The sequence below is a fragment of the Schistocerca piceifrons genome, chromosome 1 (genome assembly GCF_021461385.2).
Source record: "Schistocerca piceifrons isolate TAMUIC-IGC-003096 chromosome 1, iqSchPice1.1, whole genome shotgun sequence".
Taxonomy (NCBI): domain Eukaryota; kingdom Metazoa; phylum Arthropoda; class Insecta; order Orthoptera; family Acrididae; genus Schistocerca; species Schistocerca piceifrons.
In genome coordinates this window covers 538,178,870-538,245,953 of record NC_060138.1, presented here as the reverse complement: position 1 = coordinate 538,245,953, position 67,084 = coordinate 538,178,870, and the positions used below count along the sequence as shown (strand labels likewise).

The window sequence follows — 67,084 nt, the reverse complement described above, 5'->3', positions numbered from 1 at the left end:
AGAACCAGAAAGGGCTTAATGAGTCTCCTTGGTATATTCCACGCTTAATCTGTATTGGCTGTGATGTGATATTATTTGAATTTGTTTGGATATTAAGTGTGGTTTTCCAGTTTTTCATTACTACGTTTAGAAACTGTATCAATTTAGGATCTACTTTATATATTTCCAATATTTGTAGTAACCATGAGTGGGGTACACTATCAAAAGCTTTTTGGTAATCGATGTATGCGTAGTGTAGCGACCTTTATTTAGTTTTAGCTTGATATGTCACCTCTGCATCTATTATCAGTTGCTCTTTACATCCTCGTGCTCCTTTGCAACAGCCTTTTTGTTCTTCATTTATAATTTTGTTCTGTGTTGTATGTGTCACTAGTTTCTGTTTAATGACTGAAGTTAATATTTTGTATATTGTTGGTAGGCATGTTATGGGGCGATATTTAGCTGGGTTCGCTGTGTCTGTGTCTGCAGATAAGTTATTCCATGTGTAAGTGTATCAGGGAATGTGTATGGGTCTGCAATGTAACTGTTAAATAATTTAGTTAGATGTGAATGTGTTGAGGTGAACTTCTTTAACCAGAAATTTGCTATTTTATCATTTCCAGGGGCTTTCCAATTGTGAGTAGAATTAATTGCTTGGGTGACTTCATGTTGCAAAATTGTCACTTCAGGCATTTGTGGTATCATCTTGTATGTGTGTTTCTGCTTGTATCCACCGTGCATGCCTGTTATGTTGTACCGGGTTTGACCATATGTTGCTCCAGAAGCGTTCCATGTCTGTTATGTTTGGTAGATTGTTTATTTCAATGTGTGTGTTATCTATTGTCTGGTAAAATTTCTTTTGGTTTGTGTTGAATGTTTGGTTTTGTTTCCTTCTATTTTCACTTTTTTGTATTTCCTAAGTCGTTTGGCCAATGCTTGTAATTTCTGCTTCTTTTCATCTAATTGCTCTATCGCTTCTTGTTGTGAGATTTTACCTTACCTTTTTCGTTTTTTGTTTGATATTTCGTTTCTTATAAATTGTGTTAGCTGTCTGATGTCTTTTCTCAGTTTTTCTATTCTGATCTGTAGCCTGTGTTGCCATGCTGGTTTTGTGGGTTTCTTCTGTGTGTTGGTTGGTTCTGATCTCTGCCTAATGTTTATATTTAGTGAAGTGAGTGCTCCTATATAAACCAGTAGTTGTAACTATTCCATATTTTTGTTTTCATTTATTTTGTTGTGTATGATTGTGTTGATAGTTGTTATTGTTGTTTCGACTTGTGAGTAATTTGGTGGTCTATGCAAGAATGGTCTAATGCCTGTATTTGTGTCTTTGTATTCTATATATGTCAGCTGAAATTTTTCTTCTATATCTAACGTGTGTCACTTCGTGTTCTATTTGTGCCTGTTCTGGTGGCTGTCTTAAGATTTCGTTTTCCTCTGATTGTTTAATTGATGTGTGTTGTTCTTTGTTTGTTTGCTCTGGGATGTTTGAGTCCATTACTGTATTTTCTTCTTCTTCTGATTGCACATTATTTTGTTGTACTTGTTGTTTGATGTTATCTAATTCTGACTGGGGTATCCTATTATTTTTTATTATTCCACGGATCTGATCAGCTAGTCGTTGTTCTGTTAAAAATTTTAATTCTGGGTATCTGGTAATAAATGTTGTGTATACTTGTGATCTGTATCCAGTTGTGTTGGTTCCTAGGTTTGTTGCTTGCTAATAACAGAACATGAGGTGTCGATTAACTTCATCTGACCATCTCATCCTCTGTCTTTGTTTTCCTCCTAGGGTGGTTGCAGGAAGCATATCCTGCAAAACACCTCTATTTGGATTTAAATCATTTTCCAGTTGGCTAGCAGTGTCGTTACCATTGTGGGCGGGCATAGGGTTCAAGCGTCGTCCCCGACCATGACGGCGCTTGTCCGAGGCTTCATTAGTTCTGTCCTGAACCAACTAATCACACTAAAAGGGGGGTTAGCCCTATTAGTGGTTTGTTCTTTTCGTCGCCTTTTACGACTGGCAGAACATACCGGAGGCCTATTCTTTACTACTACTACTACTACTACTACTACTACTACTACTACTACTACTACTACTACTACTATTATTATTATTATTATTATTATTATGTGACGTGGACCTTGATCAAGCGTCACTTCCTTTTAACTGTATGGTATGTGTTATATTGCATTTAGGAACTTTCGGGTAGTTGAACATGTATCAATAATTATTACAGATTTATGTAGTTGTATATATAAGATTGGATGTAGCTGTATTGCATTGATGTACTGGTGGATATTGTGTGGTATGACTCCTGTAGTTGAAAGTATAATTGGTATAATGTCAACTTTATCCTGATGCCACATGTCCTTGACTTCCTCAGCCAGTTGGATGTATTTTTCAATTTTTTCTCCCATTTTCTTTTGTATATTTGTTGTATTGGGTATGGATATTTCGATTAGTTGTGTTAATTTCTTCTTTTTATTGGTGAGTATGATGTCAGGTTTGTTATGTGGTGGTGTTTTATCTGTTATAATGGTTCTGTTCCAATATAATTTGTATTCATCGTTCTCCAGTACATTTTGTGGTGCATACTTGTATGTGGGAACAGGTTTTATAAGTTTATGTTGTAAGGCAAGCTGTTGATGTATTATTTTTGCTACATTGTGATGTCTTCTGGGGTATTCTGTATTTGCTAGTATTGTACATCCACTTGTGATGTGATCTACTGTTTCTATTTCTTGTTTGCAAAGTCTGCATTTATCTGTTGTGGTATTGGGATCTTTAATAATATACTTGCTGTAATATCTGGTGTTTATTGTTTGATCCTGCATTGCAATCATGAATCCTTCCGTCTCACTGTATATATTGCCTTTTCTTAGCCATGCGTTGGATGCGTCTTGATCGATGTGTGGCTGTGTTAGATGATACAGGTGCTTGCCATGAAGTGTTTTCTTTTTCCAATTTACTTTCTTCGTATCTGTTGATGTTATGTGATCTAAAGGGTTGTAGAAGTGGTTATGAAATTGCAGTGGTGTAGCCGTTGTATTTATATGAGTGATTGCCTTGTGTATTTTGCTAGTTTCTGCTCGTTCTATAAAGAATTTCCTTAAATTGTCTACCTGTCCATAATGTAGGTTTTTTATGTCGATAAATCCCCTTCCTCCTTCCTTTCTGCTTAATGTGAATCTTTCTGTTGCTGAATGTATGTGATGTATTCTATATTTGTAGCATTGTGAACGTGTAAGCGTATTTAGTGCTTCTAGGTCTGTGTTACTCCATTTCACTACTCCAAATGAGTAGGTCAATATTGGTATGGCATAAGTATTTATAGCTTTTGTCTTGTTTCTTGCTGTCAATTCTGTTTTCAGTATTTTTGTTAGTCTTTGTCTATATTTTTCTTTTAGTTCTTCTTTAATATTTGTATTATCTATTCCTATTTTTTGTCTGTATCCTAGATATTTATAGGCATCCGTTTTTTCCATCGCTTCTATGCAGTCGCTGTGGTTATCCAATATGTAATCTTCTTGTTTAGTGTGTTTTCCCTTGACTATGCTATTTTTCTTACATTTGTCTGTTCCAAAAGCCATACTTATATCATTGCTGAATCCTTCTGTTATCTGTTATTATTATTATTATTATTATCATCTATCATCATTATTATTATTATTATTATTATTATTATTATTATTATTATTATCATCATCATCATCTATTATTATTATTATTATTATTATTATTATTATTATTATTATTATTATTATTATTATTATTATTATCATCTGTTATTATTATTATTATCATCATCTGTTATTATTATTATTATCATCATCTGTTATTATTATTATTATCATCATCTGTTATTATTATTATTATTATTATTATCATCTGTTATTATTATTATTATTATTATTATCATCTGTTATTATTATTATTATTATTATTATCATCTGTTATTATTATTATTATTATTATTATCATCTGTTATTATTATTATTATTATTATTATCATCTGTTATTATTATTATTATTATTATTATTATTATTATTATTATTAACGAGTTGTTTGGCTCTATGTACGTAAATTTATTGCATTATTTACGAGTGGTTCACATGTCTGTAGACTGTGCAGTTCATTATTTCTGATGGTTTACAATTAGCAAACGCGCACGTGTGTACGTGTGTACGTGTGTACGTGTGTGTGTGTGTGTGTGTGTGTAGTCTTATACAGAAGTTATGTAGGAGCAGTTTGCAGGTCTGTATGCTGTGGAGCATGTCAGAACATGTGTTCTGTGATAAATATACTCCATCCCTAAATAAATTGCCCCCAAATAAATAAAGTAGATTCCTTCCTCTCTCCGTCTAGCCTAGTGCAGGCGAGTCTTTCTTCCACCTGGTCCTAGGAAGAGGTCGCAGCCTGGTGACTTAGGTTAGTCGTGGTGGTGAGTTTCGTTTGCAACAATTTTCTAGCGATGGTACCAAAACCCCAAGTGAGCTTTCTTTACTGCCTAAATTCAAACTTGGCACCAGTTTGTAGGAGGAAGTGGTGGTTGGGTGACCTAGGCTGGAGGAGGTAGCCCAATTACCTTCTTCCCATGATTTTCTTAGTTTAGCATCGAATCCTCAAGTGACTTACCTTCCAACGATTTTCTTAGGAGTGACGCATTATCCTGTTGCAATTTAAACTTCCCGCCATTTTTTCTGGAGGGTTAGGTTATTGGAGGTAGCCCAATTGACCTATCTTCCCGCCAAAATCCGCCATCTTGAATGATGTCATGCACTGTTGCCAAGTCTACATGACGCCATCTTGGAAGACATCATCGCCGCCATCTTGGATACACCTGGCAACAATGGAATGTGGAGCGACACCCCTGTAGCTCTACTACTTACCTTGACATACTGGATTTAGTTTCATGTTCGATGAATCATTTGCACAATAAATTGTAATAAGACATTTTACATTCACATTACAAATTAACTTGTAAGCATTTATAAGGTTTTTTTAATTATCATTATTAAATATGCCTAAGGGAGTTAGTAAATTGTACCTCTTACACATTACAATAAATTTGGGGAGTGAACACATAAGTGGCATTTTCAGTACAGCAACTCTTGAAATTCAAATTGTTATTTTCTGAAGATACTATTGTTGCTCAGCTGATATACTACTATACGCGAACTATTACTTGACATCTCCCAGAGGTGGATGCGGGGAGCAACCATTATTGATGCTGAGGGGAGAGGCGGTGTGAAGTGAGGAACTAGCTTTGCGTGCAGTGCAGGCAACACAAACGTGTTTCTTAAACTTCCACAAATATCAGCTATGTGTAGGACAGCGTTAACTGTCAGTTAAATACTTCATGCTATCGAAATTGAGATCACTGTTTGTACTGACTTATTACATAAAGACATTAACGTCCTACGTTATCAGTTCAGTACTAAAATAAATGCAGAATTAGAAGTAGGTAAAGAACCATTTGCGACACTAGGAATGGAAGATAACTTACTGTTTATTTTTTCAAATTTACTGGAAGCCACACATTTCAGCAAAGCTATGATAACATTCAACACGAATGCATAATAAAAAAAGAATAAAATAGGCTAATTTTGCTGAAGCTTCTGATAATTCGGAGGCACTAATAGTTTCACTTTCGCACGTAATGGTTTTCTCTGACTCGTCACCGGTATCTGAAGTGCCGACGTCGACATTGAGGTTGTCAGTGGTTATTTCCATCACACCGCCATGCCTCCAATACTCCTGCTCAAGCTGTTGTACCTTTTTGCATTAATATTTCCAGTATTCCTCAGTAACAGCCCGAAAACAAGCGCTTCCAAAAGTCAACAGATTTTCAGATGACATGTCACCTGTAATATTGCGCTCCCAAAAGAGTCTCTTTATTTTTGCCAGCGCTAGCTCAATGGCATTCAAATCGCAATTGTATGGCGGCAAGTGAATTACTTTGTGGCCCTTTCTTGTTATCAGTATATCAACCGCATACGACGCCGCTGCCGCCCTATTCTTCCGAATCCGGGAGTACAGAGCCTCCTTTGTCATACTCTCATCACATTGGATTTTTCTATTCTGCAACCACTCTATAATAGATACTTTCCTATCGTATTTGATGGGCTGTTTGTTGAGTTGCCTGCTGTGACAAGGTGCATTATCCATGATTATTACAGAGTGTGGAGGAAGTTCTCCAAACCATTTTAGGAAATTAGCAGAATTCATCTGCCCATGGTAATCTGCCTGGGTTGATTTGGCCCAGAACGTTAGATCTTCCTGCCTAACGAATCCGTTTTTATAACCCAGATTTCCAACTACTAGTCTTCTGGAGATGCTTTCCCAAGCAGTAACACCCACAACACCTTTCTTTTGTCAGCATTTGCCACATGTTTGGTTACTGTCCATCCAGGATTCGTCCAAATAAAAGAATTCTGTGCCAGCCTCCCTGATATTTTTTAACTCGACGAGGAACTGGGACCGGCAATGCACAATGTCGCCATGTTTCAATAATGAAGTTCTCTTGTTTTCATCCTTTCTCCACGCGAAACCAGTGGACTTGTAAAACTCTTCTATTGTGTGCCTATGACTCGTTTGTTGAAGTCATCAACAACTGTTCCAATTTCCCCGCTTTTTCTCCTAAGTTGAAGAGAATAAAACGCTTTTTTATAGAACTAAAATTGCATTCGAATATTTACAGAAATGGGTTAAAGTGTGCAATTAGTCATTACAATAATCATCTGTCTTTCTACTGACTATCAGTAAAAGAGCACACATTTTAAATTAATTATAATCAAATGTGGAGCTATTTAGAAATATTCTCTAATAGGGTTATAACTGAAACTATTCTCCTTTTGCCAGGAGTTCCTGGGGATACTCCCGAGTGATTCCTGGCAAATACTCAAACTCTCGCAATACTACGCAGGCTCTTTCTAGTGTACGTCACAGTTCTGAGGGAAGACTGCCAAATTGGGTGCAAGAGTAATTTTTGGTTTCCTTCATCATTGCAGCACTTCACTACAGTCATCATCATTTTACGACAAGCGCTCATTCTTTTTAGGAACTGGAGTCAACGGTAACTCCCGCGATGGGCCAGCAACCGGATCATTACTCATTTTCGAAACAGTGCAAACACATCCACTACACACTGATAGCAACAGCACAGCTAAGCGACCGACGTAGCAGGCAACAAATCAGACGACAAATGCAGCCTACGCCGCACAGTTGGCAACAGGTACAATTTGCCACCCCCACGCCACGCCACGGAATCTCCTGACTGCTGCCTTTAGTTTCCCACCCGGAACTAGGCTCCCGCATGCCAAATTATAGTTCCCATACAGTATTGTAGAATACATCACATTTTCAAAAATTTTGGGAAATGGTGTCAGCAGTGAAACAAGTCAGTAGTTAATGACATCTCTCCTATCACCTTCCCTTTCTCTTTCATAAGATACTTTAATTCCTGTAGCGATTAATAGTTTTTTACATGGTTGTTTGACGTCCTTTCTGATTAGCTTATGCAGAAAGTTATTTTCGAATAATAATACGAGTTTATCTTGGAATAACTTAAATTTTATGTTAGTATTTTGTTCATTATAAATTTCATCCCAGGTCATTGCTTGCAAATTATTTTGAAACACATTTGTCCTGGAGTCCATTATTCTAACTAATTTCCACTGAGGAATGTCATATCTGTAATATAAGGCACTGTCTCATTTATCCTAACTAACTGCACATCATGACCAGAGACAACGTTTGTTACTAAGGAAACAGTTATTTTTTTGCTTTGAGCTTCAGCAAAGAAAATTTTGTCAAATAGGGTCCTACTGTCTTTATCCATCCGTGTTGGAAAATTAATCAGTGAGATCAAATTGTACGCTCCAAATAAGGGTTCCAGATCATTTTTCCTATCAGAATCCCTAATAAATATGCACTGAAATCACCACAGACTATGATCTGCTTGCTGCTGTCTGACAGGGAGCATAATACATGGGCAGTTCACACTATATTTTCCAATAGGCATGAGACATTTAAAACTAAACTTACTGTTTTTCCTGCTGCTAATAGTTGTCATGTACCTTTCAATTTACAAAAAATTATAACAAGTAAGTACAAAGAGTATAACTACTAATGACAAGTTAGAAGTTTATTTTTGTATATAAAATAAATTAGTTTATATATGTTAGGCATGTGAAAGGAAAGATATGGAAAAAATCATTTTGGTAATTTTAGAAGCGCTTCTGAAGTTTTGTAACTAATTTTATACATAAAATTTTGCTTATAGCCAGAACTTTTCATTATGATTACATGGTACTGAGACTATATTTCTAAGTTTCTCATACTTGTTATATATTATTATCACTGCTAGTGTGAATTGGGCATGTGATTGTTAGGCTGGTAATACTTCGTCCATAAGAAATTTAATTGTTATAGAGCTTAAAAATGATTGAAATCTACCACAAGAGCGCTATAAAACAAAAGTAAAGACTAATTTATTCTATGAATTAACATCCAACTCCATGATGGTACCAACACTTCACAAGAAGTCGTCAAATTGAGGTTCAAACTTACTCTATAAGGCTACATTAATAAACAGATATTAAATATCAAGTGAGATTACACTGTACTTAAGTCTACATTAAGACAAGATTATTGCACACAGTGTCTTTAGTGAATTTGTTATGTCTTCTAAGTGGTCCGTCACTAAAATACAGTCTTTGGTTCACCTTCCCAGCAACATCATCTGTCTGATTGTTCCAATTCAAGTTATTCATAATTGCAATGCCTAGATATTTAGTTGAATTTATAGTCTTTAAATCTGTAAGATCTATCATATAACCAAAATTTAACAGATTTCTTTCAGTACTCATATGGATGAGTTCACACCTTTCCTTATTTATGGTAAATTGCTACTTTTTGCAGCATACAGATATCTTTTCTAAATCATTTTACAATGTGTGTTGATCTTATAACAACTTTATGAGGTGGTAAATGACAGCATCAGCCGAAAACAGTGTAAAATGGCTGCTCTGATTGTCTGCTAAATCATTTATGCAGAGTAGGAAAAGCAAAGGGCCTACAACAGCTCCTTGGGGAATGCCAGGGACCACTTCTGTTTTACTCGATAGTTTTCCACCAGTTACTATGAAATGTGACCTTTCTGATAGAAAATCAAGGATCAAGTCACACAACTGAGACGATGCTCCATAGACATGCAATATCATTAGAAGCCTCTTGTAAGAACATTACCGAAAGCCTTCTGAAAATATATAAATATGGAATTAATCTGAGATCCCCTGTAGATAACATGCATAACTTCATGAGAGTAAAGAGCTAGTCGTCTAGTTGTATTACTAAGAGTAACATTTTCTGAATCGGTGTTGACTATGTATCAATAGACCATTCCAACAATTCAGGTTGTAAGACTTCTAGAGACACTGTACTCTACTTCATTCGCTCAGTTCATGCACTCATTTCATTTCATTCATCAGATTCGTTTCTCATTCGTTATTTGTCTACATGTATATTTACGCAGCAGTTGACCTCTATAAACTTGAATTCAGAGTTGCAGAGTCCAGCAAACGTTAAAACCTGCACGGTTTCCCCCACTCTTCCCCCTACTATTAGCCACTGTGGGAAGTGATGTCGAACCAGCATGTCACTCGATGCGGCATTCACCATATTGGTATCGTCACATTTTGCTTTTTTGTATTTTAACTTGCAGTATGCCGTTTCAGTGGAATGACACACTGAAGATTTATTACGAACACATTACCATTGGTGCAAATTCTTAGAATTAAATGTCAGTTAACACTAGGAGTACGACGCGGGCCACTTTTGACCCATGGAGGTTTGTCAGTGGCCCTACCCCTGTCCATAATGATCGCAGGACCAGATGCTCTAGCGCCTTTTAATCATTTATAGCTTTGTGCAACTCCTCAAAATTTCTTACCCTTAGCCCACCGAGAAGTATGAAAAATTTATCTGCTATACCTGAAGTATAATGTGGGTCATTTTTGACTCATACGCAATTTGATATCAGTAACACCCGTTTCAGACTCTAAATTGTTTCCGGGCGTGCCTCGATGTGGTTCACGATATGTTGGAGTACATTATGACAGTTTAGGACAAAATTAACCTGATATATGAAGAATTCTGGGTCGGATGACACTTTCTATCAGCGCAGCTTACGGTTTCCTTCGGAATGGTGAAATGCTGTCGTCTTAGATTTGATTCCATGTCATCAAGGAGACGAGGCAACTGATAAATTTTACCTAGCTTCAGAAATATGGAATCGACACTGAAGAGACAAAGAAACTGATGCACCCGCCTAATATCTTGAAAGGCCCCCACAAGTCCCATAACACGACGTGGCATGGACTCAACTAATGTCTGAAGTAGTGCTGGAGGGAAGTGACACCATGATCCTGCATGGCAGGCCATAGATCCGTAAGAGTACGAGGGGGTGGAGATTTTTTCTGAACAGCACGTTGCAAAGCATCCTAATAATTGCTCAATAATTGTCATATCTGGGGAATTTGGTGGCCATCGGAAGTGCTTAAACTCAGAAGAAAGTTCCTGGAGCCACTCTGTAGTAAATCTGGACATGTGGTGTATCGCATTGTCTTGATGAAATTGACCAAGTCCGTTGGGACGCACAATGGACACGAATGGATGCAGGTGACCAGACAGGATACTTACGTACATGTCACCTGTCAGAGTCGTATCTAGACGTATCAGGGTGGTGGTGGTGGTGGTGGTTAGTGTTTAACGTCCCGTCGACAACGAGGTCATTAGAGACAGAGCGCAAGCTCGGGTTAGGGAAGGATTGGGAAGGAAATCGGACGTGCCCTTTCAAAGGAACCATCCCGGCATTTGCCTGAAACGATTTAGGGAAATCACGGAAAACCTAAATCAGGATGGCTGGAGACGGGATTGAACCGTCGTCCTCCCGAATGCGAGTCCAACGTATCAGGGGTCCTATAGCACTCCAACTGCATATGGCCCATACCATTACAGAACCTCCACCAGCTTGAGAGGTCCCCTGCTGAACGCAGAGTCCATGGATTTATGAAGTTGACTCCATATCCGTACACATCCATCCGCTCCATACAAATTGAAACGAGACTCGTCTGACCAGGCAACGTGTTCCCAGTCATCAACTGTCTAACGTCGGTGTTGATAGGCCCAGGCCGGGGCGTGAAGTTTTTTGTATTGCAGTCATCAAGGTTACACGAGTAGGCCTTCCGCCCCAAAACCTTATATCGATGATGTTTTGTTAAATGGTTCACACTGACACTTGTTGATGGCCCAGCATTGAAATCTATAGCAATTTGCGGAAGGGTTGCACTTCTGTCACGTTGAACAATTCTCTTGGTCCTGTTCTTGCAGGATCTTTTTCTGGCCGCAGCGATGTCTGATTACTGATATTCACAGTACACTCATGAAATGGTCGTACGGGAAAATCCTCACTTATCGCTACCTCGGAGATGGTGTGTCCAATCGCTCGTGTGCCGACTACATGTTCAAACTCACTTAAATCTTGAAATTTGCCTTTGCAGCAGCAGTAACCGATGTAACAAATGCGCTAGTCACTTGTTGTCTTATATAGGCGTTGCGACCCCAGCGCCGTATTCTGCCTGTTTACATACCCCTGTATTTGAATACGCATACCTATTACCAGGTTCTTTGGCGCTTCAGTGTATTTACTAACAGTTACACAGTCTGCTCCAAGCCAGGCGAGAACATGACTGTCGACAAGTAACTGTATGCTAGCAAATGCAGTAAACTTGATACGTACAGGATAAAATACAGGCATTTGTGTGATGTTGACAAGCGCTACTTTCTGAGCGGATTCACCTTACTGAAGCAGACATGACACTCGTGATTGCAGCTAGGGTTTGGTCACCATGTTATTAAGAAGGTGACACAGCCATTTCTCAACTGTAGTCATGACATCACGACTGACAACTTCTGCTTTTCCGTGAAAATGGCGGATGAGCTGAAACAAAAAGGAACAAGTTTAGTTGGCACTCTTCGAGGATCAATCAGACAGGTCCTTCCTGTGGTGCGAGGCGGATATGACGTGTTGTATGCAACAAATTTGTACAAGTTGGGCGACAGTCTTCTCTCAGTATTCTAAGGGCAAAAGTTCTTATTCTGAAAAAAAAATGTTCAAATGTGTGTGCAATCTTATGAGACATGGTTAAAAAGAATAAGCACATAACAAAGCTAAATCGAAATGAATCAATCAAATCGTAAGTAAATACAACACATCAATGAATATCAAAGAACATATAAACAACTAAAGAGTCTATACTGTAGACTCTTCTAATATTCAACCTCACGTTATCTTTATCAATGAGTCTGGCTTATATTCTCTAATTTTAAACCAATGAATGAATTAAGCTCCACCAACATACACACACAATTAAGGCTGACATACAACGAAAAAAGAACCATATTTATATTCTAGAATTTTAAACCAATGAATGAATTAAAACGTTAGCTTTATTACTGTTGTTGAGAATAATGATGTTAAGATATAGGGGGCCCCGAAACAGGCCCCCTTCTTCAAACCAACATCCACATACTATATTTATCAATGAATCTGATGAAATGAAGCTGAGTAAATGTAACGACCATGAACAAGCAATAATATTACATGAAGACAATGAACAATTAAGACCTGGTAAAACGACAGTTCTAACATATAACGAAAAAAATATTTATCAAGATCGTTAATGAAATCTGAATACAAAAATAAAAAAATCATTATCAAGAAGTGCAAAACCTTCGGCGCCATCTGAAGGAAACCCTGGAGGGAATTATTCCAACTTCTCTTTATCTCATCTTTACCCTCTGGGGTTTTTTCGATGTCTTCTTGTAGTCCAAGTTCCATTGCCAGGTAGTCTCCCATCGACTTGATGGTAGCTGCCCTTCCACGTCTGTCACCTGTCATCTTTAATTGAGGAGGCAGATCTTCTTCAGCAGCAGTGACTTGATGATCGATGAATCCCATTGCTTGAGTGGCCAGTTGAACTCCCGGCCTGGGGCAACCGGGAGCACAAGTAGTCCCTTGCAGTTGGTATATATAGTTGGTATTCTAGTGATAAAGTACATTCTAAAAGCGCCACTTTCATCAGCTTATTCTGGACGTAAATATATAATTTCCTTCACATTATTGTATTTCATTTGAAGAGGCTAAATCTAAATCACTTGTAAATGTTAGTATGAATAACGAAAACAACATTTAAAAATACCTAATTTGAGTTTAAAGTGAAACACGATCCCCTAGTAACTAAACGGAACAAACATGAGTACCACCTGTTAATGGAAGCTCGCAGCTAGTACGTCTCAGCTTCCCGTTTCAGTGTATGAATCAGCGCCGCGCAGCTGTAAGAGATAGTGAGGCTAACAAGGTCACTTAGTTGGTTGCATCATACATATCGGCAGAAACACGCCAAGGCCTACAGAAATCGTTTCCTCCTACCGATTACACAGCGAAACATTGTAGCGCCTCTAATTATAACCAGCTTTTATGGATTCACCCATAAAAATATCGTAAACGAAACTTAACAAACAATTATTTATAAACCCCAAGCCATTTTCCTTTTTGTGTACATAATACTAGCGATACCAGCCGATGCTAACTATTCATCCCAATCAGAATCTTTACAAAAAAACATTAGCCAACGCTTTATCTTGTAGGACTTTATCTGCCTCATGTCTCTTACTTAAATCTTTATTCTCGTGATAAGCTATATCGTGTTCTTTACAAGCTTCATATAACCAATTAATTCCTTCATCTCCTCTGTTTAATCGTTCTTCCAGCTTTGTAATCGGACCACAGTAGTTATAACCAGGAATGTGAAGCTCAGGCATTTTAAGATTATTCAAAGCCCAATTAACTATTCCTTTGCCATATTTCTTATTTTCCCAGAATGATTGTGGTAACATGTTTAAGAATTTTATTACGTATGACGTACCTTTAGGGCTATTAATCACAAAATCGTTAAACTTCGACGTTAACATTTTCATTATTGCAACTTTCTCATTTCGAAAATTGTTTCCTGCTTTCTCTTCGCCATCAATAACAGCCAGATGATCAATTAAGTCTCTAACATCGTTCATCCAAATGTATTCAATTGGTAGCTCATTATATTCTTTTACAAAACCTTCGCCTCTTTTTGATCTTGGTGTACTAGCTTCAAAACATGATTCTGAGCTACTATCGTTTCTACAGTGCTTTCCTAGAATGTGTTTAATTATTGATTTGTATTTTGCTCCTCTACTCGATCTGGCCTTCCTATTACAACAAAAAAAATGCGTTTGATTCAAGTAAGATTTCTGCATAATTTTGTAAATCATCTTCATCAAATTTATCGTCAAGATCATCCAAAGTAATATACTTTTGGGTAAGAAGATTCATTAACCCATCAGTGGCTTGATATTCTTTTCTTTGTACAGTTAAATAATCGTGGTGTCTTCCTCCAATAGTTAACGTGTCAAATTTTACAGGTTCATCACCAACATATTTTTCGGCACCAATTGATTTTAAACCGAAAATTCCGTCATTGCAGTTGTTCAGGTACCGCAGTAAACGTGTTCCTATAAATGTCAGTTTTTGTTTTGGAGTTGCTAGTCCTCGTGATTCGTCGTCTTGATAATCATAAGCCATTTGACTTGCTATGTATTTCATTTGTCTTTTCTTAGTTTCTTCATCATAATCATGAAGCACATTATCTACTTCCGATTCTTTTAATGTTCTGTTGGCTCCCAAATCTTCACTTATATTAAATCTAAATGGAATAAGGTCTTTACTTTTATTTTAAAGAGCTTTATCTAGTTTGCTTTCAAGTCGTTCACCAAGGTTACCAGTTGCGTCAATCATAGGTTGTTCTTGTTTTTTGTATTTGTCATATTCATCAACTCTCTTGTTTGTAAATCCTCTAGACCTATCCCTTAAATACTGTCTCACTTTAATTGCTTCCCGTGCATAATTTAAATCATAAGGATTCTTCATTGTACTAACCATTTATTATACAAAACAATAAAACGTAAACGCAACGTGAAGAAACATAAACATAATGTAAACGTAACACAATCTTGAAACTTTTCTGATTATCGTTTCTTGTTCCATAATTAATTAGTGTGAACCAGGTTCTTGCAAGAATGATGGTTATGTAACCATAAAGCACTCATCTTTCAATTGGTCTAACATATAACAACAAAAGAAGCATTAGACTAAAGATTCAAGCTGAGAGACAACAGTTTTAAAATTGCTAACTACTTGTGCTACTGTTTCAGGTTGTTTTTTGCATTCTATTCCGAATGTTGAGAAATTGTATTTTTCAACTTTAACCAATGTGTTTGTAAACTTATTAAAAAGGAATACTTTGCCATCTTTAAAGAAATACAATACCCCATCAACATACCTAAATACAGAATCAATATTTGCAGGTATGCCTGGGAAGTCTCTAAGAAAACCATATCGTTTAACCGTATAGCTACATTCATTCAGTTCAAGGTAGTAAACATCATAGAAAACAAAAGTTCTTCCTGTGTTCGTATTTACAATCGCATTTATTTTTGTATTCCAGAATGAGATTTTCACTCTGCAGCGGAGTGTGCGCTGATATGGAACTTCCTGGCAGATTAAAACTGTGTGCCCGACAGAGACTCGAACTCGGGACCTTTGCCTTTCGCGGGCAAGTGCTCTACCAACTGAGCTACCGAAGCACGACTCACGCCCGGTACTCACAGCTTTCTGCAAGGTTCGCAGGAGAGCTTCTGTAAAGTTTGTAAGGTAGGAGATGAGGTACTGGCAGAAGTAAAGCTGTGAGTACCGGGCATGAGTCGTGCTTTGGTAGCTCAGTTGGTAGAGCACTTGCCACGAAAGGCAAAGGTCCCAAGTTCGAGTCTCGGTCGGGCACGCAGTTTTAATCTGCCAGGAAGTTTCATATTTTTGTATTTGTTTGAATTCCTATATCAGGCAAGGTTTTCAGATAACCACTAACAAGACTTAAGTCTGGAAACGTTATCATGTACACCATGTTGTTTATAAAAAGAACAACTTCGCCAGATGGACATTGATAAATAGCGGTAATCTTTTCAAAGTTACCAGGTAAAAATGTTAAGCATTTGCGAATATTTTGAGGATTATTGAAGTTTGTTTCGCTAATTTGTTTTATCCAAACCCACTCTTTATGAAATATATACATCATCTCTTTAAAAATTAAAAAAGTGTTAACATTCTTTAAATCACATAAGTTTGGTTGTTGGACAGGTGGTTTAGATAGCTGTGGATATTCAGGCAGTGGGCTTGGTACTGGGTTTGGTTGAGGTAATTTATTTTTAGTTCCATATAGATTTTGAATTGCTAATATATCATCAAGATCCAAACCGCTACTTCTATCATTATAAAAGGCATACATTGCATCTTGAGGGTTATTTGAATGTTGAATTCCAAGTGCATGACCAATTTCGTGAACTAATACCTTAAATAAACTAATTTGACCATTTGAACTGTTACCATCGTTTTTCAAGTCCCATAATTCATCAGCATCCATATGAATTTCAATAAGGCTGTTTTGAGAATTAGGAAAATAAGCACAGGCGAGTGAACCACCTCTTCCATTAAATATGCTGTTGCAGTATTCTCTCTTCTTCTGAAACATATGTTGACCTTGCTTGTTAGATATTAGAATGTCTGGATTGTTTTTATCATGGTAAAAGACAAGATTCATATATTGCGCTCACAAATCAAATGCTTCCTGAGTCAATTTTAATACTTCTCCAATTGCTAAATAATAATGCCATTTCAGCGTGTTCTTCAACCATTTTTCGTTATGTACATTAAACTCAAGCTGATCTTCAACACCACATCTTGGCGAATCAAGTAGTTTTAGTGTGTCAGAATCCATTTGTCCATTGATATTTAAATTATAGAATTCTTGAAAATCGATAAAGAATGGCGTAATGTAGCTGCATCAACCTCATCGAAGTTTGTGGCATTGTCTTTCAGATAGGCGTGGAGTTTATTGATAACACATAGTCTGGTTTGCATCACAGACTGTAACAAAGAAAATCTTGAACAAAAATCGTAACACATTTATTATAAAACATATGAAAAACTAACGGAGGAGCGATTTGCCCCTCTCTTCTAATATACAATCAAAAAGGAGGGATAAATCACCCCTCCCTTCTTATATGGTTTAAAGGTAAGGATGTTGCAACGATACTTGGATATGAGAACTTGAAACATGCAATCGAGACACATGTAGACGATGAAGATAAAATTAGATATGAAGATCTTGTAAGAGAAAAACAGGGCACATCTTCTAAATATGACAAACAAGATGCCCTGAAACAGGGGTCCCTTTCAAACATACAACGACATACTATATTTATCAATGAATCAGGTCTATATTTGGTTGCTTTCAAATCTAAACTACCATCAGTTAAACAGTTTAAATGATGGGTAACGAGTGAGGTTTTACCTTCAATAATCAAAAAAAGTATGCTTTATTACTACTGTTGAGAATAACGATGTTAAGATATGGTTTAAAGGTAAAGACATAGCGAAAATACTCGAATATAGAAACACAGATGAAACAATAAGATTACATATTGACGAAGAAGATAAAAAAACACAAGCACAATTGAGACCAAGAGAAATGGAGGTCTAACCTTTAATGAAAAACAAATGATATTTATTACTGGATCGGGTTTATACTCTTTAATCTTTTCATCAAAACAACAAAAAGCTAAAGAGTTTAAAAGATGGGTGACAGGCGAAGTATTACCATCAATAAGAAAGACAGGCAACTATGAACTAGAAAGCAAGATAACAAAACAATTAATGAAGCTGAGATGAAAAAACTAAAACATAAGGCAGAAGTAGAAACATTAGAACTTAAACAAAAAATTGGCCTACTACAACAAGTACTTAGCTTTCATGGTTAATACCATAAAAACATATACAAATTTAAAACTAAAAAAGCAGTTACTCGCTATCACTAACTTCTGGTACTGATTGTTTTTCGTTTGATTTTCCTGTAAATTCAATCTTGTGAAAATTTCTGCTGTCACTCAAATTGATTTTACCTTCATACACAAGATATAATCGTTCTTCACCAACGTTAATTATTTTTCTGGTTTTTTATCAAATGCTTCAATGTAGAGATCAGGTAGAATAACCTTGTAGTCGTCTATATAAACAAAAACCTTAGTACCTACTTTATTTTGGAGTAGTTCAGTCTTTTTATTAATAGTGTTTCGTTTAGTGGAAGTTCATTTAGGTTCTTGAATGGGATATTTGGTTTACCTATTTCATTGAGTTTAATGATAATGGATTCCATGATCCTATTTATTATATAAAAATTTTATTTTTTGATGTTCAAGGAGAAACTGGTTCTTCTTCATTAGTATTATATTCATCATCAGAAATAGTGGGATTATCAAAATCAAATTCATCATCAGTATCAAAAAGAATCCTGTTAACAATAATTTCATTCTCTTCAGGTTCTTGTGTGTAAAATCCGTATCTTAAAATGCGTCTACACAATGGATAAGTCTTGTTATTTTGTAACCAGGCTTCTAAACATGATTCACAGAAAAAATGATTGCAAACTGTTTCTGCTTTATTAGAACAGCGATTAATGAACAAACATACACTACAAGGTTTTCTATTTTTTCCAACGTTTTTATACATACTGTGAGTCGCTCGATTACAACACTCGATACCTTGTTCTTACTTATTAAAGCATACCAATAAACTTTATCTGCAAACTCTATAATGAATTCATCTGAAAGCTCTTGTTTATAGCTAACAGCTATCTAGTCAACTTTATCTTTAAAGTCTCTAATGAATTGTCCACTTAACTTTTGATTTTGACAAACCACACGCCACAATTCGTTATCATACTTGCTACTCAAGTCTCTTAAAAACTGTTCTGGAAAGTTTTTTCTGCACACTAGAATATTCGCCAACAGCTCAGTAACATATTTATATGCAAACTCTCTAATGAAATCTTCTGACACTTTTTGATAAACAATGAAATGTAACCAATTGAATTCTTTATCTTTAAATTCTCCGATGAAATCGCCTTAGTTTTTTGTGAACATCCAATACCGTGCCAATTGACTTTATGATTGAATTCTCTTATAAAGGGTTCAGTGAACTTTTGATTGTATGACATTTCTGACCAATCTAATTCGTTCTCAAATTCTCTTATAAAGTCTTCTGAAAGGTTAGGGTATGTTGACACTTTCTTCCATTTAATGTTCTTAGTTCTATGTGTTTTCGTTAAATCATGTCTTTTTTCTTCATTATCATAAAGCTTAACTAGTGTGTCATTGGGTATAGTCATTAGGAGTTTATCAATGGCATTTTGTTTACTCTGTACCAATGCAACCAGGTTGTCTTTCTTAAGTTTCCTCAGAGTTTTATCATTCATTTTAAGTTCCTTTATTATAAGAATAAAAATGATTTTTAATTTCATTTTTGATTCAAAGAGGACACAAAATGGATTTCCTAAATCTTTCAACATTTTACAGGACATATGTTCTTTTATAAATACGATCTATAAAAGTGCTACACATCACACACACACACACACACACACACACACACACACACACACACACACACACACACACACACACACACACACACACACACACACACACACACACACACACCTAGCTTGTGATTTTAAGTCATTTCTTTATAATGGATTTTGTTGATGATATGAAATGTAATTATAATGAATGATAGTGATTAGTTATGTAGGTAAACATATGGTTTGATTTCTTTGCATTAATTAATATCCATATGGTACTGTGTCGATTATGTCGTTCATTTCTGTTAATGTAACTCGTTTGTTGTAATCCATCTTTAATTCTTTTTCCATTGGTTTGTTGACTAACTCCTTTGTTTTCTTATCTCTTGTTATTTGGTTGTATCTAAGGGTTACTTTCTCTTGTTGTTTGTCGACGATGTTTCTCATGCTATCTTCGTTTAGTCTTACGGAGTTTTCGTGGTTCAGCGTAAAACCTTTGATTTTTATAACTGTCTTATTATTGTTGGTCTTGTAGTAGTAGCTCTTCGGACCTGTTGAGTACCATTCTGTGATGTAATTGTTCCTACCTAGTTTGTCAGTCCATTCACCAAGGTTACATCCTGTTTTTACTTCGTTGTTATTGATAATGTAGACAATGGAGTCTGTATCATAGTAAACCACTTCTTGACCTAGTTGATCTAGCATGTTGTATAGTCTTAGTCGTGCATGCGCTGTTGTGTAAGTTGCAATGTGGATGTTGGTAGAGTTAGAATTCTCGACATAAAGGTCTTTGTATTTGTAGTGCACTTGAACCATGTCATCTGATATAAACAAACATTCTGTGATATCAATTTTATCATCCAAAAGCAGATTGTACCATCATTGAACATCTGTGACGTATTCTGTTTGTGTGAGGTTTTGTCTTTGTCCGAATTTTCCCCATAGAGTGTTTAAACACAACTTGGCTAGAGTTTTATGTTCTCAGGTTCTAATTCGATGTACAACATTTCCTTAATGTCTTTTATATACTCGTCCACAGTGTTGTAATCGCTTTGCCATGGTGATGTTTCTGGTTTGATTTTCATAAAGTCTCGTATGTAACCTTTAAAGAGTTCATTTGATTTCTGATGGAAGTGTTGCACTTCATAAATCACGATCAGTTTGTAACCTTTTTCAATTGCTTTGTTTAGTTCGATTGTTGTCCAAGTTCCAGTTATCATTCTTTCTTCATTGGTGTGCTTACACTCTTGAGTTTGGTCTATCATGCATTGATTACATAGGGAGAACATCAGTTTGTTTATGTTGTTGTCTTCAACTGGTAGGACTGGATGATAAGAGTTGTTTGGGTGGAAGAACTTTACATTTTACATAACTGAAATATTTCTTTAGTGGGTAGAGTTTAGGGTCTATGTTTGTTACTGTTGTGGAGTGGCCTGTTGGAAATGGATGAGAGTAGAGAACCGTTGGATACAAACTACAAACATCGATGTATTTCATTTTCTTGTCGACAACTTCTAATTTGGATGCGTTTGTTCTGCCACCGAAGAATGCATCTCGGAATTTGAGTTTCTCTATGATGTTGTTTTGGTGATCAATTGTTTGTACTGTTTGTCTTTGATCCAATTACATTCCCACATCTCTAGAACGTTGTAACCTGCTTCTTTCAGTAGTTGTGTTCTTCTAATTGTTTTTTCGTATAAGTCTTCCATGGTTTCGTGGTTAACGTTGTTGATGGTATGTTCTTTGTAACAAGTTTTACAACCATGCCAGATACAACCATGACACTGACAGACTGTCTTTGTTGTTGCGTCATAACCGTCGACCTTTGATCCGCAGATTGTTACTTCACCACTGTTTAACGCGTGCTGTATGCTGGGGTTGTTAAAGGAGATAAGCCATGCAATAGATTGTTTCGAGAACGTTTCCTTATTTTCTTCCTTAATGATACCAATGGTTTTTTCTTGAAGGTACTTTGAACGAAAAATACCCATACACACGCTTGCCATAGTTAGATATTGTAGAGGATCAATGTTGGCGATTTGTAGGAATTGGTTTCTTAGTTCTATGCATCCACGTCTGAATATGTCGACATCTGAATCGCAGTACTCTCTTAGTTCTTTCTTGAAGTCAAATACGTAATTTTCTTGTTGTTTTTGTTTGTACCATATGGGAAACTTTTCTCTCTGTTCTTTTTTCATTGTACGTACACCATAGTATTTCGTTACTGGTACTGGGCTGATGTAGTTTTGATTTTCAGGTGTGTTAAAGAAGTGTGGGAAGTAACCTTTCTTTAATTCTTCAAAGCCAAAAGTTTTATGGAACGATGCTAATGCTTGCAGTACGAAGTTGATGCTATCGATAATCTTCATTTCAGCCTTAGGTATTTCTAGTAACATGAGTTTGGTTCCGTTGTATATGGTGTAAGGTTTAAGAGCATTCTTTATGCAGCATTGTAGGATGAAGTAAGAGTCATAAGCTTTGGCATTGTGGGCTATACACTTGTAACCTTTATGTTCTTTGGATATAAGCCATTTACAGAAGTCATCGTTGGTTTCGAAATAGTACTTGTTGCCTTCAAATTGGTGTTGATATTGCTTTGGTCCAGAAGTTATCGTTTTGGGCTACAACTCTTATTTTGTCATCTTTTTGAAAGTTTGATTTTTGTTTGGCTTGGTTAATCATGTCATCAAGGGCTGTGTGCACTCGTTCCAGGGTTTGAGTAAGTGTTTCACCTCTTATGTTTGTTTGTTTTATTTTGTATTCTGTTGTGTAGGATTTAAATTTGTAGTTGTATAATGGTTCACTTGTCATTAGTATTTGGTAGTAGTTTTTGGTTTCGAATAACAACTGGTCAAACGGAAAGGTATTATGCAGCAGCTTACGTTGTCTTCTCTCTGTGTTTCCAATGTGACGAATAAATGTTCTTAGTACATTGAGTAGTTTAATTCTGTAATTGTCGGCTACTGCACTTATTAATTGGTTTTTGTTCATCTTAGATACTCCTTTTATGCTTTTTTCTTTCGCTGTTTTTCTGAGGTCATTGATATTCCGGTTCAAATTGAGTTCTTTCCATTACATATTCTGCTACATGATATATTTGTTTGGCTAGTTCTTGTTTGTTTAACCTATAGTAGTACTTAATTCTAAATGTCTTGTCATATTCTCTCAGCTGTTTATGATTATAATGACTAGCAAAATCTTTAATCACACTCTCATTCACACGCTCATTACTTTCTTCAATAATATTATTATCCATCGTATTTATTATATAAGAAAACTTATTTATAGTCTTTCAATTTTTATCTCCAACAGAAAAAAATTAATCTTTTCGGGCATTTTTAAGGGTCAAAGGGGGTACCCCATGGCTTTTTTCAATTTTTTCTAAATTTTCGTATTTTCTACTCAAAATTTAATCAAGAATTTTTCTATTGTTTTAATACCGCTGTTTTACTGGGTCTCACTTGTTCGTGTGTTTTATTATTTTCTATGTCTACATGTTTCCTTATTGTTTGATCCGTATCTGTTTATTCAAGTATATCAGTCACATCTTTACCATGGAGTGTGCAAGTGTCTTCATTTTATTTTGGTTGCTCTGATGTGTGTAGTTACATTTATTCGACTTTATTTCATTGTTGTGGACTTTAGTAACTGTTAATGTACAAATGTTATTGGTCGTGGTTCACTGTGTTCGTTCTTTCTCGTTATAGGCAAGGGTCGTCGTTTCCTGTTTTGTTTGTTAATAAAAACTGATTGAAAGAAGGGTAATGGCCAACTGTTTAGATGTGATTACTCTTAGTTCATTTTATTTTAGTTTTTGTCTTCATAACGATGTGTTGTATTTACTTGCGATTTGATTTATTTCGATTTAGTTTTGTTTCATTTGTGTTCATTGCTTTCATTCATTTCTATTTGGAATTGGATCTTCTTGTTGCAGGTTCTTATTATCCGGCGCCTGTTTGCATTAATTTTGGTGGTGATCATTTGTCCTTACTTCGATTTAGTTTCGTTATGTGCTTATACTTTTTAACTTTGTGCTTTGTGGGGCGCGACACTCGACAATTTGGCTTTGCTCAATTTTGCTTAAAGTTTTTGGCTGTCCTTTTTGTCCTGAACAGACCCCATTACTACTGACTACTTAACCTAAATTATCCTAAGGACAAACACACACACCCGTGCCCGAGGGAGGACTCGAACCTCCGCCGGGATCAGCCGCACTGTCTATGACTGCAGAGCCCTAGACCGCTCGGCTAATCCCACGCGGCTCTTATTCTGAACAACATGCACGCTGGATATCAGTCAAATGAGAATCTTGAGAGGGAACTTCCAGAAACTGTGAAGTGTTATAATGAAACGAAATGTGGAGTCGATATAGTTGACAAAATGACTAGACTGTACTGTGCAGGGATGTGTGAGCACATGTCTTTTACAGTATTCTTGAGTTTGCCTTGATCAGCGCTCACACAATTTTTAAGATACTTACTTCTAAGAAGATTTCAAGGCGACACTTTGTCCTCAGAGTAGCAGATGAGCTCGCTAGCCAGTACAGACTGCAGAGGAGAGCCAATTTCCCAAAGCAGGCACTCAGTACCAGCTCTGGCGAATCTGGAAGTAGAAAGTTTTGTCAAATTCTCGTTTCCTGCGTAGAACGAAAGGTGAATAAAACATGTTTACAATTCAAGTGAAACAAATATGTGTGCGAAAGTTGCCAAGCCAGAAGTCTTGTCAAATGTGTGACTGCAAGCCCATCACAGCTCAGAAAATTCTGTCCACTCCTTTGTTCCTAAATATTTCCAAATATTTATAATTCTAGAGTGACATTTTTTGTTCTTATGTTTTTGTTTCTTGATTGCAAACAGCAAGAAAACACACATAGCCTTTTACACACATGCTGCATTTTAGAATCCTTTATAAATACTCAGTACTTACTTTATTTGTCTGTATAAGTAGAAATACTGCTAGTACTCATATGAATAGTATGTTTTAACTCTGTTTCAGTCTATTTGTGAAGAAAAACAATGTAACATTGTTTTACTTACTTGTTTTAATGAAGTTTGATGAAAGATGGAGGAATTCTCCTGTAAAATTTAAAATAAAAAATATTTGGTTCTCAAACAATTTTGGACTGGTACTAATCAATTTAGAGGCCAAATTATCCTTTGGTTCCACTTTAGACCAATAAAACGATGGTTTGCTACTGCGGGTAAAAAATGACCCGCAGTGGTACTTCAAGGGGTAGAGCGAAGTCCAGGACTTGTAGTGTTAATGTGCGTTAGTGGTAAAAGCCCTGATTACATCATGAGAATAATAATGTTCATGAAGGCACACATTCACCGTAGACAAGTAATTAGAGACGTCGAGTTTCCAACCTAAAAAATGTAGGTTTGTGTCTCACTGTATGCTAATATTTTTCCATCTTCGCTTTTTGTAACAGATTATGGTACCAATAACCATAATCTTGTACTTGCTTACTCCTTTTTGCCTGGTGCAAAGATCTTATAATGAAGTTTGTCGTCTTTCTTTCGTCACCAATTGGTCCCTAATGCTGCGAGTGAAATGTTTAGCCGTCGTTTCTGCGATTTCTGAGGGACCACTCGAACGGGCCAATGTAGTGTCATTGTCATACTCAGCTACTCGATATGTGTTGCTGGCCACATACACGTTATTTTGACGTCACTTCCGAGTCTATCCTCCGGAGCCACGCAGTCTTTAAGCTCATGTCGTTTAATAGCAGCTAGTTGTTAGTCTGAGTTCGCTGTCTGCCTCTGTGTCGTACAGTTGCGTTCGTTCAGTGAGTTAGTGTTTATGTAGCAGCTTGCGTTTTTATATTGTGGCTCTGATTATTAGTATCGTCTGCACCGCAGTCTAAAAGACACCAGAGCTAGTTTTTGTTTTCTTGCATACATTTTTGTGTGTATCGTAGTTCTAGTAGTGTAGATTTACGCCGCCTGCAGCGCCACATTCGAGTAGTTCGAATGTTTAGAGCAGCTAGTTGGTAGCCTTTGTTCGTTGTCCACCTGCGTGCTGTGCAGTTGCTTTCAGTGAGTTGTTATTTGTATAGCAGCTTGAGCTTTTCAACTTAGAAGCGCTGCCGTCGGATAATTTTCTCATTTGCGTGGTCTGTGTGCACTTTTTTAATTACTCTTCAATGATTTGTTTGCATTTTTTAGATCTCGTTCTAGTTTTTACACAGTACGATATGGATAGGAACTGTGCTTATTGTGAGTTGACGTAAGAATTGGTTGCTGTCCGTCTGAGTCTGCCATTGGCCATGGTCGACAGGCCTCTGGCCACGTTCAAAGCAGCGACATCATCAGAGTGTCAGTGATGAGACCTACAACATCCTTGGTGCCGTTGGAATCCCCTGGTCATCTGGTCGTCGCTGCATCTGCTGACTCGAAACATCTGACCAGTTTGTCTCCACTCAAGAGTGAGTTACTGGCAGTCGTGGGTTCGTGGGTCACTGGGCAGAAGGCGAAAGAGGGAACAAGTCACACAGCCGACTCCTTTCGCCTTAGCAACAGGTACGAGTTGCTATAACATTTCTGAACCAGCACGGGATACCTCTCCTGATGATCAGCGGCCGATTTTCTTGTCCAGTCTGGACAAGTGCAGAGGACAGGTACGCTAGTCATTGGGTGCTCAACGTTAGGTGGTGAATGGAGCCCCTAAGTGAAATAGCTTGCACAGCGGGAAAGAATGCCACTGTGCAGTCGGTATGTTTCCTGGAACAGCAGTCTCGTCTGAGACGTGGAGGAGGCTGTCAAATGCACTTGGGTCCGCAGCTCCTGGTCTAGTGGCTAGCGTTGATGTCTCCTGGTCACGGGGTCCCAGGTTCGATTCCCAGCCGGGTTGGGGATTTTCTCCGCCTGAGGACTGGGTGTTTGCGTTGTCCTCATCATTTCATCACCATTCATGGAATTGGCGAGATTGGACTGAGTAAAAATTGGGAATTTGTACGGGCACTGATAACCGTGCAGTTGAGCGCCCCACAAACCAAACATCATCAAATACGCTGGGTGCAACAGCCTGCAGATAGTGGCATATGTCGACACTAATGACGCAAGCCGCTTGGGTTCTGAAACCATGCTCTGTTCCTTTCAGCGGATGGCTGCTTTGGTGAAGGCAACTAGCATCGCACTTTGAGTGCAGGCAAAGCTGACTTATTTGCAGCATCGTACCCAGGGCTGACCACGATCCTCTAGTTTGGAGCAAAGTGGAAGGTGAAAACCAGAGGCTCAGGCGACTCTATGAAGGTATCTGATGCGAATTTCTCGACTTCGCTATTGGGTGGAAAATTGTAGGGTTCATTTTAATAAATTAGGCGTGCACTACATGCAGAAAGTGGGTACTAGCGTACCACAGTATGTGTGGTATGCATGTGGTTTTCTTTTCTTTTCCTTGGGACCAGAGACGAATTGCCTGCCAAACTCGAAGTTACGTCAGCCACAATGATCTCAGAAAATGCTCATCCTCGCAGATCGCATATAGGAACGATATAATGATATTAGCAAATTACAGGCACATCCAAGGAAAGATCCTAGAATTGGTATCGCTAGTTGAAAGTTGTAATATTCAGACAGTATTAGGAGCAGAAACAGATTGAAACCAGAAGTGAATAGCAGTTTGGAATACACATCGCAAGGACATCTTAATAGCCAATGGGGCGGCGTAATTATTGCAGTAAAGAATTCGATACTATGTAGTGACGTTATCACGGCTTCCAAATGTGAATTAATCTGGGTGAAACTAAGCATTAAAGGTCGGTCAAAAATGGTAATCGGATGCTTTTGTAGATTGCGTGGATCAGGAGATGCAGTAGCAGAACGCCTGAGAGAGAACTGGCAGAGTACCGTAAGTAATTTTTTCTGCTCATGCCGTTGTAGTAGGAAGTGTCGACAAATTTTCAGGTATAGATTGAGAAAATCATGCTATCAAAATACGCCAGAGACAGGGATTCGTATGACATTATTCTGAATCTTCTGTCCGAAAATGACTTCGAGCAGATAATTAGAGAACCAACATACGAAGTTAACGCCTTAGACCTCCTAGCAACAAACAGACCTGAACTTGCCGAATCAGTTAACGTTGAGGAAGGTACCAGCGATCATAAAGCTGTGGTAGCAACTGTGACCACGGGTTTTACGAGGAATGTTAACAAAGGTTGCAAAATATTTTTGCTTAGCGAGCTTGACAGGATACATATTGCAGAATGTCTGAGCGTCAGCATCAAATATTCAGTACTGAGGATGAAGATGTGGAGTACAAATGAGAATTATTCAAAAGCGTCGTTCAATATTCCTTAGATAAGCATGTTCTAAGGAAGGTGTTAAGGGATAGGAAAGGCCCACTGTGGTTTAACAGCCATGTTAGAAAACTGATCATTAACCAAAGAGAGCTTCATCACACATTCAAGAGACGTCAAAACCTAACTGAAAAACGAAATCTGAATGAAACGAAAATGAGCGTAAGGAGAGCAATTAGAGAAGTGTTCAGTGACTTTTGAAGTAAAATTTTGTCAACCGATCTCAGTAAAAATCCTGAAGGTTTTGGTCTTACAGAAAATGAGTAAGTAGTTCGATATCCTCTAGTCATCCCTTCAGCGACCATATTGGCAACGAAATAGAAGATAACAGAGAGAAGGCGGAAATGCAGAATTCGGTCTTCCGAAGCCATGCTCTGTTCCTTTCAGCGGATGGCTGATTTGGTGAAGGTAACTAGCATCGCATTTGGAGTGCAGGCAAAGCTGACTATTTGTTGCATCGGACCCAGCGCTGACCACGGTCCTCTGGCTTGGAGCAAAGTGGAAGGTGTAAACCAAAGGCTCAGATGACTCCATGACGGTATCAGATCCGAATTTCTCAATTTTCGCTATTGGATGGAGAATTCAGCGCGTAAGATCATAACACGGTGCCTCCTTTCAATCATCGTACGAACGTCTAAATGGCAGATACTGAGATAACTGATCACGTAACAGAAAAGTAACTACAGTCGGTTCGTACTAGAAAGGCATCAGGGCCATATGGAATACGAGGGTAATCCCGAAAGTAAGGTCACCTATTTTTTTAGAAGTACAGAACTCTGTTTGTGTGGCAGTTGGTCACACTGTTACGAAGAGTGCTTCACGCGCTGTGTGTAAACATGCGCACGCCGCTCTGAGGCGCTCAGCCTTGGCTTGGCAGCCGTTGAGAATGGAGCTCCCGTTGGATGTTACCGCCAAGTGCGAATTGCGTGCAGTTATTCGGTTTTTGAACGCAAAGGGCACTGCGCCGATTGAAATCCATCGCCAGTTGGCGGAAGTGTATGGTAAGTCGTGCATGGATGTTAAAAATGTTCGTAAGTGGTGTAGAGAGTTTGCAGCTGGTCGGACCGAAATTCACGACGAACAAAGGAGCGGGAGACCGTCAGTTTCTGAGGAGACAGTGTTGAAGTTTGAGCAAAACATGCGTGAAGATAGGCGGATCACCCTGGACGATCTCTGCACGTTGGTTCCTGAGGTTTCCCGAAGCACCGCTCACAGAATTTTAACGGAAACATTGAACTACCGGAAGGTGTGCGCAAGAGGGTGCCACGCATGCTGACCGAGGACCACAATGCGGCAACGAGTTGATGATTCCCGCACATTTCTTCACCGCGTTGCAGCCGAACAGGACAACTTTCTGGAGTCAATTGTCACGGCTGACGGAACCTGGGCATACCACTTTACGCCTGAGACCAAGCAACAATCACACCAGTAGCGGCATCCTTCTTCGCCAAAGCTTCGGAAATTCAAAAAAACACAGTCTGCCGGTAAGGTCATGACAACCGTTTTTTGGGATCGGAAAGGGTCGACTTTATGCCCAGCCCACTGAGACTGCAATTAACGCTAGCATGTACTGTGAGACTCTGAAAAAACTCAAACGGGCATTTCAGAGCCGGAGAAGAGGAATGTTGAGCAAGGGCTTACACATTCTCCATGACAACGCTCGCCCACACATTGCTCGGCAAACCGTTGCTCACCTGCAACAGTTTCAGTGGAACATCATCACCCACCCACCCTACAGTCCTGACTTGGCGCCCAGTGAATATCACCTGTTCTCTAGGTTAAAAGAACATTTGGCCGGAAAGCGATTCAGCTCCGACGACGATGTTAAAGAAAAGGTTCATAACTTTCTGAACAGCATGGCGGCGAGCTGGTATGGCTTGGGCAGACAAAAACTGCCACAGCGTCTACAAAAATGCATCGACAGAAATGGTGATTATGTCGAAAAATAGCTAAATGTTCAAGCTGTAAACTGATGTAAACCATTGTAGAAATAAACGGGTCCAGCTACTTATAAAAAAAAAAAAATAGGAGACCTTACTTCTGGGATTACCCTCGTACCTGTAAGGTTCGACAAACGTTAGGTGAAAGAATTTGCTCCCGTTCTAGCAGCAGTTTATCATAGATCGCTGAAGCAACGACGGATGCACATAATTATAGGCCTCTATCGTTGAAGTCAATCTGTTGTAGAATTACGGAACATGTTTTATGTTCGCGTGTTATGACGTTTTTGGAGAACGAAAACTTCCTCTGTAAAAATCAACATGGATTCCGCAAACAGCTCGCGCTGTTCCTCCATGAGATCCATAATGCTTTAGACAACGGCGCTCAGGGTGATGCGTTCTTTGACTTCCTGCAGACATTTGACACCGTCCTGGACTGCCGTTTAGTGAGATTCGATGCTTCCTTGCAGACAGAACTCAGCATGTCGCTCTTAACGGAATAAAATAAACAGATGTAAAGGTAATATCCGGAGTACCCCATGGAAATGTGATAGCACCGTTACTGTTTATAATGTATATAAATGATGTTGTAAAAAGCGTCGGAAGGTCTTTAAGATGTTCGTAGATGACGCGATTGTCTATAAGAAAGTAGCAACGCCAAAAGACAGTTCGATTTGCCAAGTGACTTACGGAAGATTGAAGGACGGCGCAGAGAGTGGCAGTTGAGCCTGAACGTAAATAAATATAACTTATTGCATATACGAGGGTGAGTCAAATGAAAACCTTAAATTTGTAATAACAAATCGAAATTTATCGCCGTTATCCTGTGAGCTTAGATTAGATTAGATTAATTATTCATTCCATAGACCCATAAAAGAGGGAATTCTCCTGGGTGTGGAACATGTCAGATAAACACATTACAAAAATGTAATTAAAAAAACTTGAGTTTCATTAATTTTAATGATCCTCAGTCAATAAACAGTAAAATTATGTACATGAATTAAATTTAAGCTTCTAATATTTACAGATTTAATACTTACATCTGCTTTCATTAAATCCATCATTCAGACATTTGCTAGTTTCTTGGCTATTACAATCATGTATTGTCAAAAATTAAAGTAAATTATTCATTTCAATGATTCTCAGTTGGTAAGCGTGCAGAGTGGCATGAAGGTGGCAGCATAGTGCATATGCGCACATACCATCGCAGTATTGGTATAAAGATGACCGCCCCACTTGCGACTTGCACCGGGGAAGAACAGCGTTCTGTTATTCGGTTTTTGCGTAGTGAAGGTGTGAAACCTATTGAAATTCATCGATGAATGAAGGTTCAGTACGGTGATGCATGTTTGTCACAGCAGCAGGTCTACGAATGGAGTAGGAAGTTCGCAAATGGTGTGACTTCAGTGGAACATGCTCCTCGTCCAGGTCAGGCACAACGAGTTGTGACTCCATAGAACATTTTAGCAGTTGAAGCCATAGTGAAGGAAAACCGCCGAGTGACACTGAATGACATTGTACCGTGTTTACAGATTAGTCATGTGTTAGCACACCACAAAAAATGGCTCTGAGCACTATGGGACTTAACACCTATGGTCATCAGTCCCCTAGAACTTAGAACTACTTAAACCTAACTAACCTAAGGACATCACACAACACCCAGTCATCACGAGGCAGAGAAAATCCCTGACCCCGCCGGGAATCGAACCCGGGAACCAGGGCGCGGGAAACGAGAACGCTACCACACGACCACGAGCTGCGGACAGGCACACCATATTCTGCATCATGTGCTACAGTTTCGCAAAGTGTCTGCAAGATGGGTGCCACGGCAGCTGACTCCTGAAATGAGAGAGCGACGTGTTGATGCTTGTGAAGAACTACTTCGGCGCTTTGAACGAGAAGGTGATGGCTTCCTTGCAAGAATAGTTACTGGAGACGAAACCTGGGTTCACTTCCACCAACCGGAAACGAAGAGAGCGAGCAAGGAATGGCGCCATTCCTCATCACCAAAACCAAAGAAGTTTGAAACAGAACCATCAGTAGGGAAGGTTATGACGACTCTCTTTTGGGACGAAAAAGGCGTCATTTTTTAGCATTACATGCCTAGAGGGACCACTGTCACCAGTGCATAACACACAGATCTAAAAATCATCTGCGGTCTGCAATCAAATCAAAGCGACATGGATTGCTGTCAGCAGGTGTCCTTTTGCAACATGACAATGCATGGCCCCACACTGCCCGTACAAAAGTTGCAACAATAACAGACCTGGATTTTGAGTGTCTTCCTCATCCACCATACTCACCAGACATTGCCCCAAGTGATTTCCATATGCTTGGACCACTCAAAGACGCAATGGGAGGAAAGAAGTTCCGTTCTGATGAAGTACGCCACGCGGTGCATAAGTGGTAGCGAGGACTGCCAAAGGAATTTTTTTCTAAAGAAATTTATGCACTTTGTAAGCGCTGGAGGACTTGTATTGTGCGTGGAGAAGATTATGTTGAAAAGTGATGCAGCTTTGTACCACTTCTGCACAATAAATAATATTTAAAAAAATATTTAAGTTTTTCATTTGACTCACCCTCGAACATAGGAAAACAAATCTACTATTGATGACAAATTGCTCGAAACAGTATTAGCTGAAAAATATCTAGGAGTACCTGTCCAGAGCGACCATTAAGTGGAATAACAATATAAAACAAATAGTAGAAAAATCGGATGCCAGACATTCATAGGAAGACTCTTAAGAAAATGTAACTCACACACGAGGGAAGTGGCTTACAAGTCGTTTATTCGACCAACCCTTGAGTATCGTTCATCAATTTGGATTCCTTACCAGGTAGGAGTGATAGAAGAGATTGAGAGGCTCTAGCGAAGAACAGCACGTTTCGTCACAGAATCGTTTAGAGATGCTCAACAAAGTCCAGTGGCAGACACTACAGGAGGGACGTTGTGCACCACAGAGAGCTTTACTACTGAAATTTCGAGAGAGCACCTTCTGGGACGAGTCGGACAACGTATTACTTCCTCCTACACACATCTCACGAAATGACCACGACGAGAAAATTCAAGAAATTAAAGGTAATACGAAGGCTTACCGACAATCATTCTTTCCACGCGCCATTTGCGACTGGAATAGGGAAGGGGGGGTTCAGTTAGTATACCAGATGTACCCTCCGCCATACACCGTAAGGTGGATTGCGGAGTATGATGTAGATGTGGATGTGGATAAGAGACCCATCACAACTGAATGTGCCTGGCATGTAAAGCATTGCTTGAGAATACCGCCACCAATACAGTGGGTGAACACAACACTGTGCTCCAAGACGCTCTGTGGAGCACAGTAGGCATGTACGACTGGGACACACAATGAAATCAGCGATAGTAGAGCATAGCACACATTTGACTTTCAGAACATCAAGGTGCTTTGCCGGGCAACTGGCTATTGGGACAGCGTTACAAATGAATCCACTTAAATAAGGATTCACAAGAATCTCATGAATATGATACTAACTGAATGTGGCATGGAGTCCTGCATTATCAACAATACAATGAGAGTGCGTCCAGCACAGTCCAGCAAACAAGACGCATCCAGAATTCCAAGACAAAGATGAGAACGGCTCATCTACAACCCCTTCCTCCCCCCCCCCCCCCTATGTCGGTCCCGCCCCCTCAATCGTTGCAACTTCACCCCCTCCCCACTCATCGCCCGGACAACACCCAGCCTCCTGTAGACACGTTGAGTGGGGCACACTGCTAGCATAAATATTGCGACTTCCGCACTATCTCCACACATCGCCAAACGATCATGAGTAGGACACTCTCCGAAATGTCACAGTATTTTAACATTGCCACCCAACTGGAAACCCAAGAGTTTTTCCATCAGTGGTAGTTAACTGGTCTGTTGACAGCTTGTGATTCGTTTCTTACGTGCTGTGATTTGGAATAAGTGAAATTACATAACTCTAATTCTTGTTCCCATAGGTGACAGGGCTGTTTCCACTGATAATCTGACGTTGTGGATTAATGGCTCCCACAACAGAAAAGCTACCTCCGTTTTCTTGTATATTGAAGATTATAACTAAATTACGTTAAAATTCTAATGTTTCTGGTCTGTAACCGTCCCACCTGTCCCAGCACGTTTCAGCAAAAAAATCTGCAGAAACAAGAAATCCAACACTACCATGGTCATGGTGACACGAGAACCTCTCTGAACGTAAGTCATTTACTTATCTGTGAGAATTAGTAGAAATGACTGTTAGGGAATGAATACAGCCAAGACCTACAGTGATTTACTGTGATGGATTTGATTAGATACACTGATTATCCCAGATACTTGCAATGAAGATATCTTTGAGGTTATGGAACATGTCAGAAAAAGAAATATACACAGTAAATATCGCTAAGGAACTGATAAGTAAAAGTTCTTTCCACAGACACTAAGTGGGGAAGTGCTCAACAACACTGAGAAAGTCAACATTATTATACAATTTTTAATTTCCATATTACTAATAAAGCTTAAAACAAACAATTAATGAGGTATATATTAAAGATAATTCCAAAGCTATTGTTGCCCAGCGTAATCAGAAACAAAACATGTTACATAAGTTACTTGCACATATTGTATTGCTGCACTGAAGCATTGCCAGTGTCAGTTACTTGAAAACATTATCAGATAAAGGACGTAACTAAAGTAGGCGAAATATGAAAGTTTATTATTGCACACTTCCAAAAACATAAAAAACATGAGAGTCATACAACATGCCAAACAATGAGGGTAAGCTACGAACCACTGAACAAACGATGTGCCTGTCCCACTTTTATAGTGTTATCGATTACTTGTGTCGCTACACAGCCACCGCTGCCCTCCTCACACAGGTAGAGCGGTACTCATGAAGTAACGGAGTGTTTCCATTGGGCCATCTGGCCTAGGTACAAAATTACGACGGCTCCTGTGACGATTGGACAGCGTCCGATGGCGACGAAGGCTGTATTATTGAAGATGTAGGCTCCAGGCGACACGCGTCGTTTGTTGTGGCCTTAGTCGACGAACATGACGCTGAATCGCAGTAACATTTGTAGATGCAGTATCGTCTGTGGATGGAGGTTGCAAATGCCTCTTGTCTGCGGGGGCCTTGAAAGTTACAGGAGGTCTGGAAGCGGTCTGAATCTAACCTACAGATGCTTCAACACTTTCAGGGCAAATAGTCAACATGATATGGTATACAAGCAGGAGTACGCCAAGGCAGTATCCTGGTGCTCCTCTTGTATAACCTCCACTTTAACGATTTTCCAACCACACAAAACACGGTGGTAGCCATCTACACGATGACATTGCCATCCTAGCGCAAGACTGAAGGCCATCAAACATCAGTTCACAATTACAGAACTGCCGTGCCGTGGCTGTAACAATGCCATCTTAAGTTTAACGTCGACAAGTGCGAATCAATTCTGTACATTCGCAAACCGAAACAACCCCACACAAATAAAACTACAAACACGCCCAATACGTTTCTGCGCGAAAGTCGGGCATGCCAATGCCCGGGTGGACCAGAAACTAACACGGGGGACCACAAAGGATACGTAGCGAAGTCACCAAATGCGAGCAAACTGAATAGGAGGGTGTCGAGCTCCATGTACATGAGGCTGATTAGAACTCTGACGATGTACGCAGCTGCAGTTTGGAGTGACGCAGATCTGACACGTCTCTGCCCGTTGCAGACCATACAGAACAAGGTGCTACTATCATAAGCAATGCACCACGATACACAAGCATCACAGGCCTTCACAGAGAATACCGCCATGAAGGCACTCTCACGGAAATATTCAAAAAACACTTGCACGATTGTATAGGAACTTGAGACATTCGAACAATCCCTTCATTCTAAACCTGGGAAACTACGACCACAACAATCCCTTCATTCTAAACTTAGGAAACTAAGATCACAACCATAGGTGGAAATGTAACCGCCCTAAAATACTCCTTGCTAGGGACAATTCACCACCTATGGTTAGCTCATGATCTCAAACAAAGCAAATACTGGTGAACCCCTGCACTACAGCAAAACTAACTGGCAACGCCAGCTGAATGTACGCAGCCAGTGATACACAATGCACGACCAATTGGCCACTCATAAGCCCTCCTCAATTGGACTGATTCTCTTATGACGACCTAAGCTATGATAATGGTACGAAGGATTGCACGATACCCAAAAACTAATTACCATCTTACCCTTGCATGATCTGTCGCAGATAGCAAGAAAACCGCTATTGCTCTTACTAAATGGTTCAAATGGCTCTGAGCACTATGGGACTTAACATCTGAAGTCATCAGTCCCCTAGAACATAGGACTACTTAAACCTAACTAACCTAAGGATACCACACACATCCATGAACGAGGCAGGATTCGAACCTGCGACTGTAGCGGTCGCTCGGTTCCAGACTGAAGCACCTAGAACCGCTCGTACACACTGGCCGGCTGCTCTTACTAGCCACCTAGGTCATAGCAGAGGTTTTTCCCTTGGCGCTTGCCTTGGCCCATTTTTCTCCTCAACGCTAAAACCCGTTACCCTTCGTTCGCTTTTCGACCATATGTACCTCCTAGATGGACCCGTATTAGCGGGTAAGCCTACCCCGACATACAGACATCACGGCTCCACATCCCGTGATCTCCTCGATTGATGCTAGCAACACGTAGGTGACGTTAGAGCTTTTGTGATGGTCACCATCTCGGTGTGAGCGTGAAGGGGATCAAACCTTGTATGGTTATAGCAGAAACAGGTGGAGATAGCTGAAGGAGATGAAAGGAAAATGTTGTAACATCTGAAATTCGGCTTGCGCAGTCTCCAGGTTCTTAGATTTCGCACAACGAAACACTTTTCTTTCATCTACATCTATATCCATACTCCGCAATCCACCATACGGTGCGTGGCGGAGGGTACCTCGTACCACAACTAGCATCTTCTCACCCTGTTCCACTCCCAAACAGAACGAGGGAAAAATGACTGCCTATATGCCTCTGTACGAGCATTAATACTTATCTCTGTGGTCATTCCGCGAAATGTAAGTGGGCGGCAGTAAAATTGTACTGCAGTCAGCCTCAAATGCTGGTTCTCTAAATTTCCTCAGTAGCGATTCACGAAAAGAATGCCTCCTTTCCTCTAGAGACTCCCACCCGAGTTCCTGAAGCATTTCCGGAACACTCGCGTGATGATCACACCTACCAGTAACAAATCTAGCAGCCCGCCTCTGAATTGCTTCTATGTCCTCCCTCAATCCGACCTGATAGGGATCCCAAACGCTCGAGCAGTGCTCAAGAATAGGTCGCATTAGTGTTTTTTAAGCGGTCTCCTTCCTTTACAGATGAACCACATCTTCCCAAAATTCTACCACTGAATCGACGACGACTATCCGCCTTCCCTACAACTTCCATTACATGCTTGTCCCACTTCATATCGCTCTGAAATATTACGCCGAAATATTTAATCGACGTGACTGTGTCAAACGCTACGCTACTAATGGAGTATTCAAACGTTACAGGATTCTTTTTCCTATTCATCTGCATTACTTTACATTTATCTATATTTAGAGTTAGCTGCCATTCTTTAACCAATCACAAATCCTGTCCAAGTCATCTTGTATCCTACAGTCACTCAACGAGGACACCTTCCCGTACACCACAGCATCAGCAGCAAACAGCCGCATATTGCTATCCACCCTACCCAAAAGATCATTTATGTAGATAGAAAACAACAGCGGACCTACCACACTTCCATGGGGCACTCCAGATGATACCTTCACCTCCGATGAACTCACCATCGAGGACAACGTACTGGGTTCTATTACTTAAGAAGTCTTCGAGCCACTCACATACTTGGGAACCAATGCCATATGCTCGTACCTTAGTTAGGAGTCTGCAGTGGGGCACCGAGTCAAACGCTTTCCGGAAGTCAAGGAATATGGCAACCGTCTGATACCCTTCATCCATGGTTCGCAAGATGATATGTGAAAAAAGGGCGAGTTGCGTTTCGCAGGAGCGATGCTTCCTAAAGTCGTGCTGATGCATGGACAGCAACTTCTCTGTCTGAAGGAAATTCATTATATTCGAACTGAGAATATGTTCTAAAATCCTGCAACAAACCGATGTTAAGGATATTGGTCTGTCATTTTGAGGATCCGTCCTTCTACCCTTCTTATATACAGGCGTCACCTGCGCTTTTTTCCAGTCGCTCGGGACTTTACGTTGGGCAAGAGATTCGCGATAAATGCAAGCTAAGTAAGGAGCCAATGCAGTAGAGTACTCTGTAAAACCGAATTGGAATCCCATCAGGACCTGGCGATTTATTTCTTTTCAACCCATTCAGCTGCTTCACAATCCTGCTTTAAGTAGAAAAGCTTGTTTTTTCTTTCCTTACGGAAGAAACATTTCCTTTCAAATCACAGTAAGAACGCCTAAAACATGAGAATCCTTCGACGTGTAGTTGTGGAAGTGAAGACCGGAGCTGATACTGTCTAAATTGGTCGTCTTGGCATCTAGTGCAGAAATTCGACGCACAAGTCGCCGAAGTGGCGTCAACTCAAAAGACTTGCACCAGGCGACCGGTCTATCCGACGGGAGGCCTAGCCACAAGACATTTCCATTTTTTTTTTTCAGTGCAGAAATGCTGTGGACTTCGTTGTGTTGCGGAGCACCACATGCCAAGACGTAACACAGGGAGTGACATGTTTGTTTGGGCAAGACCTCCGTGAACAGTTTTAAACCCAAGCAGATATATGACTGTCGCAAGGTAGTGGTAGCATTTTGGTGGTGCAGGTAATCGGCGTCTAGAATGTGTTCAGTGACATCAGCTAGCTCAAATGTCCGCTGTAATGCTTTCTTGGAGCCTAGATTCTCAACCTCAGTTCGTTAAGTAAACGTACGAATTTTCGATTTATTGGTAACTGTAAGCCAAGAATTAGCTAAAGACTATTTGTCCTGATCCATATGCGATACACTCATACCTGATTCTGAGTCGACGAGTGCGAGTGTCTGTGACGTATAACAAGCGCGACCTTCGAAACATGCTCGGAAGGTTCTGTTTTGTTACTTCATTGTGTTTGCTTTGCTGAAGATGGGCATAAAAGTAAACTGCTTGGTTGACTTGGAGACGACTGTTGGGTGTCTGTAACTATAGTCGAGCCAGCATTAGAAGATCCCTGACAGCTTGAAGCACTGTACCAGCCTTCAACTGCGAAGGCCTAACGGCTGTATGTGAAAGCAGTAGCCATCTAAAGAGCTGTGACAACAGTGAGCCCTTGCCATAGAGATGTTTACAAAATCGCGTTACGTTTTGGTTGAGGCAGGCCAGCGAACTTGCCATCCCCAGCCGACTGCAACTGTCAGGAATCAACTTACACCAACTCAACTATAGTGGTGGAAGCATTAGAAAGTTACAAGGAACTACAGCCATCAGTTCTGTGGCTGTTTGAGGGTAGGCATTTCTTGTAGCAGTGGACAACGGCACCTAGACTTGGTCACTGTTATTGTTTTTAAATGCAAGAAGAGACGCACTTCCTTTCTTGCATGCGCAAACACGGTTGGAAGCAACCCAATTCCAGAGTTAGTTTGTAGGCATTACGGCGCCCGTTGCGGCTGGTGTCGACCTCCGAGCAGCCGTGAGGCAGTGTTATGTTTTCCTCTAGCTGCTCTTGAGAGTGCTCACGTATTGTCCCAGCGCGTAGATCTGGTCCGCTAGCAGAAGCTGCTGCACCCTTGTAGCGTTGGGTGAAACTACTGTCGTGATGCCATTACATTTTAGACAAACCACACCCATGTTGCCATATTGTAAAATACTGTACATCTTAGGATCGTCCAAGTAACGATCACAACCAGTCATGACCACTCGAATGCACTTGTGCGAGACACTCATCTTTCCAGTGGGTCATGATTAGCCAAAAGTGTTCAAGTCTTGGCCGATGGATAATCATGACTAGTCTCGACTTGTCATGGGAAATTCTTCTGGTGATGCCAAAGTGTTTAATAACCTTGCTCCAATGACAATTGCCTATGAATGCACAAAGCCTTCTGTGTTCAGTCTCACTGTCTTTCCAAGGAAGAAAGCTGCTGGTTGCTGCTAGCCTTTTAAAGGGTAGTATATCTCAACGTTATAAGAATTTCCCTTAAAGGAAATTTCAGCAGAAATGTCCTAGGATATGGAAGGCAAAAGGATCGCCCTAAGCTGTAGTGGTTGTGAACATTTATGGCCAAATGGGGAATATCGTTCTCTTATGTAAACAAACCAGCCTGTTGCCCTAGCCCTTCTTTTGTTTATTTATGATGTGATTAATGGGAAATTACTGTCATGATAATGAATATTAATGGTCAGTAAATGTCAAGATGATTATTATTTATGGGAGAGATGGCAGCTGAGTGGGGACAAGGGATATTCCATGTGCCTGGTTGCTTTTAGTGTAAACTGATAACTGTCAGTTTAATGACTAATTTATGACCCAAACATATGGTGTCTCCCCCACCGTGGTCCTATGGGCCCTCACCCCCATCACCATCCCCACTGTGCTCCTATCGACCACGCAACCACAAGCACCCCCACTGCTCTTCAGCATCCTCTGCAACCTGAGACTGGCATTGTTAATCTGGATCTCACTCGAGCAACAGTAGCAGAAGCAGCATCAGAAAATTCAGGTGATATTACAAACTTCCAGCATGGTGTAACACCCAGCGGTATTGACCTAGATTTTACGAATGTTTGGCACCCAACACCATTTTCTGCAACAAGGGACGCTATTTACGTTTCTGAGGCTGATTTTTACCAGTTTTTTTTTTAAAAAAGGCACACATTTCATTGCTATTTTACTCATTTCTCTACACTTTTTAAAGACGATAAATGCTGCTATTTTCTTCCCTTTTTTTGAAGATACGTATAAATATGTGCTTTGTGACTAATTTTACCGAACTTTTTAAAACAACGTTGATAATATGGGTTTTTTACTGCTGTTTTGTCGATTTTTCATTGAAAAATGTTGCTTTAAATGTTTAATAACGCCACCAAGATGTGAAGCTGTTCACAGTTTTTTGGCAATTCGTTAAAATTTCGCCCATTTTCCCCTCAGTATTTCACAAATACCTTTAAATGTGTAGCAACTAACATCATAGTGCGCACACTGTATGCACACCAATACACGGCACTATTTACAGTTTTTAGGCGCCTCGTTTAAGATTTTCTCAATTTACTTTGATTATGCCGCAAATAGCCCTGTGTTGAGTTGCTAGTCACCGATCGGACGCCTCCCCAGGTGGCGAATAGGAGAATGTTCACCAGATATCGTTGGTATTGTAGAAATAAAATACCCGGGGTGGACTAAAACTAGCGGCTGCTGCCTTCTAACGTGATATTGACTTATCAAGGATTAAAGGAAGAAAAGTTTGAGGATAAATTATCTGGTCCCTTAGGTTGGGGTTGTATAGTGGGCCAGCTCATCACTCAAGTGAAAAATTAAAATACTAAAAAACCTAACAATATGCCTCAGAAAAACTGGAATCTTGGACAACGAACTGGCGAAGAAAAAAGGAAAATGGCGTTTGGTTGCCGTAACGTGCAAATTATCTCCACAAAACATAATAGATTACTAACAGAACTTAACAGTTTCAGAATGGATGTTGTCGTACTCTCTGACGCCAAGAGGAAAGGCAAAGGAGAAGAAGAACTTGGTAATTATGTACATCTAGAGTGGGCTGTCCAAGGCGGTAAGAGCCAGAGCAGGAGTCTCCATTATGATAAAGTAAGTGTGGAAAAAGAGAATCACAAATTGGAAATTTATTAATGAACGTATTATTGTGGTAGGAATGACTATTTGCCAGGGAAGTTGTAATTGTTGGTGTATATGCACTCAAGGATAATGCAAGAGACCAGGAGAGAGATACTTTCTGGACAATCCTCAGGGATACTACAGAAAAATTCCAACGAGGAAGGAACTGATTATCGTGGGGGATATGAACGGAAGATAATGGGAAAACTTGGAGAGAGAGAGAGAGAGAGAGAGAGAGAGAGAGAGAGAGAGAGAGAATATAATGACAATGGAGAACGACTGATTGAAATTTGTGAACAGTTTGACCTGAAAATTACCATTACATTTTTAAACACAAGGATATCCATAAATGTACATGACAAAGAATACTAGAGAACTTCGTTCCAAAATAGATTTTATTACCATTAGACAGACAAGTAGTTTCAGAGCAGCAAATGCTACATCTTATAGACGAGTCCAGTGCGGATCAGACCATTATTTAGTAAAAATGAGGAGATTTTTGCCATGGAGGAATGCAAAGAATGATTCTAACAACATTAAAACAATTTGCGCTGAGAAAGGTCAAAATCTACGCTTCAACATTAACAGCCTATGAGATGAAAGTATACGAAGATTCCTTGCTGCCAGAATGGAAAAAAAAAACATTGGAAGAATCATTTGAAGGATGTACAGAGAAAGTATATTACTACATAAAATCCAGTGTTACAAGTATAGGTACTGGGCATAAGGAGAAACAACCACAGCTGTACAACAGAGGAAATAGAGGTGGCAGTTAAAGAAAAGAGGAACTCATTCAACCTACAGCTGAATGATAAATAGGAAGTAACAAAACAATTTACAAGGAAAATAAGGATGAAGTGATAAAATGAAATGATTGTATGACATTTATTGGCCGGGATATACCCTTCGGGGTTCGACCGCCGTATTTCAAGTCTTTTCGGTTGACGCCACTTTGCCGACTTGCGTGTCAATGATGATGAAAATGAAGTGATAAAAAAATAATGATAGTAAAGAGTGAAACATGGGAAAGGACATGTGCCAATGTCAAAAGCAAACTAGGATTTGGGAGAGCAAAAGAAGCGCGGTCAGTAATAAAAGGGCTTCAATAACAGACGAAAGCCAGAACAGAACTTCAGTTGATAACAACCTAAAGAATGTGAAAAATATTTCCGGTAATTATTAAACGAGGATAGAGAAGAGTATCGGGAGGAAGAAATAGTGGAAGAAAAGGAGCAGGAAGGGCATGAGATACTAGTTATAGAAAGCGGGGTGAGTAAGGTGTTAAGAACAGGGAAGAATGGTAAATCACCTGGACCAGGCAGTATCAAAAATAAGCGGGAAATAAATTTTGAAACCCAGGAAGAAAAGTGTCGCTTCACAGCTGGTAGAGCATGCGCAGATAATATTTTCACATTAAGACAAATCTTAGAGAAACAGAGAAAAATCAAAAAACATAGGTAATTTTCACAGATTTAGAAAAAACTACTTTGGAGAGCACTATACATGGCAAACATAACGGGTCCTTTAATTAAAATAATATAAGAAATATATAAAGGTAACACATGTTAAGTGAAAATTGGTAGTACACTTTCACAAAAATTTAGAACAAGCGAGGATCTGTTACAAGGTTGCTCCATGTCACCAACATCATTTAAAATCTATATAGACATCAGTCGTAAGACATGGTCTCGTAAATGCAATGGTATGTGTCTAGAAATTAAAGATAGAGTTTACGAGTATTTACATCATCTACTATTTGCCGATGATCAAGTAGTTATAGCACAAGATGGGGAGGATGCAAATTATATGTGTAACCAATTAGCGATGGCATACAGAAACTGAGGATTGAAGATTAATTACCAGGAAACAGAATACCTCACTCATGATCCAGATGACTCATATATAGAGGGAAAGAAAATTAAGAAGATCAATACTTTGTTATTTGGGATCCATTTTACAGATGGGGGGAAAATCAGAGGTAGGAATTAATAAAAGAATTAGTAGTGGAAGGAAGGTCATTGGGTTGTTCAACTCAATATTATGAAGCAGAAATGTAATAAACCTATCCAAAAAAAATCATACATAAATCGATACTAGAGAGCATAGTTATGTATGGAGTGGAGACTAACTACTAGTCTGAAACACACAAAAAACTGCAAGCAGTAAAAATGGACTTCCGGAGCCGATCAACAAAAATTTCTAGAAAAGAGAAAGTAAGAAATGACGAAATAATTAAGAGAATGGAAGTATGAGAAAGAATACATAATGTGATGGATAGAAAGAAGTTACAATGGTACGGCCATGTAAGAAGAGTAAAGGAAGCCAGGATTCCGAAAATGATACTGGAATGGGGACCGAAGCGAGAGAAGAGAAGAGGACGCCCTATGACCACCTGGCTCCAAAATGTACGATTAACAATGAGAAGACTTGGCGCAGAGGAAGAAGATATACAAGATCGAAACACCTGGATGTGTTTATTTATCTCCTGAGGAGATAAATTGAGATCTTCTGTAACAGATATAATAATTTCCGGGTATTTGTTACGTTGGAGAAAAACCTTAGCATAGAGGAAAATCTCAATACAATAATAAAAAATAAACTAGCCCCTTATTTTCAGGAAGACACACCTCTACAAAAATACTTAAAACGAGCTTATCACCTGCATTTTTAGTGTGTGATGTAACTACCAGCTCCCCCAAAGCTGTATGATTATACTGGACACGTAAAAAAATAGCGATGAGAACGTTTCTACACTTCGAAAATATACTACACACTTGCCGCTACTACCACCCGGGTAAGAACGGGAGAGCTATGCACTGTACTTAAAAACAATAAATTTCTGTACTCCACACGGTGTTTCCTATTACACAGCACCGTACACTCCAAAGTGCTTGTCTTCATATCAAGAAAGCATGGAAAGAGGGCGACAATTACTTCTTTACTTAAAACTGAAGAAAAATACAGCAGATCTCTCCCTGTCCATCTGCACACAACTGCTACGTAGGCACCGACTAGAGCTTCGCCACTGCAGTGCTTGTTGAAGCCCACCTGACGGTGGTATTAGCGCAACGGTTAAACAAAACAGTAAGATTACAGAGATCGACTTTTGTAGACAGGTGGGCTCTTCGCCCCACACCATCCCTACCCCGCTCACCTGCCCAGCGTCCAGGAGGCAGAGCAGCGAGCAATCTGCCACTGCAGACAGCCTCTGTTAAGTCACCTGTCAGTTCTACTTCCCGTAAGATTACTGCACAGAAATAGGAGCCCGACATACGCATTCTACTTCAGAGCGCTCCAGATGCTTTCTGCTAGGTATTTTTCTGTGGTTAGTGCTTCCAGTGACAGTGTAAGGTATCTCCTATTAGTGCGCAATAAATTTATTTATGTTCAGATCAACTACCAGCTCCACTACAGGTCTTCCCACCTGCTTGTAGGCAACTCCACCACCTGCGAAAATCCTTCTTACAGCTGAGACAAATATGCTGCAAGCAACTGTACAGTAATGCGTGCGTGCGTGTTTTACTCCGTTACACCATTAACCAATGTTCCATTAAAACCACTGATCTCCACGCGATGCACATGCATAATCATCCCACACTAGTTTTCGAAATTTAATTTGCTTATGACTAACAGTTATCCACTCACTCCCACAATTTTCTATGGCATATATACTACCTCTTGATTTCAGAATGTAATTTTCTTATGAAGAAATGCTCTGTCATCCAGCAGAGCAATGTAATCAGATGTGCATGTAACAATTTCCAAACATCTGCCATGGCTGTTTAATTACAGTGAAGCTGTGTGTGGTACTCCCTTCGATTACCAACAAATGTTCCATTAAAACCACAGTCTCAAGCGTCGTATACATACAACTGATACTGATTTTTTAAATGTACTTCCATATTGTTTGTATTTAATACATTTAGACAGGATCAGACTAACAGTCTATTTCATAGTTCCAAATCGGAGCTTAAAATCACATTCTTTTTAGCAAAGGAAGATGTAAACGTTTCTGCCAGATGTAAGATAGTCGCACATCACATATCCAATCAGTTAAAAAATCTCACATTTTATCTGAATCCGTAAGCTAATAGCTATCTATAGAAGGCCATTGCAACAGTCCAGGATGATTGTCCATTTTAACGCCAATCAGCTCTGCTTTTGATGAGTTTCTTATATTCTCGCCGCCTCCGTACCGATTCTTCCTATTAGCTTGCTGCTCCTGATTGTGGACAATGGTACAGTGTCTCTAGACTGCATAGACTTCCCCTATTGTGTACTGATGTGTGATATCATCCTTCCATCCTATGTAGGTTGCATACATTAAAGAAAAAAAAACCCAAATACCTTCTACCGCCAGTTCTGATTACATCTACTGTGTAATGCTTTTACTAAAGTGATCTGAGACATGGTTGTAGGCAGCACTCTATAATTTATGTGGATTTATATGCTACAGATGGTTTTTGTTCAGTGACATAATCTGATTTTTATTTTCTTCCTGCAGTACATCCCAATACCAAATCTAGTCACTACTGGCTTGTCACAAAGCACTTGTTATCATGTCATACGAAACTGTGTAGCACAGGCCTTTACAATAATACTCTGCCCAGGGACGAAAGTATGTCTTTTTTAACCCCATAGAAGACTGCCTACGTTGACAGAACAGTAGTACTGTCTCTCAGTTCTATGTTTCGACACTAAAACTCATGAATCTTCAACACAGGTCAGAAGGTTTTATGACTGCAGTGTAATCATAGCCATCATATTAAGAACAGACATAGCTCTGATTGATGTAAGAAAATACAAGAAAATAACGTTTTTAACGACAACATTTTTCACAATGTACATTAACAACGTATAAAATATGTAATAAAGTTATAGTATCTGTTACAACATCTGTGTTTTCGAGAAAAATGTTCTTACTGTAGATAACAGTTTTCTGGCGCACAGCACACAAGGAAAGAGAAGTCCATATTAAACACAGGCAGTCATATGTCTGCATGGAAAGAATAGTACTCTCATTTCTCCCTGGAATCAGATTTTACACAGGTAAACATTTCAGAAGTCCTCACAGCCACGTGGTGTTTTGATGCTGCTTTCAGAAGACTTGATGGAGATTTAATATTAGCTGCACCCTTTGCACTGATTTCTGCATCTATGTTCTGACAAATATTATTCACAAAATCCTTATACTTCACAAGAAGCACAAACAAGCACTTGGAAAACCACACAGCATGTTCAACCCACGGTTTGTGCATTTCATTCCATTATTTTAACCCTCCACCAGAATGGAAGCACAAGTTCCATCTCCCTCACTAGTATAAAAGAATCCAGCTTCACTTAGTCTGTTAGGACATTTCTTAATAGCTAAAGACCAACCATCGGAAGACACCAGCCTCACACCATATGTCCTATAATTAGGTCTCCCATCACATGTTGAAATGCACATCAATGGTGATTCAGGAGAAGAATGTGGGAGTGTACGCATTCTGCACAGATTACAAGAATTAAATAAGATTCGCAGATATACCTCCCCTACACTGTCAGACATCCACATTAGAGAGTGACTTGCTTGCAAAGCCCCATACACATATAGATCTACTCTAAAGATTCAAGATGCCAGCACTTATGCTTATGTGATCATGATGTCACTTCTGGTCACATTGCTTGTAAATGTAGTACAACTGTTAACACCTAGCGAAACTGCGCTATTTTTCTGTATATATTCATATTGGTCTGTTGCGGAGGCCCCCAGAACCTGCCTGAACCTACTGCTGGGGGATCCACCTTCACACACCACCCTGGATGTATCAGGATGAACGTAACGCGTGGCGGATCCACCTTCGATCACTATTACAGTTGTAATGCATGGTGGATTTACCTTCGAAATCTATCACAGATGTAACGTTTGGTTTATCTACCTTTGACCCCTATCCTGGATGTGACGTGTGGTGAATCCACATTCAAGCTCTATCCCAGTCATACTACATGGTGGATCCACTTTTGAATCCTAACGTGGAACCTACTTTGTACCATGGGGCTCTCCCGCAATAAACTAACACGCGCATTTACAGAAAAAAAGCGCGGTTGCACTAGATGTTTGCATTTGTACTACATTTTCCAGCAAATGGATAATACATGACATGAATGGAAGTGTCAGCATCTTGGATTTTTAGGTTAGACTATATATGTATAGGGTGAACCATTTTAATTTCTTCATTTTTGTGTCCAAAGTGTCTTTAGTTGCTTTATAATTCTTGATGGTATTTTTGTTCTGTCGTTGCAACTACAAAAACGTGTGAAATTTTTCACCAGACGCGTTTCGCTTTATTGAGTTAAAGCATCATCAGTGGTGGTGATTTACGGTTGATTTCTTGCTTACATCGGGAAATGCCGTCCGCTAGCACATCGGAGACAGAATACAGCGGTGTGCATAAAATTTTGTTGTGAAAAACATAAGAAATGCATAGTTCTGCAGAAAAACGAAAAATTAGAGGATGATGATGATGATGATGATGATGATTGGTATGCGGGGCGCTCAACTGCGCGGTTATCAGCGCAACTTTTGTTCAGTCCAATCTCGCCACTTTCATGAATGATGATGAAATAATGAGGACAACACAAACACCCAGTCATCTCGAGGCAGGAGGAGGAGGAGATTAGTGTAACGTCCAGTCGACAACGAGGTCATTAGAGACGGAGCACAAGCTCGTATTAGAGGAGCACTAGGAAGGAAATCGGCCGCGCCCTTTCAGAGGAACCATCCGGGCAATTGCTTGGAACGATTTAGGGAAATCACGGAAAACCTAAATCAGGATGGCCGGAGACGGGTTTGATCCGTCGTCCTCCAGAATGTGAGTCCAGTGTGCTAACCATTGCGCCACCGCTCTCGGTCTAAAAATTAGACCAAAATTATCAGTGTTTAACGCAGAAAAACAACGACGAGCTAGCAGAAGGAATTTCCCGATGTAAGCATGAAATCAACTGAAAATCACCACCACTGCTGATGCTTTACCTCAGTAAAGCGAAATGCGTCTGTTGGAAAAAAATCACTCGTTTTTGTAGTTGCAACGACAAAACAAAAATACCCTCATAGACAATTTTAAAACATAATGGGGAATAACTCAGGATAGAGACGAGATACAGCACAATATTTTAGATAAAATTTGTAGGTGGCAAACAGAGCCACACATTATTACTAATGGTTGTGACCTTGAACGAGGTTTTCAAGGTGACTTCGAAATTAAAGTGATTTTCTTAAATAGGAACCCTAAAATTTCAGATTCCAGCATATTTTACATATAAATGATACACTATTCAAGGTCATGGTACAGATAAGTGAACGTCAAATAAGCATATTTTAAGTATAAATGATATATTGTTCAAGGTCATGGCAAGGATCAATGAAGGTCAAATAAGGACATATGTTCTTGTTCTAGCAGCGATTAACTCAGAATAGAGAAGGAATACAGCAAGTGATGGTCGTTTTGAACATAAGTCTAGTGATTAATTTCTGGGTACAAACAGGGTGGCACAGGATCTCTTTAATTAAGCACCCCAAGAAATGAGAGGCGAGGAGACTCAACGATTTGGGAATCAATGATCTAAGTTTTACTTATATGTCATGTAGATGTCGAAATAACGTTTATGCATTATGATGTATTTATTTTGCCAATAAACACGTTATTTAAAACTTCAGTTCAAATCTCTCTTCGCTGTTGCTAGATCTGGAGTCACAAATCGGATGTTCCATGAAACAAAACTCAATCTTCGAATGAGCTTCGATAATTACCTTTACAATCACTGTTATTGGTGATGGTAAATGAACCCTTATGCCGCTTCCAATTTGTATCTAATATTATACTACTTTGCTGTATCCGTCCTCTGTTCCGAGTTAATTCCTATTAGGACTAAGAATATACTTGCCTATTTTATCTTCATTGAACCTTGCCATGTCCTTGAATAACGTATCATTGTACATGTAAAATGTGTCGCTCTTTTCGAATTTTAAATCAGATATTAGGGTTCCCTTTTTAAAAAATCAATTTAAACTCCAGATCACCTTGAAAATCACATTCAAGGGACTGGTCATTAGTAGCAATGTATGACCCCCTTTGCTACCTACAACTTTTATCTAGAACAGTTTGTTGTATCTCAAGCTGTTCTCCGTTATAGATTAATGTGATCTACTACATATCGGGGAAGTGAAAGCAGATTGCTCCATAACTTAGTGAATGTCTGAGGGTGTTGGGGAAGTATATCTGTGAAAGTGTATCTGTGGTGGGTTGAACAGTATTTGTTGTACAATACTTCTTACCTGTGCAGATGCAAATACTCCCTCATTCATCTCCTTAATTAGCAAGGATGTTGTCACATATCAGTACTTTAATACAGGGAAGTCTAGGCATTCTAGAGACATTGTATTACTTCCCATAGTCAGGAGCAGAAGGCATATTAGGAGAAATTGGTATGGAGACAGCGAATGAAACCCATCGAAAGCAGAACTGGTTGATGTTAAAATGGACCATCATTCTGGACTATTGCAGTGACATTCTATAGATCACTATTAGCTTATGGATTTGATTAAAATGCGATATTTTCTTAACAGAATTGATATGTATGACTACCTTTTTTCTGGCAGAAAGGTTTTCATCTTCGTCCACCTTAACGAGCATGGTTTTTAAGCTCTGATGTTTAACTATGGAACTGGCTATTGGACTTCGATCCTGTCTAAGTGTGTTAAATGGCAGTAAATTTAAAAAATCTGTGTAAGATGTGTATAAATGTATATGCTGCAGAAGACTGTAGTTTTAATGGAATATTTCTAATGGTGGCAGAGAGTATCCTACACAGCATCACTAGACTTAAATTGCACAGACAGACGTTTGGAAAGTATGTTACACACATCTGATTCCACTGCTCCACTGGATTGCTGGGAGTTTTCTTCATAAGCAAATTACCTTACGAAATCAAGAGGGAGTCTGCATTTATGTATATGGCATGGAAGACTAGTTTTAATGGAACGGTCGTTAATGCTGTGACGGAGTAGCACACACAGCATCAATGTACTAAAACACAGAAATTTAGAAACTATGTTAGTACACATCTGATTTCATTGATCTGCTGGATGATTGAGTGTTTCTTTCTAAGCAAATTTCATTTCGAAATCGGGAGGGAGTTTATGTACCATAGAAGACTCTGGAAGTGGACAGATAACTGACTATTCATCAAAAACAAATTAAACTTCAAAAATTAGTATAGTATGTATATGCATGTACATTGTATTGAGGTTTGTAGTTGGTTAATAGTGGGAGGATGTAAAACAAACACACACACACACACACACACACACACACACACACACACACACACACTTTACTGCACTTAAATAGGACTGGTGAATATTTGGAAACTATGCGACAGTATTTCACAAATAATTGTTTTCTATATGCTTTGAATTCCACATTTATGGCATCCAAACCTTTTAAAGTAGGTATACCATCTAGCATTGAACTTTCGTTGATCTTAGAAAGACTGATTGCTAAAAATCACAAGTAGCACATCTCCGTCCTAAGGCTTCCGCCGTCTTAAGCAAGACAAACACAGATCTACTATCGCTCCACTGCACACATATCATTCCCTGCAAACAACTTACGTTCATGACACTTTGTGCTCCACAAATAGACTCTGCACTGACTCTCAAACTGTTAATTTTAATGTAGTAACGTCAAATACAGTGAGTGTTGATGCACTGACACTGTTGCTGTTGAAGACAGAAATATCGAGACAAAATGTGCTGTACTTACCAGTCAACCGTCCCTCGATACGTGTCAGTTTATTACACAGCTTCTCCTACACTATTTGAATAAGCCCAACTTTGTGCCTCACAATACTTTCTCAATCTCCACTATGGCTTTGAGCTCATTTTCAGTTGCTATCCCGACGTTAACTTCCATGGGCCTATTGGTGGTTAAATGATACATACTGGTGAACAGTGATATCGATTCGACAGCTCAGTTCTAGATAGTCGCTCCTTACCAGTCATGCAGGTCCGTATGTGTTCGTGTTACATGAGTGATTTACGAAGCAAATGCATCATGTAAATGCTGCTATGATCGTATACAGGGTGTTTCAAAAGTGACCGGTATATTTGAAACGGCAATAAAAACTAAACGAGCAGCGATAGAAATACACCGTTTGTTGCAATATGCTTGGGACAACAGTACATTTTCAGGCGGACAAACTTTCGAAATTACAGTAGTTACAATTTTCAACAACAGATGGCGCTGCAAGTGATGTGAAAGATATAGAAGACAACGCAGTCTGTGGGTGCGCCATTCTGTACGTCGTCTTTCTGCTGTAAGCGTGTGCTGTTCACAACGTGCAAGTGTGCTGTAGACAACATGGTTTATTCCTTAGAACAGAGGATTTTTCTGGTGTTGGAATTCCACCGCCTAGAACACAGTGTTGTTGCAACAAGACGAAGTTTTCAACGGAGGTTTAATGTAACCAAAGGACCGAAAAGCGATACAATAAAGGATCTGTTTGAAAAATTTCAACGGACTGGGAACGTGACGGATGAACGTGCTGGAAAGGTAGGGCGACCGCGTACGGCAACCACAGAGGGCAACGCGCAGCTAGTGCAGCAGGTGATCCAACAGCGGCCTCGGGTTTCCGTTCGCCGTGTTGCAGCTGCGGTCCAGATGACGCCAACGTCCACGTATCGTCTCATGCGCCAGAGTTTACACCTCTGTCCATACAAAATTCAAACGCGGCAACCCCTCAGCGCCGCTACCATTGCTGCACGAGAGACATTCGCTAACGATATAGTGCGCAGGATTGATGACGGCGATATGCATGTGGGCAGCATTTGGTTTACTGACGAAGCTTATTTTTACCTGGACGGCTTCGTCAATAAACAGAACTGGCGCATATGGGGAACCGAAAAGCCCCATGTTGAAGTCCCATCGTCCCTGCATCCTCAAAAAGTACTGGTCTGGGCCGCCATTTCTTCCAAAGGAATCATTGGCCCATTTTTCCGATCCGAAACGATTACTGCATCACGCTATCTGGACATTCTTCGTGAATTTGTGGCGGTACAAACTGGCTTAGACGACACTGCGAACACCTCGTGGTTTATGCAAGATGGTGCCCGGCCACATCGCACGGCCGACGTCTTTAATTTCCCGAATGAATATTTCGATGAACTTGTGATTGCTTTGGGCTATCCGAAACAGACAGGAGGAGGCGTGGATTGGCCTCCCTATTCGCCAGACATGAACCCCTGTGACTTCTTTCTGTGGGGACACTTGAAAGACCAGGTGTACCGCCAGAATCCAGAAACAATTGAACAGTTGAAGCAGTACATCTCATCTGCATGTGAAGCCATTCCGCCAGACACGTTGTCAAAGGTATCGGGTAATTTCATTCAGAGACTAAGCCATATTATTGCTACGCATGGTGGATATGTGGAAAATATCGTACTATAGAGTTTCCCAGACCGCAGCGCCATCTGTTGTTGAAAATTGTAACTACTGTAATTTCGAAAGTTTGTCTGCCTGAAAATGTACTGTTGTCCCAAGCAAATTGCAACAAACGGTGTATTTCTATCGCTGCTCGTTTAGTTTTTATTGCCGTTTCAAATATACCGGTCATTTTTGAAACACCCTGTAGTTGATATACTCCTTTCTAATACGTAACAAAAATATATCTCTGGGAAAGACGACGTATTCCAATCGCAAACATAATGGTGGGTTACTATGTGTATAGAGGTATGTAGACGACCATTTTTTACTTGATCATTGCATGATATTGGGACGGAAGGGTAGTCGATAACCCTCAGGCGATTTATCCTCCGCCATGCATTATACAGTGGCTTGCTCTACCACTCGATGTTTACTACATTTCGGTAAATCCCTTTCGGAAAAGGCTTATGTATTTCTCGCAAAACCCTGTGCAATCAACGAAGATCTGATATCATTATGCCGTCATTTAACTAATGTAGCGATCATAGGAACACCGTGCAGGAGATTAGAACATGTAGAGGAACATATTTACAGAGAATCATTCGATATTGATGGATTGCAGGTGTTATGATTCCGTATTTCTTTGTGCGTTCCTCATACAGTAAAAGTGCAGCAGTAGGACCTCCGCTGAACTGGAGAACTGTGTTCTAGCCATTAAAGTACCTGTATTTGGCCACGGTGATTTGCAGAGGATTGACGATTAGTGGGGGTTGGAGCTGAATGTAAATAAACGTAACTATTGAATCTAAAAACCCAAAGTGACTTGTTACTGTTTCATTCCGCCACTGGCCACGAATCACTAGATGCAGTATCAATAGTAAAATACATTGACATAATGATGTAAATAGTGGTGAATTTCTTCTTGTATGTTTGTGTGCTATTTTCTTATCATTGTAATAGCTCTCTACAAAGACAGCCTTCTAACTATTGGAGAAGTACTGTTGGAACAAGATGGGAATTCGAGAGGATTAGCAGGGGTTTGTGACTTGGCTGGGGACAACTAGAGCCAGCCTTACTCATCAAAATCAGGTAGATGCAAATGCCATACATTCGAGACTGGAGGATTTGTGACTGATAAGAAAATGGATGGTATGCGATACTGTCATAAAAAAAGGGGAAAGGGGGGCAGAGAGATTATCTCTATACCGCTTGTATTAAGTGTTGTGACCAAACATATTACCCCCTCCTACACACATCTCGTGAAGAGACTCCAACGAGAAAATTTCCACTAATACAAAAGCATTTACCGAGAGAGATTCAGCAGCAGAAGTTCCATCTTTTGTTTTCTCGATAAGTAGAGTGGGATAGCAAAGAAAGGCGATAATACTGCTGCATTCTACACCTACACAGGATGCATAAACTAAAACTTCCACCGCAAATATTGCGGAACTGGCAAGCGTTATTGATGTGCGATTTTTATAGAATGGGTTGATAGTCAGGAGCTCGTACTGTTAGCCATTAAATAGATTGTGATTATTCTTTTAAAGGGTATTTTTTGAGCCAACACACTCCTTTTAAATGTACCATTACCTAGTGAAATTAACAAACGAAAAGGAGAGTAAATGAGAATGTCAGGGTTGCTGCAGGATTCTAATACGAGTCGTTCACGAGGTATCGTGAAGTTGAAACGGTCCCTACACCAACACTTGTACAATACCTGTGGTAGCACACACTAAAGAATGACACACGTGCCTACGCTGGACACATGGATTTAGACCAGTAACGAGACAGTTGACCATCAAAGGTTCTGTTCAAAATGACCATCGGCAGAGGCAATACACGCTTCCATTGTGGAATGGAACAGCTGTTGCACACATGATAAGATTTCAGGGGAAATGTCTGATCAAGCTGCTGTAATGCGTCTTTGCATACCATCAGATGTGGTTGGTATGTCCTGGCGGCTAGGCCTTTCAGCTTTCCCCACAGAAAAAAGTCAAAGGTGTCAAATTCAGGGAATGGACAGACCAAAGTGCAGGTCCCTTGCGTCCAATCCAGCGATTTGGAAACAATTCGTGAAGACACGCTGTAGTACTTCGTGTGCTTTGGGCTAGACAGTCATTATGTTGGCATCACAAGTTCCTCCCAGTCTGCAGAGTAACCTCTTCTAGCATCCATGGGAGATGGTCTCTTAGGAGGCTGCGATACTTCTGTGCATTCAATGCTCCACCTATGAAAAACTGGCCAGATGTTTCACTATCCCACATCACACATTCCATGGATGCTGACATTCAACCTGAAGAAGCCATTGGGGATTGTCAAGAGACCAATAGTGCATGTTTCGACAGTTTACCTGCCAAGACTGGCAAATGTGGCTTCATCACTAACCAAGAGGCATAATGTGTCTGGAGTATCCTGTCTTAATGGCCATGTACAGAAGTTAACACGATTCTCATAATCGTTTCCATGCAGCTCTTGATGGAGAAATGGAACCTGAATTGTTCACATATTGGATCTTAACGACTAGCCCTGGTAGAAGCTCACAGTGCTTCGTTATTCCTTTCTGGAAGGTACACCAAGAAAAAAAATGACACAGAAAATACCTTCCGCTCCTCCTGTGGGATGACACGGATACTAAGAATCTGGACTCTGGCTAGTGGCCAAGAGTTGGACAGAAAATAAAAAATTTACACACGTAGCACTGTAAACGAAGCCTCACTTCGGATCGTCGTCTACTTCGTCAGCACGCCGAGAGCTATTGAGAGAGTGCAGTGCAACCAGCGCATGAGGTGGCCAGCTCTCGCCGACGGGAACTTTCTCTGTTGTCGCTGCGTCTGCTTAAATATCCGTTCTTCCGGAAGAGATATGCTGCCCTCTCTGCACACATGACCGGCAGGGCATGGCTAGACTAGAGAGCCTATATGGGGAGAGAGTGGCCAGTCGGTCCACGGCCGCCATGTTTTTACCAGATTGCGCGAGGTACGTGCACTTAGGTAGCGACGCAAGCAGAAAGCCAGCCACTTCACGAGTAAAGTAAGGCATGTGTTTGATGCATGAGACCAAAGCAGATCTTATACCTTAATACTCGGTATATAATTAAAACAAATGCCATGTTTATGTTCGTATAGCCCTAATAAATTTGTGAGCAATTGGAAATATCTTGAATCCGTGTGTATGTGTGCCGAATTTCAACAGCTGTATTTTATGATGCTATATAAACATTGACAACTGATTAATAAGAAAAAAGTTTCATTTAAAGTGTCTCAGAGTGCATGATGCTATTTCAGATTTTTCCGTGCGGATATTCATCGTTTAAACTGGTAAACTCATGTCGCTTTCCGTCCCCACATAAAGCATTTTAAGTGCGTGTCGATCTTATAATATTTTCTTATGCTGGCAAAACACGTCATTCTGTACACACTTTTAGGAACTCTATACCACAGAAAATCATCAATACTTTGGTACTCTACTGAAGCAGCAGAAAGTAATTCAAAATAGGTAACTGAATATCCACACGATAATTATAATTTACAGGAATGTGAACAGCCAAGACTACAGAGCCAAGTGCGAGTCGCCAGTCAGAAGTACGTACACTTAGGGTTCCGCATACATGTTAAAAGACGTCTTGTCACTTAAGAACCATTAGAAATCTAGAAAATAGCTTTTAAAAATACCTGGTATGTGTAGGATTACAAAGTTAAAACTCTACCCCCGAACTTTTTTTTTCGTTATGGTCCGTTGTATTTCGTCATAGCGGACTTCACAGGACACCCGTTGAAATTCGTTGCTGATCTTTTCACTAAGTTTTTTTATTACAGAGACCAGCCAGCTCTCTGGCCAAACACGTTGAGCTACCGTGCCGGCAATGCTACAAAGCCACATTAGTAATACTGTGGTGTTCATTTACTTTTTCATTCATGGAGGGGATGTATGAGTAAAAACGTTATTCTGTACTTTTTTAAATTTATTTGTAGGCATTATAATCATATAGAAAGAAATTGATTGTTCGATACACAAAGAAACCAAACTAACTTTCTAACAGCGACAACCAGTGAGTTGACAGATCCGACCAACAGAGTGACTGTAAAGTAATTTACGTAAATAGAACGGACAGAGAACGTGCAAAAGTCCTTTAATACCTGCCGTATTACACCCTGCACTTAATTGTTCAATGGAATTGGCGTTCGAAGCGTTGAAGAGAACCAATAGTGCAGAATCACATACAGTATCTATTTATACTCGCACGAAGTCAGAGTCAGTTTGGTAAAATGATGGTGTCCTTGGCTCTCAGCCAATCAGCGATGCTATCATCATTGGCCCCTCTCTCCCTCTACAGGGTGTTACAAAAAGGTATGGCCAAACTTTCAGGAAACATTCCTCACACACAAATAAAGAAAAGATGTTATGTGGACATGTGTCCGTAAACGCTTAACTTCCATGTTAGAGCTCATTTTAGTTTCGTCAGTATGTACTGTACTTCCTCGATTCACCGCCAGTTGGCCCAATTGAAGGAACGTAATGTTGACTTCGGTGCTTGTGTTGACATGCGACTCATTGCTCTACAGTACTAGCATCAAGCACATCAGTACGTAGCATCAACAGGTTAGTGTTCATCACGAACGTGGTTTTGCAGTCAGTGCAATGTTTACAAATGCGGAGTTGGCAGATGCCCATTTGATGTATGGATTAGCACGGGGCAATAGCCGTGGCCCGGTACGTTTGTATCGAGACAGATTTCCAGAACGAAGGTGTCCCGACAGGAAGACGTTCGATGCAATTGATCGGCGTCTTAGGGAGCACGGAACATTCAAGCCTATGACTCGCGACTGGGGAAGACCTAGAACGACGAGGACACCTGCAATGGACGAGGCATTTCTTCGTGCAGTTGACGATAACCCTAATGTCAGCGTCAGAGACGTTGCTGCTGTACAAGGTAACGTTGACCACGTCACTGTATGGAGAGTGCTACGGGAGAACCAGTTGTTTCCGTACCATGTACAGCGTGTGCAGGAACTATCAGCAGCTGATTGGCCTCCACGGGTACACTTCTGCGAATGGTTCATGCAACAATGTGTCAATCCTCATTTCAGTGCAAATGTTCTCTTTACGGATGAGGCTTCATTCCAACGTGATCAAATTGTAAATATTCACAATCAACATGTGTGGGCTGACGAGAATCCGCACGCAATTGTGCAATCACGTCATCAACACAGATTTTCTGTGAACGTTTGGGCAGGCATTGTTGGTGATGTCTTGATTGGGCCCCATGTTCTTCCACCTACGCTCAATGGAGCACGTTATCATGATTGCATACGGGATGCTCTACCTGTGCTGCTAGAACATGTGCCTTTAATAGTACGACACAACATGTGGTTCATGCACGATGAAGCTCCTGCACATTTCAGTCGAAGTGTTCGTACGCTTCTCAACAACAGATTCGGTGACCGATGGATTGGTAGAGGCGGACCAATTCCATGGCCTCCACACTCTCCTGACCTCAACCCTCTTGACTTTCATTTATGAGGGGGGGGAGGGGGCAGGTATTTGAAAGCTCTTGTCTACGCAACCCCGGTACCAAATGTAGAGACTCTTCGTGCTCGTATTGTGGACGGCTGTGATACAATACGCCATTCTCCAGGGCTGCATCAGCGCATCAGGGATTCCATGCGACGGAGGTTGGATGCATGTATCCTCGCTAACGGAGGACATTTTGAACATTTCCTGTAACAAGTGTTTGAAGTCACGCTGGTACGTTCTGTTGCTGTGTGTTTCCATTCCATGATTAATGTGATTTGAAGAGAAGTAATAAAATGAGCTCTAACATGGAAAGTAAGCGTTTCCGGACACATGTCCACATAACATATTTTCTTTCTTTGTGTGTGAGGAATGTTTCCTGAAAGTTTGGCCGTACCTTTTTGTAACACCCTGTATATAGGCTCTCTAGGCTAGACAGTAATGCAGCGGCCTCTGGTGGCTTGCCAGTAACTTAGGCGTCCAGCGATGCCGCGGCCGCGTGCATGAGTGACACCGATCCTTGCCTGTGAAGCGTAGTCGTCGTGCGGGTTGCACATGGTGCCCCTGGGCACCATAGCAGAACGCATGTCCATCAAGAACATGTAGAACGTTTGCCTGACCCATGCCGGTTGCTTGTGCCACTGCGCTGGTTCTAACGTGCGGATCAACTGCAACAGGATTAACAATGTTGTGTCTAGACAAGACAGCCTAGACACAATGAGAGGAAGCCGAAAGGCACGCGCTAAGCTAAAGCAGGATGGCGTGAGGTCTGAAACAGGGTACGTAATGAATGCTATAAAGAAAAGTACGTAGCTGCTGGAATACTTAACTTTAATCCATCCTTGTGGTACATCTGGAGATTGTGGCGATACAAGTGAGACTCTTTAAATACATGCAATGTTACTAATGACGCCTTGCTAGGTCGTAGCCATTGACTTAGCTGAAGGCTATTCTAACTATCTGCTTGGCCAAGGAGCGAGGCTTCGTCCGTGAAGTCGCTAGCTAAGTCGTCCGTACAACTGGGGCGAGTGCTATCCCGTATCTCGAGACCTGCCTTGGGGTGGCGCTCGGTCTGCGATCCCTGACAGTGGCGACACGCGGGTCCGACATGTACTAATGGACCGCGGCCGATTTAAAGCTACCACCTAGCAAGTGGGGTGTCTGGCGGTGACACCACCACAAACAACATTAATTTTCTCCTGTTCTGTCGTCACTTGCTTCCTTCCGTTACGTTGTGTAGGGGTTACACTATAGCTTTCACGCACGTGGTTGAAGAGGTTGATAAATAAGTATCGAGATGGCTGACGTCTATTGGGACTGCTTGCCGCAAAAGAACGAACTGCATTCTTCCTATACTCACCATACATCATGAGCACGTCAGCGTTTTCTCCATTGGTAAATCTCATCGTCTACTCACAACCTACAGCAAGGACTGTCACAAACAGACTAGCAAATCGCAGTACACACAAGGAACACACAATCAAGCTTAAGCAAACAGAACAATATCGTACCTAACATCTACGCAGGTAGAATGGCACAAACAAATGTCGATGTGTAAACTTTTCAAGATACGATACGTGTTAAACGACTCGCACTAGAATCCTGCAACAAACACCACTGACATTCTAATTTACTCTGCTTTCAGTCTGTTAATGTGAATAGGCACTGTTTCATTTAAAAAGTGTATTTTTGTACAAAAAATACACTTTCTAAGTATTATAACAATCTGTTGGCTGGCTAACAATACGAACTCCTGCCTACTAATCTTTTTCGTAAAAACCGCACGTCAACAGCAGTTTCCATTTTCGCAATATTTGCGATGCAAGTTTAGGTGATTCACCCGTACATCGATGGCATACGTTATAATGAAGAAAGAGTGAAAGGCGGTGATATGGTGAAAAGTGGTTTCGTCCACGAAAGAACAGTCCTCGTATGGCCCACATCCTGCTAAACTGTGCTGTGAAGGCATCGAATGAAATCAAACGGTTTTTAAATAGTTTTTTTCATATAAAAATGTGCTACTGATTTAGCGCAAGTAGTTGGTAATTATGAGACACTCCTTTTTCTCTATTTTCCTGTACCATTCCGACTTTGCTGAACGAGCAGCACGTCTTCAGACACTTTACACTAGAAGCATATTACGCAGTGAGGATAACATTTTTCGGTTAGTTTTGTGCATCTCTAAATGGGAAAAAATGACCGAGAGGCTCGATCCGCTGGAAGTTCGGCCGCTTGGATTGTAACTCTTATTTCACGTGACGCCACACTGAGCGACTTACGCGTCGGTGGTGATGAAATGATGATGAGGACAACACAACACCCAGTCCATGAGTGGAGAAAATCTCCAACCCGACGGGGAATCGAACTGGAGCCCGCTGTATGATAGGCAAACACGTTACCAATCAACGAAGCAGGCGGACTCTATAAACGGATAAATGGATGAACTGACATCTTAATAGGTAAACTGAATTCACACTGTTGACTCATAGATGAAATTCTGTGAATAAAGTTATGACATTGTTCTGCAGCTGAAAATTTTTTATCGTCAGACAGACATTTCTACCACCCACCAAAAAAGGACAAGTGAATGTACCAATTAACAACGAAAGCAGGTGCTAACGTATTTGCATTGTTTTTAAAGTCCGTTAAATGACGATTATGTAATAAATGACGCAGCGCAAATGGCCTGAAGCAGTATGTAGCATCAAGCTAAATAGGTAATGGGTTCCAAGAGCTTTTTCGAAGCTTTGTGAGCAAACTTTTAAACATCACCATAACAAAGTTGACTTGTAACTTAGTGTTTTCATTCAACTAGTGAGTTATGGAAAATAGTTACGTTACTTCGACCGTTAATATCAATCCGCTGCTAAGTTGCAGTAGAGTAAACAAAGCGCGAGAGGCTTCAAGGATGATTGAGAAGACTGGATGGATAGTGCACATTCTTCCAAGAGTTTTGTCTGTCTATAAATCGATGGACCGACATCTTAACAGGCAAACTAAACTAGCGTTGTTGACTCGTAGATAAAATACAGTGAATAAAATTATGGGAATTACTCTGCAGCACAAAAATTCTGGCCGACATACAGAGATTCTTCCCGTGTGCCATTCACGAATGGTTCTAGCAGTAGACGAAAAACAAGTAGGCTCAACGGCTCCTAGGAGTGAAGCGGTGTATATCTGATCGCTACCATACTGGAACTCAAGCGAAGGAAGAGCCATCTACGGTAATTGGGACGTATTCTGTCCGAAAAAGGGAAAACAATCACCGGAATTTTCACTTCGTAATTGAACGTGAATTTCATAAAACATACTGAGTCACATATCTCTGGAAACTTATAAATGATTAATGTCGCATAGAACTGATGTTGCATTCTGTGCACGAGCTGTTACGGTGTATGCTGTGAACCACCACAGCGACATCATTACTCGTTTACAAAATACAGTGCAGATGACCTAGCAAAGCTTACTGTACATGCCTTGCTACAGTGGGAAACGTGCCATGGTGATGGGATATTAATGAGTCTCATTTTAGGAACTAAGAAGAGGAGTACATTAAAAATTTCTTTAATGCGTGCGTGTGTGTGTGTGTGTGTGTGTGTGTGTGTGTGTGTGTGTGTGTGTGTGTGGCTGACTTGCCGTGCCATGCAGTAGCGATCTGAGGAAGCAGAGGCACGAAATATGCAAGCGCTGGACCTGCAGAGTTGCACAGCAAAAACAGTCCAGATTTTTTATCACACTACAAGCAACTAGAGGAATGCAATTCGCGCATGTCATCTGCCCGGTTACACAGGGCTAGTGGAAAGGTGCATTGTTGATTTTTTAGTCAAGATACCCTCATGGCTCATAGAGGCTGGCTGCAGTGGCAGATACATTGCTTTTCTGCCCCCTGGTGAGTGGGATGGGGGAGTGGTGTGGTGGGGGGAGAAATGGTTCAAATGCCTCTGAGCACTATGGGACTTAACTGCTGTGGTCATCAGTCCCCTAGAACTTAGAACTACTTAAACCTAAGGACATCACACACATCCATGCCCGAGGCAGGATTCGAACCTGCGACCGTAGAGGTCACGTGGCTCCAGACTGTAGCGCCTAGAACCGTTCGGCCACCCCGGCCGGCCGGTGGGGGGAGAGCCCAGCCACAAGACGAGCTCTGTACTCTGTTTCATACATCCGCGTGCGATAACACTGGCGCCAGGCGTGGTTCGAAAGTACTGCAGTGGCGGAGCTCCAGTCGGTGGTTACGCAGCCGCTGTGTGCGGGTGAACCGTGAGGCGCCCTGTTGCACTCTATTTCAGTTTTAAATAAAGAAGCAATTGTCGTCCTCTTCCTACGACCTTCATGATACCAATACAAGTACTTCGGAGCGTGCGGTGCTGTGAGACATTGTGCAGAGTACGGAAACTTATTGTTTTTAAGTACAGTGCAAGGCTCTCCTATTCTTACCAGGGTGGTAGCGGCCCAAAGTGTGGAGCGTTAATAGCGAAGTATAGCCTTCTCTGTGGAAAAGGTAACGTCGGTTTTTTTTTATTTTTTTTTATTTTACAAGTCGAGTAGAGTCATACAGTGTTAGGGGAGCTGACACTTATGTCATACGCTAAACGTGTATATGGTAAGTTCGTTTCAAGCAAAACATAGGCCTACTGCATATTTCTTGTTGTGGTGTGTCTGCAGAAAATAAGTGGCTATCTGCGGAATACTCAGAGGAAATCGAGAAAATTTTAACGAGTAGTCCCACTAGGGGTAAGATAGATACTGCCTACAGGAAAATTAAAAAGACCTTTGGAGAAAAGAGAACCACTTGTATGAATATAAAAAGCTCAGATGGAAACCCAGTTCTAAGCAAAGAAGGGAAGGCAGAACGGTGGAAGGAATATATAGAGGGTCTATACAAGGGCGATGTACTTGAGGACAATATCATGGAAATGGAAGAGGACGTAGATGAAGATGAAATGGGAGACACGATACTGCGTGAAGAGTTTTAGAGAGAGCACTGAAAGACCTGAGTCGAAACAAGGCCCCGGGAGTAGACAACATTCCATTAGAACTACTGACGGCCTTGGGAGAGCCAGTCATGACAAAACTCTACCATCTGGTGAGCAAGATGTATGAAACAGGCCAGATACCCTCAGACGTCAAGAAGAATATAATAATTCTAATCCCAAAACAATCAGGTGTTGACAGATGTGAAAATTACCCAACTATCAGCTTAATAAGTCACAGCTGCAAAATACTAACGCGAATTCTTTACAGACGAATGGAAAAACTGGTAGAAGTCGACCTCGGGGAAGATCAGTTTGGGTTCCGTAGAAATGTTGGAACACGTGAGGCAATACTGACCTTACGACTTATCTTAGAAGAAAGATTAAGGAAAGGCAAACCTACGTTTCTAGCATTTGTAGACTTAGAGAAAGCTTTTGACAATGTTGACTGGAATACTCTCTTTCAAATTCTGAAGGTGGCAGGGGTAAAATGCAGGGAGCGAAAGGCTATTTACAATTTGTACAGAAACCAGAAGGCAGTTATATGAGTCAAGGGGCGTGAAAGGGAAGCAGTGGTTGGGAAGGTAGTGAGACAGGGTTGTAGCCTCTCCCCGATGTTATTCAATCTGTATATTGAGGAAGCAGTAAAGGAAACGAAAGAAAAATTCGGAGTAGGTATTAAAATACAAGGAGAAGAAATAAAAACTTTGAGGTTCGCCGATGACATTGTAATTTTGTCAGAGACAGCAAAGGACTTTGAAGAGCAGTTGAACGGATGGAGGATATAAGATTAACATGAACAAAAGCAAAACGAGGATCATGGAATGTAGTCGAATTAAGTCGGGTGATGCTGAGGGAATTAGATTAGGAAATGAGACACTTAAAGTAGTAAAGGAGTTTTGTTCAAAAATGGTTCAAATGGCTCTGAGCACTATGGGACTTAACATCCGAGGTCATCAGTCCCCTAGAACTTCTTAAACCTAACTAACCTAAGGACATCACACACATCCGATAGGAGCACAGTGGGGGCCGTGGTGAGGAGCCAATGCAAGAGGACGTGCAGGAGGGTATTAGAGGTACCGGTGTGTATAGCAATCTGGACTACCACCTCTGCAGGTCTCGCTGTATGGTGGTACAACATGCAATGTGTGGTTTTCATGAGCAATAAAATGGACGGAAATGATGTTTATGTTGATTTCTGTCGCAATTTTCTGTACTGGTTCCGGAACTCGTGGAACCGAGGTGATGCAAAACTTTTTTTGACGTGCATACTTAGTATACTTAGTGTCTACAGCATCAGCAATATTTGTGTACACTGGACACATTGGAGTCACTCCCTACTGACTTAACGAGCGATATTTTGTTTTCAGATTAGATAATTTCCTGCATTTATAATGTTTGGCCATTTACCATGTAGGAATTCCAGTGCGCGTGACTTGTAGGATGAAGCTGAATGCTAGCGAGTGAGGCTAACATTTATTTCTAACAACAGAATGTATGGACAGATTGCTCGCATACAATACAACCATTTACAACAATGACTCATCTGACAAAGCTATTCCTCCCTGAGGGAAGTCTAATCAGTATTGATGCTAAAGAGTTTTATTTGTGTGATACTTCACGTAATCAGTATTGATGCTAAAGAGTTTTATTTGTGTGATACTTCACGTAATCAGTGTTGACGTCCCCACTGCTGCACTGTAACTGACCAAGATTGGCAATAAATAACAGATACTTAATACCAATCGGCAACAAAATTGTGTGTTACCAAAATCAATGGGACAGTTTTATTGTAATTGTTATAACATGGATATATTCAAAATATTAAAAAATAACAGGATGTTAGTAAGGAAAGTGGTAAGTGACAGGAATTATTCGTAGCTTTTTCAGTTAACGTTCTCTGTTTATTGCTGCTCATGATGTTATATCATCGCTCCAAGAAGTGTCGTCCGCAAATGGGACTTAAAAACGTTTGAGCAATGCAAGGACATGAAACTTCCTGGCAGATTAAAACTGTGTGCCCGACCGAGACTCGAACTAGGGACCTTTGCCTTTCGCGGGCAAGTGCTCTTCTGTAAAGTTTGGAAGGTAGGAGACGAGGTACTGGCAGAAGTAAAGCTGTGAGTGCCGGGCGTGAGTCGTGCTTCGGTAGCTCAGTTGGTAGAGCACTTGCCCGCGAAAGGCAAAGGTCCCGAGTTCGAGTCTCGGTCGGGCACACAGTTTTAATCTGCCAGGAAGTTTCATATCAGTGCACACTCCGCTGCAGAGTGAAAATCTCACAATGCAAGGACAGTCAGCTAGTTCTACAGATGGCCAAACAATGAAACTCTGAATAGGCGTCATGATGACCACGACGATCACGAAACTGTGCATGTTGCATGTGAAAGTACAATTGTCACTAAATGTTAAGCGTTAGCTAGTAGCGGGGAAAATTTGTAACTCTGTACACATTACAGTGCAGGAAGTACGTAACATCAAAAGTCAAAGAATAAACTGTCATTACTGCTGCTGCACACAACATAACTAGTTGGCGCGTAATTAAATCTGGCAGCCGCGACAACACACACAACACACGTAGCAGACGACGGCGGTCTGACTCTACATGAGCGCCCTCGGTGGAAGCGGAGCGTCTCTGAGAAAACGTGCAGGACAGTGCACGTGACGTCGGGTCGAGTTCTGCGTTGTGTGGTTCCTGCACCTGCCGTTGTGGTTGTGGTACTGGTAGATGAGGTTGTCTTCGTGGTGCTTCAGCTTGTAGTGCATCCTGGAAGATGTGCGCTGGCTAGACAGGATTGAGAGAAACTATTGTGGTCTTGCCATTCACCTCAGTGTCCAGTGTCCATATACATCTTCTTAAAACACGGTGTGGACAAGTATAAGAAGATAGTTTGAAATGGTGTTTAATGAACAAATCAGACTTCGAGTGGGGTAACTCAAAAAAATGGCTCTGGGCACTACGGGACTGAACTTCTGAGATCATCAGTCCCCTAGAACTACTTAAACCTAACTAACCTAAGGACAGCACTCACATCCATGCCCGAGGCAGGATTCGAACCTGCGACCGTAGCGGCCGCGCGGTTACAGACTGTAGCGCCTAGAACCGCTTGACCACCCCGGCCGGCAGTGGTGTAACTGAACTCAATAAATTACATGTCTCTGTGCGCAGACTTGACGTGTTTTATGTTATGTTTACCTGTATATATATATATATATATATATATATATATATATATATATATATATATGTGTGTGTGTGTGTGTGTGTGTGTGTGTGTGTGTGTGTGTGTGTGTGTGTGGAAAGAGGGGTGAGGAGGGAACCGAGAGAACAGAAATCCTTTTTTATTTTACGCACACATACACATATATACACATTACATACATTCTGCCCTCTCCCAGCAGCCACACCACACCAGTTCTGACGAAACATTCAAAATTAGCGCCACAATAAACACAAGACCAACAATGAACAAGTGAGCAGCGATGATAACATAACACCTGTCACTGAGTACGTTGACAGAAGTGTGCGCTCAGATCACG

At 40.4% G+C, this 67,084-nt stretch overlaps 1 protein-coding gene across 1 annotated transcript; it reads right to left on the bottom strand.

Annotated features, from left to right (window-relative positions):
• Nucleotides 1-15,396: 15,396 nt before the first annotated feature.
• LOC124747567 (matrix metalloproteinase-27-like) lies at nucleotides 15,397-66,310 on the bottom strand (the record flags this gene model as incomplete). The annotated part of the gene is made up of 4 exons (XM_047248952.1): nucleotides 66,246-66,310; nucleotides 16,853-16,970; nucleotides 16,442-16,489; nucleotides 15,397-15,444 (listed from the first exon to the last, which is right to left on the bottom strand). Coding segments are annotated over exons 1-4 (279 nt in total), but the record flags the coding sequence as incomplete, so codon positions are not given.
• Between the last annotated feature and the right edge of the window lie 774 nt (nucleotides 66,311-67,084).